The sequence below is a fragment of the Hippopotamus amphibius genome, chromosome 5 (assembly GCF_030028045.1).
Source record: "Hippopotamus amphibius kiboko isolate mHipAmp2 chromosome 5, mHipAmp2.hap2, whole genome shotgun sequence".
In the NCBI taxonomy this organism is placed as follows: domain Eukaryota; kingdom Metazoa; phylum Chordata; class Mammalia; order Artiodactyla; family Hippopotamidae; genus Hippopotamus; species Hippopotamus amphibius.
Window position 1 is genome coordinate 23,000,584 of NC_080190.1, and position 72,089 is coordinate 23,072,672.

A 72,089-nucleotide genomic window follows, 5' to 3' on the forward strand; every position below is an offset into this window, starting at 1 on the left:
GCATGTTTTAAATTCAAGAAGGGGTAGGTGAGGGTGGAAGCCTATGATCTAGAGAAAGTAGAGAAGGTTTAGAATAGACACTGAGCAGAATGAAAGCGACATGACAAGCATGGTCTCCACCTTTTATCCTTCTCAACATTTCAATACCTGACTTGAAATACTAAAACATGGTAGTAGATAATTATACAGATTTAAAAAGTAATCGCAGGGGCTTCCTAGGTGGCACAGTGGTTAAGAATCTGCCTGCCAATGCAGGGGACACTGGTTCGAGCCCTGCTCCAGGAAGATCCCACATGCTGCAGAGCAATTAAGCCCGTGCGCCACAACTATTGAGCCTGCGCTTTAGAGCCCATGAACCACAACTACTGAGCCCATGTGCTGCAACTACTGAAGCCCATGCGCCTAGAGCCTGTGCTCCGCAACAAGAGAAGCCATGGCAATGAGGAGCCCGCACACCACAACTAAAGAAAGCCCGCCCACAGCAAAAAAAAGACCCAACACAACCAATAAAATAAATAAATAAATAAAATTTATAAAAAAAGAAGTAATCACAGAATGAATTGGGAGATTGGGATACCAAATTGTACACTCTAAATATATGAAGTTTATTGTATGTTAACTGTATCTCAATAAAAGTTCTTAAAAAAAAGTAATTGCAATATAATCAGAATACAATGTTACAACCCTCTAAAAAAGAACAACAACAACATCCCACACAAACTGGCTGTTCACTTACCCCAATTCCAAGTAACCACAGAAGTGGATGTTAACCAACTCCTCTCAGTCAATGGCAGCCCTACTTCAGTATCCCTGCTTCAGACAGGACAGGACTAGGGTGAGGTGAGTGAGACACTCAACTCAGACACAAAATTTACGGAGGTACCAAATAAGTCAGTAATCAGGATAAAGGCACGCCTTGTTTTACTGTGCTTTGCTTTACTGCATGTTACCAACATTGTGTTTTATACAAATTGAAGGTTTATGGCAACCTTCCATCAAGTTAGTATATCAGTGCCATATGTATCAATAGCATTTGCTCTCTTCGAGTCTAAGTGTCACATTTTGGTAATTCTCACACTATTTCAAACTTATTACTATATTTTTTATGGTGATCTGTGATTAATGATCTTTGATATTACTACTGCAAAAAGACTACAACTCCCTGAAGGCTCAGATGATGGTTAGCATTTTTTAGCTGTAAGCTCTCTTTTAATTAAGGTATGTACATTATTTTTTTAGACATAATGTTATTGCACATTGAATAAACTACAGTATAGTGTAAACATAACTTTTATATACACCGGGAAGCCAGAAAATCTGTGAGTCACTTTATTGTGATATTTGTTTTACTGTGGTGATCTGGAACCAAACCCATACTATCTCTGAGGTGTGCCTACATTATGAAGCAATATATTTAAAAAATCAAAATTACTGCAAAAAAAGTCATACTGGACAAAATACAATTTTAATGAAAGATAGGCTCCAGCCCTAGATCACATGACCCTGTCTCACCCTCTTCACCCTAATTTCTACCCTGCTTATGAAAGTCACCCAGTCTCTAAACCAGCCTTCCATCACTATGCCTCTAAAAGTCAGGCAATCCCTGAACCCAAGTGTCCCCAAAACACTATATAAAGTTGGTTCCTTGCTTTGTTCTAAATGACTGAGTTCTGCAACCAAAGCTGTCCTTTGCTTAGCAAATAGAGCAAAAAATAGAGCTTTCTTTCAGATCTATTTGCTGATCTTTTCCCTCAATCCAAGAATGGTATCTGGACATCTATATTTTCTGTGTCAGACAAAGGTTCCTAACCCAATCTTGCTGTTAATATACTCTGGGACTTTACAAAAATTGTCCTCTCTGGGTAACTTTTTGCTTCCATTAAGCATAGTCTTGGATTTGTAATAAAAAAAGATTCTTTTGGATACCTTCAATGGAGAATATTACTGCAAGGAGTCACAGAAATAAACTTGAGGTTGCTGTGGTCATGGCCTTTTAACTGTGAGGGATAACAGCAAACCTTGGAGAAAGCCCAAAGAAATAGTTTGGCTTTTTCATGATGAAGCCAAAGCACTGGTTACTTTCTTTTCTTTATTCTTTAATATTGAAGATATAAAACTTTAAAGGTAGGAATTTCTTTGATAGTTATCTCTCATAAAAAAGGAAGTTAATCTTTGAGGGCTTATAAATTATATCTCATTATGGCACAGACTCAGTTTTTTTCTGATTTTTTTCTATTGAAATATAGTCGGCTTTTCTCAGGACAGTAGAGGCCGGGTAGCGTCGCCGTTACTCTAAGGAGAAAACAGTCGGTAGAGGGGTGCAAAAATGCAGAGCAATAAAACTTTTAACTTGGAGAAACAAAACCATACTCCAAGGAAGCATCATCAGCATCACCATCAACAGCACCCCCAGCAGCAACAGCAGCCGCCACCACCTCCACCAATACCTGCAAATGGGCAGCAAGCCAGCAGCCAGCATGAAGGCTTGACTATTGACCTGAAGAATTTTAGGAAACCAGGAGAGAAGACCTTCACCCAGTGTAGCCGGCTCTTTGTGGGCAATCTTCCTTCTGACACCACTGAGGAGGAAATGAGGAAACTATTTGAGAAATATGGGAAGGCAGGCGAAGTCTTCATTCATAAGGACAAGGGCTTTGGCTTTATCCGCTAGGAAACAAGAACCCTGGCAGAGATCGCCAAAGTGGAACTGGACAACATGCCGCTCCGTGGAAAGCAGCTGCGTGTACGCTTTGCCTGCCATAGTGCATCCCTTACAGTCCGAAACCTTCCTCAGTATGTGTCCAATGAACTGCTGGAGGAAGCCTTTTCTGTGTTCGGCCAGGTGGAGAGGGCTGTAGTCATTGTGGATGATCGAGGAAGGCCCTCAGGAAAAGGCATTGTTGAATTCTCAGGGAAGCCAGCTGCTCGGAAAGCTCTGGACAGATGCAGCGAAGGCTCCTTCCTGCTAACCACATTTCCTCGACCTGTGACTGTGGAGCCCATGGACCAGTTAGATGATGAAGAGGGACTCCCAGAGAAGCTGATAATAAAGAACCAGCAATTTCACAAGGAGCGAGAGCAGCCACCCAGATTTGCACAGCCTGGGTCCTTTGAGTATGAGTATGCCATGCGCTGGAAGGCACTTATTTAGATGGAGAAGCAGCAGCAGGACCAAGTGGACTGAAACATCAAGGAAGCTCGTGAGAAGCTGGAGATGGAGATGGAGATGGAGGCTGCTCGCCATGAGCACCAGGTCATGCTAATGAGGCAGGATTGGATGAGGCGTCAAGAAGAACTTAGGAGGATGGAAGAGCTGCACAACCAAGAAGTGCAAAAACAAAAGCAGCTGGAGCTCAGGCAGGAGGAGGAGCGCAGACGCCATAAGGAAGAGATGCAGCGGCAACAAGAAGAAATGATGCGACGACAGTAGGAAGGATTCAAGGGAACATTCCCTGATGCGAGAGAGCAGGAGATACGGATGGGTCAGATGGCTATGGGAGGTGCTATGGGCATAAACAACAGAGGCGCTATGCCCCCTGCTCCTGTGCCAGCTGGTACCCCAGCTCCTCCAGGACCTGCCACTATGATGCCAGATGGAACCTTGGGATTGACCCCACCAACAACTGAACGCTTTGGCCAAGCTGCTACAATGGAAGGAATTGGGGCAATTGGTGGAACCCCTCCTGCATTCAACCGTGCAGCTCCTGGAGCTGAATTTGCTCCAAACAAACGTCGCCGATACTAATAAAATTGCAATGTCTAGTTTCCCAAAACCCTTAAAAGAAGGACCCATTTTGGACTAGCTGAATTCTACCCTGGAAAAGTGTTAGGGATTCCTCCGAATAGTTAGGTCTTCCCTGCCTGTAGTACTCTAGGGAGTATGCTGGAGGCAGAGGGTAAGGGAGGGGTGATATTTAACAAATCAGTTCTGTGTGGTATATCCTTTAACCAATTCTGTGTGGTGCATTCCTGAAGTCTCGTGATTGTTGAGAGCCTGGGAGGGGCGGGGAGCCATGGCAGAATGGATCCAGTTAGCGCCTCCGTTAATCTTAATCATTCCACTTTGTCCACCTTGTTCTATTTCCTTTCTTGTTCTCATACTTCCTCCACCCCAGAGACACTGCCACATATACCACAAAAACCAAACATCCCCCAATGACCTTGGCTCCGTTGCTCCATTCACTCCCAGGTGGGAATTCAGGCAGATGTCCTCAGAGGTCACAGACAACATGCATACGGTTCTGTTGTATCCCATATATTACCCCTTCATGTCCTAAGGAAGACATTTTCTCTTAGAGATTTTCATTTAGTATATCTTTAAAAAAAATCTTGTGTTAAACTTGCCTCCATCTTTTTCTGGGGTAAGGACAACCCAGAAATGGCCCTTTTGTGTCTATGATGTTGCTGTTCACAGTTTTTCTTGATAGGCCTAGTACAATTTTGAGAACAGGGTTGCTGTATGCTGAAGGTCAGACAGTAGCTCTTAGTTTTGCCTATCTTAGGTAGTTATGCTGTGCATTTTTTATTGGTGTATGATGTTTGGTTTGTCCCTTATACCTGTGGAGTTTTTCTCAGAAATGAAGTAATGCAACATCTACTTATTAAAATACATTTTAAGCCTTTAAAAAAAAAAAAGAAATATAGTCGATTTACAATGTTGTATCAGTTTCAAATGTACAGCAAAGTGATACAGCAAAGATTATATATATATATATATATAAATATATATATACATGTACGTATTCTTTTTGATTCTTTTCCCTTATAGCTTATTACAAAATATTGAGTATAGTTCTAAATTAGGAGGTTGGGCTTAACATATACAAACTACTATACATAAAATAGATAACCAACAAGGACCTTCTGTATAGCAAACAGTCAGTTATTTTAAACAAAACTAACAAGCTATTGGGGAAAGCACATTATTGTGAAATTGTGTCAACCATTGATAGCTTGGGATGCTAATAAAAATAGAATTCATCAAGTGCTAATCATGCTTAAGGCCATGACCTTTACTTAGATTTTCTTTTAATCTTTATATTAATTCTGTGACCCAGATGCTATTATCACCCTATTTCACAGATGAGGAAATGGAGAAGAGAGCAGTGCAAGTTTGAACAGCTATGATATAGAAAAGCCAAGATTTCAACATGGGCTGCCTCTTTCCGGAGCCCACATTCCTAAGCACTGTGGTTTCTTGCTTATAAAGTTTATCACATCAAATCATATTTTAAAAATCAAAACAGGAGCACTGGAAATTGTAAACACATTTGGTATTTGTCCCGGGGGATATGCCTCAGCAATTGCAAATCATGAATGTTATTGTAAAGAAGCCTTCAATGATGGTACTATAAAACACCCCAGTAAGTTATTGTTGTGAAATTAAGTCATAGTGATCATAAATATACATTTCAAGGATGGTTTAAAATATTGCTTTAGTATTATGTAGATGGTACTTGTGGCTTAAATATAAACTTTTTAGTATTCACACTGGGTACTGATTTTAAAAGTGCTGTATCTCAAACAACTTTAGGAAACACACCTCTCTCTTCCTTACTGTGTTATGTGTTGTAAAAGTCGTTCTAACAATGAATTTCCTAAGATTCTGTGAAGAGTTTAAATGTCCACCCATATTTACCTCTCATTAATAGTAGTGAACTGCTTTGTAGTAACAGCTGCTTTGTTGTAGTCGTGGTTCCTATTGTCTTAAAATTCTTTAGTATGTATTTTCTCATTATGAATTGAGACATCCCCTTATGTTTAAGGAGGTCAAATATTTGAGCATGCATGTTTTTTATACTACCCACAAAGAAATTCTGATTGTGTCACGTTGCTATTCAGCTATGGGGTATCTTTCTTTAGCAAAGATTGAAGCCATATGACAGACAGTTGACCTTGCTCTGCTCTGATGGCACATGGCCCTGATGCCACCATCTGTGTCCATGTCAAAGGGAGTTTTGCTTAGGATGCCCTAAAACCTGCTCCTGTGGGCATGGTAAATACCTGAGACTTCATGGACACCTCTGTAGTTCAATCATCACAGATCCCTATATCTGCTCAAGAGGAGTATCCCCTGTTCCATTCCTTCCCCAGAGAAAAGACAACTGAACTTTCTCATCTCTGTCACCCAACTATTAATATAGAAAGTACTATAGGAAGGGCAGTGTTTCTTCTCAATACTTAACGGGATACCTGAATATGTTATATTTTCTAGCCTAGAAAGCCTTACAGGCCAGCTCAATGTATGTAAGACGTTTGCCACAACAGTCAGCAACCTCACCAGGGTGTTTGCTTCTTCCCAATGTTATCAGAACCTAGACTGGTATTTATGATATATTCCAGTCTTCACTGATGTGCTTCATGAATAAGGGAAAAGGGAGACTAACAATCTGTCCACACAGTGTCCAATGCCAATGTGGTATTTTATTTTTGGTTCCCACACATCCTCTAAACTCTAGGCTCTGGCTGCATGACTCTTAGAGCCCTGATATTCTCTCCCAGGGTAAAGTAATGGAATTCAGAGAGTGCCACTCAGAACTGCTTGTCTCTGTATTCTGTAACTGACTGGTTAATAGAAGAATTGTGGAATAGCCAAAAGAGAACCAGAATTGTATTTAGGTCATCTTGAGGTCTCAGTTTCCTACTTGCTTTGTGACTTTGGGCAAAGCATGTCACCTCCTGGATATAATTTTTCTCCTTTCCCTATTAATGTGTCATTGATTTATTTGTGTGCATAAAGTCAGAAAATCTTAGACATCTGGGATTAAGAAAAGAGCATGGCTTTATGTGTCAGAAAATCAAGGGCTCAAATCTAGATTTTGTCATAGATCAGGTACTTATGTCATTTAACCCATCTTTGCCTCAATTTTCACATCCATAAAATTAAGATAGTGATACCTACTCCCAAGACTGTCCTGAGGATCACATGATATAATACATTTGAAGAACTGAGCACACTGCCCCGATCATACTGGTACTCATGACAGCCTAGTCGGGTTTCTTTTGTTTTTTTGTTTTTTTTGCTTCCTTCCTTAATTTTGAAGCTGGCCAGGTCTTATAAGATCAAAAATTATCCAGTTCTCAAATAAAATGCTTGTCAAAACTTAGTCTGAATGAATATCTCTTCCTCCCGAGTTCTCTGCCTCAGGATTCAGACATAAAAAATCATTGGAAAACACTAATGGTATTCCTCTCCTGGCATGCATAGACAGTAGAATAAATTACTTTTAATGTTTGCCAGGAAATGCTATACAGCAAATTATGTTTGAGACGTATATGTTTAGGATGGTAGAATCCAGAATTTTTGATGCAACTTTTCACATACTGTCACTTGACAGTTATAATTTTACTAATTTTTATAATTATGATTATTACAACAATTTATATTTCTTAAATATCATCCAATGATTCTCCACGATGTCAACATCCTAATACATACTGCATTAAGTAACCCTGGTGTACCAGGTTCCAAGGGATTCTAAAGGAAGTAAATGCCACTGGCCAGAGAAATAATTAAGATTCTCCTATTGAGTGAATATGTAGAGGTACTGTGGTCATGGTTCAGTCAACCAGGGGAGAATGGGAAGGCAGAAGTAATTGTCCTGTCTATGTATCTTCTTTTTTTTTTTTAAGAACTTTTATTGAGATACAGTTAACAGTCAATAAACAGCATATATTTAGAGTGTACAATTTGGTATCCCAATCTCCCAATTCATTCCCCTCCAACCCTCCCCGCTTTCCCCACTTGGTGTCCATGTGTTTGTTCTCTACACCTGTGTCTCTATTTCTGCCTTGCATTTCCTCTTTCATGGTTGTTAGCATTTGCCTTAGGTATTGAGGTGCTCCTATACTGGGTTCATATATATTTATAATTATCTCCTCTTCTTGGATTGATCCCTTGACCTTTATGTAATATCCTTTCTTGTCTCTTGTAACATTTTTTATTTTAAAGTCTATTTTATCTGATATGAGTATTGCTACTCCAGCTTTCTTTTGATTTCCATTTGCATGGAATATCTTTTTCCATCCCCTCACTTTCAGTCTGTACGTGTGCCTAGGTCTGAAGTGGGTCTCTTCAAGACAGCATATATATGGGTCTTGTTTTTGTATTCATTCAGCCAGTCTGTGTCTTCTGGTTGGAGCATTTAGTCCATTTACATTCAAGGTAATTATCAATATGTATGTTCCTACTATCATTTTCTGAATTGTTTTGTTTTTGTAGGTCCTTCTCTTCTCTTATGTTTCCCGCTTAGAGAATTTCCTGTAGCATTTGTTGTAGGGCTGGTTTGGTGGTGCTGAATTCTCTTAGCTGTTGCTTGTCTGTAAAGCTTTTGATTTCTCCATTGAATCTGAATGAGATCCTTGCTGGGTAGATTATTCTTGGTTGCAGGTTCTTCCCTTTCATCACTTTAAATATATCTTGCCACTCCCTTCTGGCTTGCAGAGTTTCTGCTGAGAAATCAGCTGTAAACCTTAAAGGAGTTCCCTTGCATGTTATTTGTCATTTTTCTTTGTTGCTTTTAATAACATTTCTGTCTTTAATGTTTGTCAGCTTGACTACTCTATGTCTTGGTGTGTTTCTCCTTGGGTTTCTCCTGCCTGGGACTCTCTGCACTTCCTGGACTTGGGTGGCTATTTCCTTTCCCATGTTAGGGAAGTTTTCAACTATAATCTCTTCCAATATTTTCTCGGGTCCTTTCTTTCTCTCGTCTCCTTCTGGGACCCCTATAATGGGAATGTTGGTGCATTTAACGTTATCCCAGAGGTATCTTAGGCTGTCTTCAGTTCTTTTCATTCTTTTTTCTTTATTCTTTTCTGCATCAGTGATGATCACCATTCTGTCTTCCAGGTCACTTATTCGCCCTTCTGCCCCAGTTAATCTGCTATTGGTTCCTTCTAGTGTATTTTTCATTTCAGTTATTGTGTTGCATATCTCTGTTTGTTTGCTCTTTAATTCTTCTAGGTCTTTGGTAAACTTTTTGATCTTTGCATCCACTCTTTTTTCAAAGTCCTGAATCATCTTCACTATCATTATTCTGAATTCTTTTTCTGGAAGGGTGGCCACCTCCTCTTCATTTAGTTGTTTTTCTGGGGTTTTATCTTGTCCCTTCATCTGTTACAAAGTCCTCTGCTTTTTCATTTTCTCTTTCTTTCTGTGGCTGTGGTTTTCAGTTCTGCAAGATGAAATACTGCTGATACTGCTTGATACTGTTATTTGCCCACTTGTGGAGGAAGCTATCTAGGAGCCTCCTGTGTGCTTCCTCATGGGAGGGACTGATGGTGGGTAGGGCTGGGTGCACAGAGCTCAGTAAAACTTTAATCTGCTTAAATAGAAAGGAAGATCAATGGAATAGAATAGAGAACTCAGAAGTAAGCCCAAACACATATGGGCACCTTATCTTTGACAAAGGAGGCACGAGTATACAATGGAAAAAAGACAGCCTCTTCAATAAGTGGTGTTGGGAACACTGGACAGCAACATGTAAAAGAATAAAATTAGAACACTTCCTAACACCATACACAAAAAGAAACTCCAAATGGATTAAAGACCTACATGTAAGGCCAGACACTATAAAACTCCTAGAGGAAAACATAGGCAGAACACTCTATGACATCCATCAAAGCAAGATCCTTTTGGACCCACCTCCTAGAATCATGGAAATAAAATCAAGAATAAACAAATGGGACCTCATGAAACTTAAAAGCTTTAGCACAGTGAAAGAAACCATAAACAAGACTAAAAGGCAACCCTCAGAATGGGAAAACATAATTGCCTATGAAACAACGGACAAAGGATTAACCTCCAAAATATACAAGCAGCTCATGAAGCTTAATACCAAAAAAGCAAATAACCCAATCCACAAATGGGTGGAAGACCTATGTGGGAAGACATTCAGGAGCCTTTCTGAAACCTTGAAAATGTTAAAGTATGTGGGCCGAGCGATGGGATTCAGAATGTCTTGCTTGAGCAGTGGAGGAGCTAAGGGTGCGGGGCGTGGAGACTAATATCACCCTGTTTGGCCCTGAAGGATGGCTGGTTAGCCAAAGACGGGTAAGATTCCTCAGAGGAGGAACAACCTAAGACAGGCACAGCTGCAGAGGGGCCAACAGGGGAGGTGCATAGAGCCTTCCTTATATCACCCTGTTTGGCCCTGGAGGATGACTGGTTAGCCAGAGACAGGTAAGATTCCTCAAGGGAGGAACAACCTAAGACAGGCACAGTCGCAGAGGGGCCAACAGGGGTGGGGCACAGACCCCCAATATCTGAGACAGGTCTCCTGCCCCCAGGGCTGTTTTGCTCTCCAGGCCCAGCTCAAATCCACACCTGCTCAACTCGGACCCAGGAAGCAAACAAAGATAATTGCCTCAGTCATGTGAGGCCCTTGATTGTTTATGGGTGTAACCTGAGAATGTTAGCCGAAGAACTCAATAAAAGCAACCTGGGATGAGTCAGCAGGACTCTTGATCCGAGAGGTCTTGAGCCCCCCGGTGCCACTCTTCTCTTCAGTTTGTGTCTGTGTCTTCTTCAAGCTTGCAGCACCCATCACTCACCTTGAGTCGCCGAGCTGGTCTTGGCAGACCTAAATAGACATTTCTCCAAAGAAGACATACAGATGGCCAACAAACACATGAAAAGATGCTCAACATCACTCATCATCAGAGATATGCAAGTCAAAGCCACAATGAGGTATCACCTCACACCAATCAGAATGGCCATCATCACAAAATCTGGAAACAACAAATGTTGGAGAGGGTGTGGAGAAAAGGGAACTCTCCTGCACTGTTGGTGGGACTGTAAGTTGGTACAGCCACTATGGAAAACAATTTGGAGGTTCCTTAAAAAACTACAAATAGAACTTCCATATGATCCAGTAATCCCACTACTGGGCATATACCCAAAGAAAACCATAATCCCAAAAGAAACATGTACCATAATGTTTATTGCAGCACTATTTACAATAGCCAGGACATGGAAGCAACCGAAATGCCAATCAACAAATGAATGGATAAAGAAGATGTGGCATATATACACAATGGAATATTACTCAGCTATAAAAAGGGATGGGATGGAGCTATATGTAATGAGGTGGATAGAACTACAATCTGTCATACAGAGTGAAGTAAGTCAGAAAGAGAAGGACAAATATTGTATGCTAACTCACATATACGGAATCTAAAAATGGTACTGATGAACTCAGTGACAAGATTAAGGACGCAGATACAGAGAATGGACTGGAGAACTCGAGGTATGGGAGGGGGCGGGGGGTGAAGGGGAAACTGAGACGAAGTGAGAGAGTAGCACAGATATATATATATACTACCAACTGTAAACTAGATAGTCAGTGGGAAGTTGTTGTATAACAAAGGGAGTCCAACTCGAGGATGGAAGATGCCTTAGAGGACTGGGGCAGGGAGGGTGGGGGGGACACCAGGGGGGGAGTCAAGGAAGGGAGGGAATACGGGGATATGTGTATAAAAACAGATGATTGAACTTGGTGTACCCCCCAAAAAATAATAAAAATAAAAAAATAAAAAAAAGAGAACAAACTTTAATCTGCTTGTCTGCTAATGGGTAGGGCTGTGTTCACACCTTGTTGGTTGTTTGGTCTGAGGCCACCTAGCACTGGAGCCCACAGGCTCTTTGGTGGGGCTAATGGTGGACTCTGGGATGGCTCACACCAATAAGAACTTCCCAAAACCCCTGCTGCCAGTGCCCCTGCCGCCTCAGTGAGTCACAGCTGCCCCTCACCTCGGCAGGCAACCCTCCAGCACCAGCAGGTAGGTCTGGTTCAGTCTCCTTATCAGGTCACTGCTCCTTCCCCCTGGGTCCTGGTGAGCACATCTTTTTGTGTGCCCTCCAAGAGTGGAGTCTGTTTCCACCAGTCCTGTGGAGGTCCTGCAATTGAATCCCGCTAGCTTTCAGGGTCTGATTCTCTGGGGATTCCTCCTCCCATTGCTGGACTCCCAGTTTGGGAAGCCTGATGTGGGGCTCAGAACCCTCACTTTAGTGGGTGGACTTCTGCAGTATAACTGTTCTCCAGTTTGTGACTCACCCACCGAGCATTTATGGGATTTGATTTTAACGAGATTGCGCCCCTCCTACCGTCTCCATGCGGCTTCTCCTTTGTCTCTGGACGTGGGGTCTCTTTTTTGGTGAGTTCCAGTGTCTTTCTGCTGATGATTGTTCAGCAGTTAGTTGTAATTCTGGTGCTCTTGCAAGAGGGAGTGAGCGCGTGTCCTCCTACTCCGCCATCTTAATCCTATCTCCTTAATCTGTTCTGGCTATGTATCTTCTGATCGGACTCTTGCCCTGAAAACACAAACCAGGAAGTACTTAAGCATACCTGTGCTGTCCACACAAATAGATACATCCGTTTCCTTATTGAAGGTACATAGGGATAGTGAAGAAGCTGCCAACTTGAGCATGGATTAGGGGGAGCTAAAATCTCCTCCCAAACCAAAATATCTTCACCACTTTCTGCCCATCTCTTATATACAACAAACATTTAGTGAACAGCTATTTTGGCCAGACATTGTGCCTGGTGAGGAGCACTTGAGAGCAAATGAGATACAACTACTGCTCCAAGAGTTCAAAATGAGACAGTGACTATTCCTGCAGGAAGGAAATTGGCTCCTGGAAAGATTAATGCATTAAGTGTGGTATGTTGGAAAGGACTGAGTTCAAATTAGACCTTTTATCTGTGTGACTGGAGAACAATTACTTAACTCTCTGACCCTCAGTTTCCTTAACAGTACACATGGCTACTAATAACATATTTCTCTTAAAGACCTTATTGGGGAGCAGGGCAATGAGAGGAAAGAGTTTTAGAGAGTTACATGATTAGAGCAGCTGGGGATAGGAGACTCTGGGAACACAGGCAAAGAAGTGGTTTTGATATAAAATATTTAGCATTCAAGGCTGGACAGGGATTTATTTAGCATGATTCAAAACATACTGAGTCATCAAAAATGTGACTAAGGACAACCTAAGGTATCACTGCAGGATTCTTGGTAGGCTCTTCAGAACTAATATCAACTGTAGAACTTCTGAGATAGTAAGTGACTTAAGCATGGATCTCAGTTACACAGCCATAGCCTCAGGTTTTTATTCTTGATGTTTCATGTTGCTTTGATATGATATAGTACCTGGGAATGAGGCCAAAGCAACAGACGGGGAGTTAATATCTTCATTTAAATGTCTGCAGCAACATGGATGGACCTAGGGATTGTCACACTAAGTGAAGTAAGTCAGATAAAGGTGAATATCATATGATATCACTTATATGTGGAATCTAAAAAAAAATGGTACAAATGAACTTATTTACAAAGAAATAGTATCACAAATGTAGAAAACAAACTTATGGTTACTGGGGTGCAGGGGGTGGGAATAAATTGGGAGACTGGGATTGACATATACACACTACTATAGATAAAACAGATAACTAATAAGGCCTACTGTATAGCACAGGGAACTCTACTCAATACTCTGTAATGACCTATATGGTGGAAGAATCTTAAAAAGAGTGGACGTGTGTGTGTGTGTGTGTGTGTGTGTGTATATATATATATCTGATTCACTTTGCTGTACACCTGAAACTAACACAACATTGTAAATCAACTATACTCCAATAAAAATTAAAAATAAACTAAAATTTTGTGAACCTTCAGATACATTTGGGAGGAGAGAGAGGGAGAAGGGAACGGGTTAGTTGACTGTAAAAGCCGCTGTATTTCAAGAGAACATGGAAATGTTAGGAATTCATTCTGGGACTAATATTTACAACCTAGGAATCTAAGGGAGAGGGAAAGTTCTCAAAAAGTCCCCTGGAGGAAAGACAACACTTCATCATCTGATAACATGGCAGGGATGTAACTTGTTGAGAGAATATAAGACAAGACTTTCCGGTTAACTTTGGACTCCTCACTCTCTGGCTGTTTAGCTGCTGCACCATCCGGCTTTGGGAGCTTACACACCTCATGCCCAGAGGATAAAATGGACATACAGGGATGAAGAAAGGGGCAAATTTGTGCAGCTTGAAATAGCTGGCATCTATTTTTATCATTTTAATTCTTGTTTTGAAGTCTGTTTGCCTTGGATGCTCCTTGAAGGCCCTGCAGAGATAACTGGACTGAGGGAAGCCAGTGCCTGCTAACCAGAGGGCTTTACCTGGGGACTTTTCCCCTCTAGAACATGGCTTTGCCTCAGGCACAGACAGAGCCAGCTTGGGGTACTCTTGATCAAGGGTGTTATGATGGCCTCTTTCACTTGGTCCTGAGGGAAGCAAGAGCAGATACACACATCCCTCACCCTGGTGGAAGATTCACCTCCACCCACGTTGTCCTCACACCCTCACCTCTTAGGAAAAGGCTGGTCAAGGATCTTGGGTCAGCCTTGACTTCACACACACAGGCAGAACCTGTGCTCAATCTGGCCCTGTCAAGGGGACTACTGTCTCACCACTCCTATCTTGTTCTGCTGTTTATGTCTCTAAAGTAACATAAAGACTTGATCTCTCTCTCTCTCTCTCTCTCTCTCTCTCTCTCTCTCTCTCTCTCTCACACACACACACACACACACACACATATACAGAGCTTAGGTGCATTGTGCAAAGTTGTTACCAAGAAAAAAATGTCCCATGACTTTAGAGCATCTCCGTGAAGGTCAATTATTTATTTTGACATTATTAACTATGCTAGTAAGAGCTGTTAAAAACTGCATTTGCAAATGGTCAGTGTAAAACCCTGTGCATGTTTGAGTAAAACTACTACTTAGCGCTAGCTGCCACCTAGTAATGGTTATACAGGGGTGAGTGGACCTACACTGTTATACTTTTAAATCCCATTTGTTTTGCTGCCCAAATTTAAATAAATACTTTTGCTAATAGATAATTGCTTTTTTACGAAAAGATATCCTTTACCTACAGAAATGTATTTTGGGAACTTATTCTACACAGCAATTTTTTATCCATTGAAACTAACCCCATCAGTACATCTCCAATGTTTAGATATTTAAAAAGTACTTTTTGGTCATTTATGTTTTAAAATTCATGCCCAATTTTATTATTTCACAAAAAGGAAGCAAAGGATGAAAATAAACTTGACACTTGCTGCCTACTGATTACTGGCAAGCTGCTGGCCACCTGGCAGACTATCTCTATTCAAATGGTGCTCCTTATTCACCAGAGTACAGACTTTTAAAGACAGTTACAATATGAACATGTGTATAAACTGTTACACATAATAACAAAATCTGGTTCTATCAACTCCAGTCTCATCAGAAAATTCCATCAGAAGTAGCTAACCTTTCCCTTGGTGTATCATGCCTTCTCCACTCTTAATCCACACATTTTGGTTAGAATGGACCTAACTCACAAATTTAGGAATAGATATTGAATAGTATATAACTTGCTTCTTTAAGTGTGGCAGTGAACCACACCACGAGCATCACTTGGAAACCTATTATAAATGTAGTGGTACATACAGACAATGGAAGATTACTCAGCCATAAAAAAGATTGAAATATTGCCATTTGCAGCAACACGGATGGACCTAGAGATGATCATATTGAGTGAAGTAAGTCAGACAAAGAAAAAAAAATACCATATAATATCACTTATATGTGGAATCTAAAATAAGATACAAATGAACAAAGCAGAAAGACTCACAGACATAGACAGAAAGAGAGAAAGAAAGAAAGAAAGAAAGAAAGAAAGAAAGAAAGAAAAAGAAAGAAAGAAAGAAAGAAAGAAAGAAAGAAAGAAAGGAAGGAAGGAAGGAAGAAAGGAAGGAAGGAAGGAAAGAGGGAGGGAGGGAGGAAGGAAGGAATTAAGGAATTAAGGAAAGGATGTAGTGTCTTGAACTGCAGTAACGGGGGCCTTGGCTCCAAAACAAAGGGCAGGCATTCCCAAAACAGTTTTGTTTTTCAGTGTTCTAACCTAACTCTGGCTGGTGAGCCTGGCCTGCCACTCCAGGTGTCTGGGGACCTTCAGTGTGGTCACCTTGGTGCGAGCCTCCTAGGACCCCAGCCCTGGTGGCAGGAAGAGAGTCAGGGGAGTCAGGGAGAGAGGAGGGCAAGGGCCACCTCCAAAACTGCTTCAGAGGAGGTTAGTCCTGTGGCCAGGAGCGCTAGCTGTCTGGGGACAGAGGGGGACTGGCTATCGGTGGGGTGGGAGCCCCTCCTCTGACCCCAGCCTCCCCAGGGCTCAGAGCCCAGCCAGTGCGCTGGGCGCCAGAGGAGGGTCTGGCCCAGCCACTCACCTGGGCTTCCCTTGGCGCCCTCTCTGCCCGGACTTGCAGCCTAGACTTCAGAGAATGCCACACCTGGCTTGGGCTCCGGGCTGTCCGCGCTGATGCCCAGAGGGCCTGGGCGCACCTCCAGTTGCCAAGGAAGCGCTCAGCACAGCGCAGGCCTCAGGCTGCAGGTGCTCTGCCGCCTCCCTGGCCCAGCATGCAGGCTACAGGTGGCGCCCAGGGCACAGCCAGGTGCTCGCGGCCCAACTGCGAAGGGGCTGAAGCAGAGGACACCCGTGGCCGGGTCCTTGGTGAACCCACCAAGGCCCAGCCGGCACCTTCCTCCTTCCTTTAGGAGTGAGTCCCTGAGAACCTGGCCTGAGCCGGTGGCTCCGTTGTCTCAGCCGGGCTCCTCCCCAAGCCTCAGCCTGAGGCGGGGGCTCCTCCTGAAAGGTGCTTCCTGACCCTGAGGAAGCTCCTGAAATTCCTCTGCCCAGTTTCTGTATATCCTCAACTTATATTTAAAGCTCTTGTATGTTCTGGGCACGTTTGCTCTTGCGGTTTGAGCACTTTGGTTTTGTACCCTCTCTATGGTGGCGTTGAAACATTTTCAGTGGTGGTCCATGACTTCTTTGGTATCTTTGTAAATGATACCAACAAAGACACTTACCATTTTCCTTGTTGATCTTCTGCAAAATCCGAGCTGCTTTTGAAACCAAATGAACTGACCGTGAGTGGGCTTCAAGGAAGGATACTCAGGAGACCACAAGCAGATGTGCTGGTAAAGTTCTGGAATGTTCCACCCTTTTAAATTCCTAAATGGTAAATCTCAACCCATGAATTTGATTTAAATTATTTAAATATTTTTCCTTGAGAAGCGTGTGAAGTGATGCCAGGATTATAAATGAATTTATATTAAACTATGTAGTGTCGTCTGCACAGTACATTTGCTTTAGAGATGTGGTTCTCTTGGTGATATATATATACACACACATATATAGTATTTTTATACCTTAATGCTTATTCTTGATAGCATCTGTCAGATATTAAGAGGGATCAGAAATGGGAATTGTTTCAGAAGTCCTTTAATTATTCTTGGAACTTACAAACTCTGTTTTTAATATCTAGAAAATTACAATTTAAGCTCCAAAACGACATACAGAAATGTAAACCCTCATTTGCCAAAGGCTCTGGGTAGAACTGTCCTCCCACTGTGGGTGGTACCCTATGTCTGCAGCCAGAGTGGCTGGCCTTCCCTCTGGGTAGGTGGCAAGGCCTCTGCACGGACAGATGGACAGAAGCCCAGGCCAGCCCAAAGGTTTGTCCCTTGGAGCAGGACTGCTAAACTTATGTGCGTAAGCCTCCTTCTACCCAGTGTCTAGCCAGCCAGCCAGCCCTCCAGCTTCTGTCTGTGTGAGGTTTAAAAATAAGGCTTCCAATGTCAGAAAGAAAGAGAGAGAGAGAAAGGAAGAAAAGAAGGGAAGGAGGGAAGGAGGGAGGGATGGAGGGAGTGGGGAAGGGAGGGAGGAAAGAAGAAATGTAGTGTCTTGGGCCCTGCATTCCACCTACTGAATCAGAATCTGTCTTTTGAAATATTCCCCAGGTGAACTGTATAAACATGAATCTTTACAGTCCGGCTGTAAAGCAGTGGTTATTCTGGATAAACGCTGAAATCACTAGGGAGCTTTAAAATACACTAATGCCTGATTCTCACTCACAGATGTACAGGCTTAATTAGTCTAAAGCTGGCCTCCAGCATAAGTATTTTTTAAATCTCTGCAGGTGATTCTACTGTGCAAACATGGATTTTCAACCGTTGGAGAGCTTACCTTCTTACCTAGAGTGACTGTTTCAGATGTAGGAATTCAATCTAATCCAACCAATGAGAGGCTAACCCTGGACATTTATCTGATTCTGAGGGAAAGATACACTCTCTTTCAGCTGGAGGTGAAGCTAAAACGTATGAAATTTAGAGCAGCTGCACACCTCCAAGGACACGGATTATACCTGCCTACATGGAAGAAACAGAGCTGAGAAGAAAGATGCAATAGGGCTGGGTCTCGGCGATATTTTTTCAAGCCCCACTTTAAGTAATTCCTTTAGCCATTTAAGCACTGCCTTTGTAAGGTTTTTTGACTTATAATCATTTGGTTGATTTTTCTATTTTGTACAACAGAAAGTAGCTTATTTGATAAACTCTGACCCAAGGAATCTCAATCTCCACAGGAAAATACTACATCAATCCATAATGGTTATATAATTTTAAAATTTGAAAGGAACCTATTGAGTTTTGACTCAATACACTTACTTTATAATTGAAAAGACTAAGGACTATGATAGACTGGGGAAGAGTTCACTGTAAGTGAGGATTGAGGCTGGTCGATAGAACCTGGATACAGAACAGCAAGAGTAGAACCCAGTGCCTCTACAGGAGATTGCGCTTTCCTGTTTGCAGTGTTCTCCACCTCACTGGTATTTCTTTTTTCCCTTGAATTGCTTGGACTCTTAAAATACTTGAGTTCTGAAGCTCACAATCCTTTACTAAATTTGTGATCTAAGAACTAGTAGCAAGCTGGTAGATGAATACACAACAAAGGGAGTTCTTTGATCAAATAAATTTGACAAGTGCTTTTTAATACTTTCTACCTCCTCTGGGAGCACCTCAGCTCACTTAAATTTCAAATAAATGCTTGAGCAAAAACAACTGTTTAAATCTTTCTCCTCCCCAAAAATATGTATTAACATAACAGCTCTCTTCATTGGAGTTTTAGAATACAGTTGATGTCTATTAATATGACTTTAAAGGAGTTAAAGTTCACAAGAGAGGAAATGCCTGGGTTTGGTTTCTCCCAAAACAAACCCTGACAAAAAGACTTAAATAAAATGATTTGTTTAGGAGGTGGTCTCAGGGAGCAGAGCATGAGTGAGGGCATAGATGAAGGAAGAGGGGGAGAAAAAGCCAACAGATTATGTGGAATGATGAGTAAGTAAGTCACCACTGTTGGCAACAGGCGTTCCATCCTGCTGGAATGGCTCGGAACTGAGATTGAGGGTTGTCCTTCAGTGTGTTAAATGCCCTCTAGTTCTGGCCTGCTTTGCACATTGCTGAGCAAGCTTCCATGTCACTGCATGAACTCCTCATCCAGAGAAGCAGAAACACACAGAGCTTGGAAGCTCTCAATATTCCCAGAACTTTCCTCTGCAGATGGTGAAGAACTTACTAGTGAGGGAAATGGTTGAGGGGGCCCTACAGCAACATTATGTACTATACGAAGAGTCACAATATGTTTCCCCAAACTAGGGCCTCAGGTAAACTTAGTAAATAATTTGGGAATGATGAGAAGATAGATAGAAGATATGTATGTATGTATGCGTGTGTATATATATACATATATATGTATATATGTATATATATGAAAAATGAAAGAAGATGGAGAACTCTGTGCTGGCATCTCATCAAAAATGAGGGTTTGGAGAATTAGACCAAAAATTATTTGCAACCCTCTACATAGTAAGGGGCAGCAGGAACCAAATCATCCTGTAAATAATTAAACAGAAACTTGAGTTTGATAAGCTATCAGTGAGTGTTTCTTCGTTTGCCCGATATGTTGCATTGTGAGGATGGCACCTTTGACATGAAAATATATCAGCATGAGAGCATGTGTCTCTCTGCATGTTGGTAATAAATTCTGCTGAAGGATTTGAGGATTAATGGTCACCTTCTTAACCCCAAGGTGAGCTCAGCCTGATTAGTAAATTTCACATACATAGTTAAGCAAATAGTTGTTTGTTTGCGAACTTCATTTTTTTCCAGCTTGGCAGATGTCATTCAGAGAAGAATGGTTCTGCTCTATGCTATAAGCTTGGCTTACTACAATTTCAGATAATTAGTAGGGTATAGTAATTTTTGACTAGAGGGATTTAGTGGGGCTTAAATTATTCATATTATGAGTTGTTTTCCCCCAATATTGAAATAAAATGTTAGTTTAGGAAAAAAATTTAAATAAAAATTGAATAAAGATATAGAAGAATGGCCAAGAGGAATTGATGTTAATAATAGCATTTGACAAATTCCCTACAGGTTTTTCTCAAGGCTTATTTTAGCATATCATATATGATTTTGTATCTTGAATAACATGTATTTATAACAGAATTGAGTCTATGCCAACATTTAACCTAAGAAAACTACTACAAAAATCCATGAAAGTTAAGACGTAAAAATAAAAGTCTCTCAATGGAAAACTATGTAGTACTGAGGATGAACAACTTAGAACTGTGTGCAAAAAGAGAGATGGATCTCCTAGACATGATGTTGAGTGAAATAAGCCAGACCTAAAAGAACACACACTATAGCATCCTGTTTATGTTAAAGAAAAAAATTACCAACTAATCTATGCTGTCGTGAATAAGAATATGTTTACTTTTCCAGGAGTAGTGACTGGTTAAAAAAAAGAGAGCTTCTGGGGTTCTGGTAATGTTCTGTTAATTGGTCTGAATGCTGGTTACACAGGGTGTTCAGTTTTTTAACATTTTCAAGTTGGGCACTTGTGTATACTTTTGTGAGCATACTTTATATATAAATATGAAGCTATATCTATTTATATATAAAGATAGATATCTATATATAGATAGATAGATATAAAATATCTTTTATAAAGAAAAAAATTGCCTAAGCAGTTATTTCACGGCCTTTAGTAAACAATTACCCCAGAAGACTAGAGACCTGCCATCTGATTTCTCCCTAAATAATGGCTGAATAATTTGTCTCCAGTCTCTTGCCTCTCTCTTTTTTTTTAACCTCTTCAATCGCTATTAAATTTTTAATTCAATTTAAAAATTCTTGAAGTGTGTGTTATGAATTATTCTTTATTATATCTTACAGGTAGACATAACCCTTCCATTTTGATAACTTTATTATAAATTCCTTAATTCTGAATCACAGCCATAGATGAAATTTAAATCTCTACCTTGAAAAAGGTAAAGTTCCCAAATTGTTTTCCTGCTCATATTTAAGGAGTGTTCAAAGCCTGAGGACCTGGAATAAGTGATGTAAATCTCTTGTATTTACTTGACTTCAGTTGGCTCAGAATGCATGTAGTATATTTTTGAATTATACAATATATTGAAACCAAAAAGTGTTCCTGTCCAGCAAGGGAGGTTCTACCCATGTAGTTGAAAGTACTGGGTCAGCAACAACCTATAACTATGTGTTACAGTTGCATTTGATTCAAATTAGCTTTGGGGGTGCACGTCAATGTGGATTATGATATGGGATGTTACAAATAAAGAAATTATCCATTGTAAAGGTAATGATGTACTTTCCTCATTCAGATTAAACTTTGTTTGTATTGAATTGTTTCCTCAAAGACAACTTGCTAATTGATTATTATGATTGCTGTAAAATTCTTTTTGTGACATAGATTGTCACATGTGGCGACTCGTATCTTGGGAGAGTCCTTCACAGTTGGACATGTGTCCTTGATGCTAGTAAATTTAACTCATAAGGAGGCAGTCCCTGGCTTCCTATCCTGAGAGTTAGAGATGACATTTTGATTTAAAGACCTCACTAAATTTTTGGTGGCGTAACACAAGTGTCCTCCCAAAGACTGCTGCCAATAGAGTCTCTCGTTTGTGCTCCTAGCGGCTAAGCAGCCTTTACTCAATTTGAAAGGGAATTGTGGGGAAAGGCTGGTAAATTGTCCCCAGGAAAATTAGAGACAGATCATGTTCTTGCCAAATAATCTTAGAATTTCTCAATATATATTAACCCTCATTAACCCAGGCATTTTTCCTAAACACAAAACACAGTAGTTTGCCCCTGATGAAACAAGTCTAAAAATTATAACCCTGATAAGGAAAACAGCAACAATAACAACAGCAACAAAAGCAAGGAAACAAATGTGTCTGTGGCAATTTCAGTCATGTATGATCAAGAAGCAAGTGATCTAGCTGGTATGAACGCAAACAAAATATTATGACATTTATAACAGGCTTTTAGACAAGGGAGAAAAATTTCTACTGGACATTTAATGCATATCTTGATTTGATTTGTTGCGAAGAGAGGTGTGGAACCAGTGAATCTTATCAGTCAACAAAGGATGCTAAAATAACTTAAGGATTTACTAACAGTTCTCCTAGATTTAATGTTCCCTAAATTTACTAATCAAAGGAGAATTTTAGTTCAAAATATCACAGAGTAGAAGAGAAGCTAAATTGTGTTAAGTTTGGGTTAAAAGAGGGAGAGTAATCTTTAAAATGATTTTTACAGTTAGATTTTGAACATAAAAGAGAATCTAAACATCATTTATCTTTGTGCTTTTGCAAAAGCAAAAGTACCCATGAGGGCATGAGGTGGTATACTAGAGATTACTAGAAATCAAAGGCTAAAACTGCCTCAGCTTTCAGGAAGATTTATCTTCATTTATAAAATTTTATACATAAAAATGTATTTTGCATTAGAACAAACATGGGTAGATTTTGAATTAAAATGAGAGATGTGCTTGAATTTTAAAAAGTAAAATTTGAGGTATTATAGAAACGCATTGATTGTTATAGAATCTATAGGCTGTGCCTGGGTTTAGACTTCCACATGCTCTTGGGATCACGCTTATCTGAGAATTGCTCTACAAGCACAGAGTGACTTGACAGCCTTGTCACCATTTTTTAGATCAGGAAAAGTGAGACCTAGAAAACCAAAATGCTTTGTCCAGACTATGTAGCTGACAATAGCAGAACCTGACCTGAGTTCCCATTGCTTTATCTCTAGGGCTCCTCGCCTGCTGTGGCTTAGGGAGGATGCTGAGCAGAACTGGAATAGAGGTAAGTGCCTGACCACACATCTGCCCCACTCTTGTATCTCATGGTAGAAACACATTTTCTGGAATGTTCTTTCCTCAGGGTATTGATCTCTAGATTAATGTTGCCCCGCCTCAGATTTTAAACTGTTTATTCACCCTCAAAATACACTCCTTGTTGAATAGACCCAAGGTACACTTCTGTTTGAATATGAAACTATTAAGAACATTCAATTATTCTTATTAAACAGGTTTTACATTATATGTTAGGCTCTGTGCTAGGTGAAAGGAGTTTCATAGAATGTATTATATTATAGAGACTAGCAGGAGAGAAGAATGAGTATATTCAATTGAATACAGTCAGTTGACAGTATTTTATATTCCTCCTTCCCTATCCTAACCCCAGTAGGAGTTTTAATGGCCCAGCCACTCTAGTTGCCGTGACTTGTACCCCTCTTCAAGACTACCAGAGAAAGTAATGGCTTGTTCTATGTTGTTCCCGTGCCCACAGAATACATCTGCAATAAATTCAGAATTGAAGCTGTGGAAATGAGTTATATTTGTAAGCACATGGCTATCAGCAGCAAACCTTGGAAGTATAGTATTGGTGTTACAACCAAGATTCAGGTGCCAGTTTGTTCCTTGTTTTCCCTTGTTCCTATGTATCCCCTTGCGCCTTGGTAATGTGTTCTCCTCTTGCCTCCCAGCTGCATCCATAGGAGCACAGGATGGGTATTAAGGCCACCATGCCTAGATAACCATTCTAACCAGCAGTAACAGAGGTGACCCACGGCTGTCCTAATCATAGTGATTTTTCTCCTTGGGCTCCTCCAATTCTATGGTCTTTCTGGTGTTTCATGTGATCCTCTGTGGTATTGAAGGGGCATGTACCTTGTTGAAATTAGTTATTTACCTGGATCCTTTGAAGAAGGAAATGGTCCTAGATTTCTGAAGCAGACTTGACATGTAAAGAACAGGCTCATGACAGAAGGAGTGTTTATATATATTTTTAACGTGGCTTTGTTTCAAAGTGCATCTCCATTTTGCCATGCGTTACATTTCTCCATACTCTGTATCTTACTTGAAAACAACACAAATAGAAATAAATAGACATAAATAGCAGGGCTTCACTTTTCCCTTTTTGATTCAATATATGACTTTTCACAAAGATCCTCTTTGTTTGGGAGATTCTAATAACTTCTGACATATGCATGATTTGTTAAACTTATTATTTATATTTTCATTATCCATTATTTATTTCACTGATCTAATATTCCATGAGATGGAGAGCATGGTCACCATTATCTCATGTTACTGAGGAAGATCATTATCCAACCACTTTACCAAATGTCTAGGAGTAAATGTATGATGAGTGATATGGATGGCATGAAATTAAAGTTGGGCAAGGCACACTTTCTGTTTTTAAGATACAGGTCTGATACGGCCAGCAGGCATGTGGACAAAAATCACAAGAATATGATTAAAAACCCTATTGCCACCATAACATTTTATATACACAATATAAATATTAGAAGTTAAATATTATTATTGAATATATTTTACAGTCAGCTTTAACTAAAAAGAGCCAGAAAAGATCTAATGAGGCATTGCTTGAATGAAGATTTGAAGGAAAAGAAAGAATATACTATAAGTGGACCTTATAGAAAAGGGAGGAATGATTTCCCTGCAAAAGGAACAGCTTGTGCAAAAGCATGGCAGCGTTAAATAGTTTTCATAAAAGTGCCTTTCATGGAACTTTATGGTAGGAGTAGTATGATTTGTCCAAGGTCATGCAACTCTTTAATGACATTACTTAGGGTCAAATTCACCGATTTTTGTCTGGTATCTTTCTCCCCGTTTCTAAGTGTCTGGACTTTGCCTAATACATTGAGCTTCCTGAATGGAATGCTACCCTACAACTCTGTTCTCAAGAAAATAATCTTTGATATTCTTGATTTCAAGCCACATTTCTTTGGATGACTCTCTATAGTGACAAAATGAAACAGTTTTGATCATAGTAATAACATTGTTAAGAATAATCAAATGCAACTGATTGAAATAAAAATGCATCATTCTAGCCTGCATTTCTGCTATTGTACATTTAACTTTAATGTCTTTTTTTGATAATCTAGGATCAATGAAATATTGCCTCTGAATATGGTTTAGTTTAGCAATTAGTATTACCACCGCCCCCCAAATTTGAAAGGAAGGGAATGTATAGCACAGGGAACTATATTCAATATCCTGTGATAAACCATAATGGAAAAGAATATAAAAAAAGAATGTATGTGTATGTATAGCTGAATCACTTTGCTGTACAGCAGAAATTAACACAACATTGTAAATCAACTACACTTCAATTTTTAAAAAGTACAAATCCATTGGGAAAAAAAAGAAGACAAAATAAAAAAGGAAGGAGGGGAAACCAGTCCTCTTTCTGAAATCAGATCATACAAACTAAGCTAGGGCTAAAGTAACGAAGGCAGGTAATTTATAAATAAGTATATTAAAAATATTATCACTGTTGGGCCAAAATTGGACTACTGTAAAAGAATGTGTAAGTAACCTTTATTTAATGAGTTCAGTAGCCTAGTCCTTTTCCTAATTTCCTGAAGCAAGGAAGATGGAACAATCTCTTGCCTGTTGTTCATCTTTTAATTCCAGCTCCTTTGGTAATTCACATAATTTTTATCCAGACAGCATCCGGTAGGCTTGTCAGTGAGGCTACAACAATTGTTTTGAAGGTGTATTTGAATATATGATACTTTTATATTTTTAAAGATTGTTTGCTTACTTGAAACGGTTTGGGAGGTAGCTAAGGGAACATGGAGTGGTAGAACTAGAAATCTCCCAAGTCACTTATAGTGACAACCCTGGTTAGAGGCCAGGTTTCCTTCTATCCAGAGTAGATGCAGCAAGCCTTCTTGGTGGTTAATCATTTATTGTAATTGAGCAACTATGCATACATCCTGCACAGATCCAAATCAGAGACAACACTCAGGCTTTGTGACAATTTACGCCAACAATTTGGGATCCAGTATCCCCCTCCTGGCTTCACACCCTTCATGTATCCGTGGAAAACAAACAGAATTTTTTTCCTCAAATTGAAAGCCTGCTGGAGTTACTGAGCATTTGGAACATACAAACACGAGTAAGAGATAGCCATGTCCCCAAAGTGTTTTGTTTTAGGTTAAAAAGTGCTTTAATTATTAAAAAATGATATTAAGTGCAAAATCTAGCAGCAATTCATATTTTCAGGTGAATCAGTTTAATCAGATTGAGTTATTCTCACCCAGCAGTTCGAATACTTTATGGTGCATTTGAATCATCCAGAAGGCTTGTTAAATACGAATTGCAGGGATTTCCTCCCACCCTCCATTCTGTAAGTCTGGGTGTTACCTGACAATTTGTGTGCCCAACAAAGTTTCCCAGTGATGTTAATGCTGCTGGTTCAGAATGCACTTTGAGAACTGCTGATCTTACTGGTAGTTGATTAAACTGATCTCCATGGGTTGTTGAATGACTGATAGCTTTTAACCCTTCCCCAAGCTGGGAAGCGAATAGAAATGTTACTGTTCTGAATGAGGAAAGGAGTTATGGCTTAACAAGCAGCACAAGATGGGGTAGGAAATAAATGTAGGCTGGGAGTTTGGAGTGATGGAAAGCAATGTGAGACTGCTGGGAGGCTGTGTAAATGGACAGCATATGTATGATAGAATCTAAGAATGTACATGGGTGGCCCTCAAAGTCAAGCTCACCCACAGAGTGATTTAACCTAGAGCCAGGTGTGTAGTAATTTGGGTCAAGGAAGACAGTGGAAATCAGTGCCCATTGTTTCTCTGTTATCCTTCTTGCTTTATTTGGTGACTTTCATTGATTGGATAGCTGTGCGAAGTCCTGAATCGCCAGAGTTCCCATTTGGTGGATCTCAGGCTTCTGAAATGACAAGAAAGGTAATACAATGCCACTTCCAGAGAAGTCCTCAGTGGTGCAGATTTGGGGTGATCACCTAGCTGGGGGAGTCATTGTAATAATTTAATAGAGGGGAGGATTCTGCCTCACCTCCCAGCTGTTTGCTGTAATCCTAGGACATAGTTCATAGGCCTCTACCCTCCTATCTCAGCAACAATGAGATCATCTCTAAACCTGAAATAGTTCTGAGGTTTCTAATTAGAGACTTTCAAGGCAGGCAGGAAGAAAAGTCCTTCCATCTCCCTCTGATGTGGTCAAACTTTATTTGTATTGATGGTTTGGACTCCAGTACCCTGGGTCTCATCAGAAGCTAGAAATCTGAAAGTAAGGACTCTGAATCCACCAGGATGATTTTAAATTTAAATAAGCTTCTTAGACAAAAATGGGACACATTGGTATAGGCATCAGGAGAAATGAAGACTGACAGTTTAATTTCTCTAAATACTGTAAGCAAAATGATGTCAGAGACATTGATTGGTAGGGTTGCCTGGGTTGAATATAATGGACTATAGTGGAGAAATATAATATTATAACATATCTTTATAAGATGTTACATGGAGAAATTGGGAGGGAATTTCTGGGTAAGTCCAGGTTTTGTTCTGTTTTGTTTTTTCTTTTTGCCCCAGTCCCTGTCTTTACAGCAAGCTGAAATGGGTTGATTTATTTACTACTGTGTAAAACCATAAAATGACCCTTTCTGTTTATCAAAGTGGCCCTTGTGTCTTCTGTACATCACCACTTATATAGTCTTCCAAAAGTGACAGGTACATATAAAGAATGATTGCCTCAAAAGTGACAGGTACATATAAAGGGCTCATGCCTTTTCCATTTAGAGGCATCTCAATTTACAGTCTATCAAACACTTGGGGTGCAAGAGATCTGACATTTTTGAAATAGACCAAAGATACATGTGATGTCTAAGTTTTCTTTGCAAGACAAAGATTGCAATCTTGGAATTAGTTTTATAGGCCAAATTTTCTTAAAACAGAGAGCAGGATCAGTTGGGTAGACAGAATGCTGGAATCTGCCTGGTGAGGGAAGATGACAAAGTTAGGAAAGTCAGGCATTTTAAGCTTGTATTTAAGTAAGTCTGAGGATAGTTAGAAGAACTCCATGCTGCGAATGAAGTCATCTGGGAGGGTAGGAGGCAGAATCATTTATAAGATATATTTTTTTAATTTCTTTTTTGTTTTACTTTGGTATATCTACCTTAAAATATATACAACTGCCCTTCAACCCAGGTATATTGTGTTGATAACAGTTATAACAGGGATTAAGTGAAGGGCTTTACCTATGTTCACTCTAATATTTACATGGGAGAGGATCTATCATAATGGATAAGTAATTACAGTGAGGAGAAAATAATTTCTTATACAAAGGGAAAAACACATTTATAACATTAACTACGGTATCAGTGTTGTTGAAATGAATTTATAGGCCCAAGATGGAGCTGCTTGTGCCCAGGGTACCATGTCAGCAAAGTGAGACAGATAACTCTCATGTCCCTGTAAACGCTCCACACTGAGTCTCCTACATGTTTGGTAGCCATTTCGTGATGTAGTAAGCCCCTTCCTTCAGTTTCTCTACCTTCTCTCCTTCCCTCCTTCCCTATCTCTCTCCTTCTCATTTCCTTTCCTTCGCTCTCAGTCTCTTGGGTTTTTTGGACCATTAGTCCCTTCACAAAATGATAAAATTTCCCTGATCCCTTCAAATGAAGAAGCTGAAAGAGTGAGAAAAAATGACTTTCCAAAGGGATGAATTGTATTTCAGGTTATACAAGTTAAACTGGATTTTAACACTTCTAGAATAAGGAAAATACTTGCAGTTTTGCCGTCTGGAATGGCAGCGGTGTGAAACAATGAAAATAGACCATGTTTGTAGGTGTGGGCATAATGCTGGTGTTTGGAAGGGGCTATTTTCTGTCTGAGCTACAGTGAGAGAAATTATAAAGAGTTGCTTCAACCCTTTATTCTGTAGCCGAATGCCATTTATTATTCACTGTCTCTCCCAAACACAGGATGGCTGAAATCAGGACTCCACAGAAGATTTCTGCAGCTACAAATCTGAACTTGAGGCTAGTTGTGTCAGGGACTTTTGGGAGGAGGAGGGATGCCTTTGTTTCTGACGTGGCCAGAAAAAGAGAGAACAATGGAGGGGAAGGGAAAAGTTGCAACATAAGGAACCGTTTTCAACCATATAATAACCTGGCTGTCTTTGAAGCCTAAGTGTAAATTCTAGTTATCCCTGATGTAATCTGAATCTACATATTTATCTGTAACAATTTATCTGTATCTGACAATATTCTGGGAGTTATTTCTTTTTTAACAGGTGAACTAGTTCCTAACGAAAATCTTTTATTTGTCCTGGGGTGATGGTAGTTACATTTGACGCTGACACCCCATTACCTACTATGCTGTTTAGCATGTAGTAGTTTCCCAGTAAATGCTTATTAAGTTAGTAAATAAATGTACTGACTTCTTACTTAATGGTTTGTTAGTATCCTACTGCTGTGTAACAGATCACTACAAACTTAGTGATTTAGACAACACCCATTTATTTTCTTACAATTTCTTTGGATTAGGAGTCCAGGTACATGTTAGCTAGGTACGCTGCTCAGGGAAGCAGGCTGAAATCAAGATGGTGATTCATTTCTCGTCTGATGCTCAGGATCCTTTTCCAAGGAGATTATTGGCAAAGTGCATTGCCTGCAGTTGTATTACTAAGATCCCATTTTCTTGCTAACTGTCAGCCAGGGCTAGCTCTCAGTTCCTGAAAGTTGACCTCAATTTCTTGCCTCATGGCTCCATAGGTAGTTCACAACAAGGCCTTCTAGTCTGCAGGATTGCATCTCTCTGATTTCTTAATTCCTCTCTAGTCTGCTAGGAGGAGGTAATATAATATAACATAATAATGGGAATGACTGTTCTGTCTCCATATGCCATATATAACGTAAGTGAATCAAGAGAGTACCTATCCATAATGTTCACAGGCCCTGCCTCAGGAGGGAAGAGGACTATACAAAGGGTTGGCGAACTTGGGGCCATCTGAGAATTCTCCCTACCACAGGTTGGAGATAGCCATCCTCTTTAGTGATGAAAAATATGTATTTGATTTATGCATTATTTCATGTGGCTTGTTTAAGATACGGCCAGGTTTGAAGCAGTCATCGTGGTTAATCTATTTCTTACATTTTCAAAAAATCTCTTTGTCATTAGTATGGTAATAATTAGTAAAAATATTGCTAGTAACTTTACTAATTTAGTAAAAATTAACACTTCACCCTACGGCACAGAAGATGTACGCCAAATTACCCAAATTTGCACAGGTGGTTTGGTTTCTCAGATAGTTCTATTCTTGGTCACAGGGAAGACACCTTCATATTAAAGTTTTTCTTTTTTTTATTACCTGCTGAACTTTGGTAATCCTTTGATAGAGAAATAAACTGTTCACATCTCTCTCTCTCTCTCACATACACACACACACACACACCCCCACAAAGCTTTGCCAGTGAAAAAGGGTCTTCCATGTGGCCCCAAACCTTTTACACTATTCACTGGACATTGACTGGTCATGGGAACCAAGATAAGATAACAAGTTTCCCTTGAAAATAGAACATAATAAGTACACTTTGTGGAGAGGTCCCCATGTGCTCAGACATATACCAGCCACCATGAGAAACACACGCTGAGATAAAAGCAGTCCTTTCTACAGAGACCAGATGCCTCATTTTCTGGGGAGAAAGCACAAGCCTTGATTAGTAGTAAGATGTACCTTGCCATTCTCGGAACTTTTTCAGCATAAATTTTTATCAAAACTAGAGAATTATTGCTCTATTACTGAAAGGGCCAATGGAAAAATAGAAAGAAGGCTGGAAACAGAATCTATACAGCATCATACCACTTTGCCCAGTCCTCTGAAGATGTGATTTCCTGGAGGAGCTGAGGCCAGGCCATGCTTTTCCTCCAGTTTGTTCATTCTGACTTGGGAATCATTTGGAAGCCTTCAAGGTCAACCCTTTATGTTCGTCCATAGTGGCAATATAATCTAACATTCCTAAAGTAGACACAATGATAACAATTAAACACTTCTGAGAGATGACCTAATACCTAAAATGTACCCCTCTCTCCTTGAATAGAAGCTACAGAGGGACAAATGCAATGAGAGAGATATTATTGTTTGTTGACTAAAATAATTCAAAGTCATAGGTACAAGAGTTGAGGGACACGAGTATATCAAAATTCTGGAGATCTAATGTACCAATTTCCATATTGACTGAGACGTACTATATAAAAGCATGCAGAGCTATATATAAACATTAATGTTTTATTTAAGCCATTATAAGTATTCTGAACTTACAGGTGGTCAATTTTCAAGAGAAAATCATACCTGAAAAAGTGGAATTTTACTACCTAATGTCTTAAATGACATATTTTTTGCACACAAAAAATCAATTATTTGTTTGCACTAGGGATAGTTAGTAATTTCATTTTATACTTTTACAAATTAAGACATTTGCCTTAATTATTTGAGTAAATTTGAACAGACAGTCAAATAATAGGTGTTACCTAAAGACAAGAATTAAAAGTCACTTGAGGGATTTCCCTGGTGGCGCAGTGGTTGAGAATCTGCCTGCCAAAGCAGGGGACACAGGTTCAATCCCTGGTCTGAGAGGATCCAACATGCCGAGGAGCAACTAAGCCTGTGTGCCACAACTACTGAGCCCATGTGCCACAACTACTTAAGCCTGTGCACCTAAAGCCCGTGCTCCACAGCAAGAGAAACCACCACAAAAAGAAGCCCATGCACCTCAACAAAGAGTAGCCCCTGCTCACTGCAACTAGAGAAAGCCTGCGCACAACATTGAAGACCCAATGCAGCCAATAAATAAATAAATTTAAAGAAAAAAGTCATTTGACATAAACTTATAACTTGGTTAGTATGGAGATTTTTCACCACAGTAATGTTTGTTAACTTCACTGATAATAAAAATATTGTTTGCTTTTTGAACTCTTTTGTTTAAAATGAAATAGATTTTTGAGAATCTAGATTTGGTATCCATGGTTTTTTGATAAATATCTGTGCCTGTGATATTTAGGAAAAAGCATCCAGTTAAGGATAAGAATAGGGTGAGAAGGAGAAAACAGATATGCCTGATCTCCTTTAGAGCACTTTAAATTTTTCAAAGACATTCACACATTAATATTTTTTGAGTCCACACACACTCTTTAGGAATGTAGGGAAGTCATTTTAAGTATAAGGCAATGAGGTTTAGAGAAAGTAACGACTTGCCAAAAGTCAGGTTACAAGTAAATGGACAGAAACAGGAATTCATATTTTATTCAGACATTACTACCCTTAGATCATTGTATAGAACTGCATCCCATTGATATTAAAAATCACCCAAACCAGCTGTTCATTACACAATTCTGTGGAATGTGTAACATGTTCCATATAACATGACTAATGTGCGGCCGACTTAAGATTTCAAAAAAGGGCTTAGACTGAAAGGCAGAAAGTCTTCATTCATTACACTGAATTGCTATTGCAAAATTACTCCATATCATTACAAATGGTTTCAAAAATTAAACTCACAGCTGATGTAGGCTTGAAAATCTGGCTTTCTTCCATGTGTAGACTTGCTATTAGCTCAGCTTTGGCTCATTAAACATCTTGAATTTGAAACAAATGTTTTAAGATGCAACATGTGTGAAACCAGGATATTGATTAAGCATGAATCATGACACAAAATACAACTTTATTTCTTGCTATTCCTTTAAAATGTTTAGGAGCAGATATTTCTCTGGCCCTGAGTGAAAATTCCCCAGGTCCATGGCTTTTATATGCACTTTTTGGTAAGAGGAAATCCTACTTTAAGTCACAAAGCAATCTCACATCAGAAATTAGGTTGTCCAATCCAATTTTAATCAAGTTTGAACATAATTTAGCGTTGAAATCTCTCTCTGCCCGCTACTGTAGGCAACTTTGACTCAAAACCCACATTGAGAAAGGGACTTTTACTCTGCCAAAGTCATGACCACTGTTCGACTTATACAGAATGGAATGGCCCCAAATCTACTGCACCTGCCTTCAATTAACTTCATTCATCTTTGGATAAGCTCCTTGAAGTTAGATGGGAAGAACTGATACCTTCTTTGCTGACACAGCCTGTCACTATTCCTTGGAGAAACATTTGGAGAGTTACCCATTTGTCTTGCTGCCCTTCCTCAAGCTGATGATCCCAAATAAACTATAACCAACAATTTGGGCTTTCCAGTCATTCTTTTCATTTACACCTTTTAGAGTTGGCTTTTCAAATTCATCATGTTCTTTTTATTTTTTTAAGCTCTTTGTTGGAATATAATTGCTTTACACTGTTGTGCCAGTTTTTGCTGTACAACAAAGTGAACCAGCTGTATTTATACATATATCTCCAAATCCCCTCCCTCCCGCAACTCCCTCCCATCCTTGCCATCCCGTCCCTCTAAGCCATCACCCATCATCAAGTTGATCTCCCTATATTATGCAGCAGCTTCGCACTAGCTATCTGTTTTACATTTGGTAGTGTGTATATGTCAACGCTACTCTCTAACTCGTTCTGGCTTCCCCTTCACAGCTCCGCCCACACCCCCCCCCCCCCCCGCCCCCTGACCTCAAGTCCGTTCTCTACATTTGCATCTTTATTCTTGCCCTGTCACTGGGCACCATGTCCTTTTTACCCTGGACTAGAATGTTAGAGAACTGTAGGGGCTGGTTGAGGATGATCCATTTCAAGACTAATGTATGAAATGACAAGACTAAAATAAAGTATGTTGAATGAGTTTAATCATTGTAAGACTTTGCCATAAAAGGAATATTTTGGAAAATCTAATAAAGTTGAGTTTCCTGGATGTCTAAAATTTTTTTGATAAATTTAGAAAGTTTTCTGCCATAATTTCTTTGACTATTTCAACTGTTCCTTTCTCTAACTCCTCTTTCTGGTTCTCTTTCACACATATGTGCAAAGAGTTAGTGTCCCACATTTTTCTGAAGCTCTCTTCCTTTTTTCTTCACTTTTGTTTTTCTTTCTGTTCTTCGGATAGCGTAATCTCCATAGATTTACCTGAAGTTCTTCAATGCTTTCTTTTGTCAGTTGAAATCCACCATTGTGCCCTCTAGTGAATTTTTATTTTAATTATATGGACTTTTCAACTCCAAAATGTCCAATTAGTTCTTTTTTATAATTGCTGTCTTTTTTTGATATTGAGTATTTGATATGATATTGTCATCATTCACTTTTTTAAACTTTAGTTATGGTTTCCTTTAATCATTTGAGAAAATTATAATGACTACTTCTAAGTCTTCTAAGTCTGTTAAATCTGACATTTGATTACTATCACAGGCAGTTTCCATAATGTTTTTTTTTTCCTGGTCTATGGATCACAGCTTTCTGTTTCTTTGCCTTTTTTTTTTTTTTTTTTGGTGGGGGGGGGAGCAGGGAGGGCAAGAAGTGGACATTTCACATAATATATTGTAGCAATTCTATGCACTCGTCATCTCTTTCCAGAGCTGCTTATTATTTCCTTGCTTGTTTGTTTAGTGAGGGTCTGAATTATTTTAGTGAAGTCTTTCAGCCCCCCACTCTCCCCCACACACCCAGTGTGAAGCCTCTAATTGTGCTTTTCAGGGGACACACACTTGGATATAACTAGCCAGCCTAGAATGATAGTGATTATGGTAGGGGTCTCTTTGGCTATCTCTTTTCCTGATCACACACAGCTGTTAGCTCCATTACTTTTGGCCAATTGCTCTGTTGTTTTCAACAATGCCTTAGGTCAGGACTTCCCTGGTGGTGCAGTGATTAAGAATATGCCTGTCAGTGCAGGGGACATTGGCTCAATCCCTGGTCCAGGAAGATCCCACATGCGGAGGAGCAACTAAGCCTGTATGCTACAACTACTAAGCCTGCACACTAGAGCCTGCAAGCCACAACTACTGAGCCCACGTGCCACAACTACTGAGCCCACATGCATAGAGCTCGTGCTTCACAACAAGAGAAGTCACAGCAATGATAAGCCCATGTGCACTGCAACGAAGAGAAAGCCCTGCTGGCTGCAATTAGAGAAAGCCCGCATACAGCAACAAAGACCCAATGCAGCCAATAAATAAATAAATAAGTAAATAAATAAATAAATAAATAAAAATTTAAACAAACAAAAAAGAATGCCTTGGGTCATAAATTCTTTTACAAGTTGAGATTCCTTTGAAGGTACAGTTCCTGAAGTCAGAGTTTGATATTTGTTCCTCCCAAGAGAGCTATTTCCAGCTGTACGGTCCTTATTTCTTTCCATTGAAATGAGGACAACCACAGACTCCCATGCAGCCTTTATCACCAAAGAATCTATTGATCTTTTCCCACTTGCCTTTCATTTGTACTGCTTTTCAGAGTGTCCATAGGCTTGAACTTCTCCAGACTTCATTGCAATTGAAATCAGTTCCTTGGGGATTGGAGATAGGATTGGAGCTCTCTGTTCTATGGCCTGCCTCTCTCTGTGAGCAAAATATCTGAATCACTGGTCTGGTACCGGAGGTGGAGACAATGGTTGACTTTTTTATGAGTGAAACTCCACCGTGAGTTGCTGAATGCTCAGCTGATGCAGGGTGAGGAATAGCCCCAGATCTGCTCAGATTACCACCTTCACTGAGGAATTCCCACCTTAAAAACCCATTCTTTCTAGTAATTTCACAATTTTTCTGGAAATCCACAACTGTTCTAAAAGTAGCTTAATTTTTTAATGTGCTGAAAAAAATTGCCCAGCCTCAGTGAATTCCCATAAATGAATCTCTTGGATCACCTCTTCAAGTGAATGATCTAGGGAAGTATATTTGGAAGACTGGGAAAAGTAACATTTATATGGAGGAAAAAAAATCCAAAGCATCTGTATCCTTACCAAGTTTCAGTCTGGATATCCATCTTTTATGCTAGGAGGATGACAAATATCTAGGGCTAGAATATTAAGAACACTATTTCAAAATCAACTTTAGTCCTTACCCTTCAGTTATTTATGCCCTCTTTCCTTTTTCCTTTGCTTTATCCAGTTTTATATTTATATAGAGACTTACTTGTATTTTGAGTTTTTAATCTGGTTTCCCACCTGTGGACTAATTTTCACATACTTATGGCTAGAAAGGAATTAGGAAGGTTTGTAGAAAATACATTAAACAAATGCTTCTGCAAATTCTGAAACCATTATGAGAGGAAAGAGAAAGCTCTTCTGGGCTTTAACAAATAGTGGTTAGAGGAGAGAAGAGGACCACATCTTTTCTCCCATGTATAGACCACAGTTGGTAGGCATGTTGCTTTATTGGTAGGGTACAGGTTGGCTTTCCAAGGATAAACCTTTCTTATAGGTATTAAAGATATTTTCTGGAAGAATATTCCAGGCTTCTTTAATGGGTAAACTAAATTACCATTTAAGATGTTCTCTTGTTCATGGAAACATTGAAATGTAATGGCTGCTTTGGTTGCTTTCGCTTTTGTTTTAGATTGTTCTAAGGAATAACTCAGAAGATTCTTCTAAAAACACATCTAACAAAAGCTCATGTAAGAGAACAGGTTTAATTATTAATGAGTAAGAGTTACTTTGTTATCTTCAAAGTGGCCCCATCACAGATCCAGACATATTTTTCAGTGAAGTTACCATGGAAGAAACAAAATATATACTGTATTTATAAGAGGAATGTTTATATGTTATTACAGCTATTATCTTTCTGGCACTTTAATGAATATTGAGTACCTATATGTGCATACAGGAGTGTTACTAGTTTTGTGAGGAAAAGGAATCTGAACACATTTCACCCTTCTGGAAAAAACTGTCTACATGAAAAGGTTTGGATTTTAAGAAATACTTTGCAATTTTCAAAGTCATTTTTCCTCCCTGAAATCTCCATTTGAACTTTATAACAGTAGCAGCAGGAAAGCTGGCTTGGTAGATATTATAGTCATACAATTGAAGAATTCTAGGCTAAGAAAGGTTGTGATGGTCATTTAATCCAAACCTTTTATTATATTTTTATCATACCAATTTTTTTTATTTTAAAATATTACCACGCTACAAAATGTTGCAAAAATGAAATTTTTATACACCTTTTGCTTAGCTTCCACAAATATAAGCATCTTATATAACCACAGTGCAATTTCAAAACTGGGAAATTAAATGTGATATGATACTGTCAACTGATTTATAGGTCTTACTTAAATTTTGCCAGTTGATTCACTAAAGTCCTTTTCCCAGTCTAGGATCCAATTCAGGATCACACATTTTGTTTCCTTGTCTCTTAAACCCTCTTTAATTGGGGGCAGGTCCTCAGTTTCTTTGTCCTTCATGATGCTGGTATTTTTTTAATTGTACTGGTTTCTTATTTTGTAGAATGTTCCTCATTTGCAACTCATTCATTTTCAAGCTTAGGCAACCAAGCATTGTTATTCCCTGAGATCTCACAGAAATTAGTGGCAGAGCACCTTGTACACAAATAAAAGACTGATAAGTGTATGGATAACTGTTCATCCCAAGGTTTCAGAAAGCAAGTTTTTCTGCTGTAAGGGTAAGGACTGAAACAAGTAAATTGGTGAATGTATGCAAATTATATAATAGATGTATATAATCTATATCTCTAATAGATTACTGATTTCCTATGGACTCTTGGGTTTTGTGGTAAGCTCTGGGACTAAAATAGTGTGGAGAAACCAAAATGGTCCCAAGCCCATAGTCTGAGCACCCTTTTGAGTCCCCACAGGGCTTCTTAGTGTTTTGGAGGACATGGAAGTGTGCCTATATAAACACATAAAACATGGCTAGTAGCAAAGTGCTCTTTCAAATGGGATTATGAAAAAAGACTGGTTTTAGACAGAATGAGTGTTATAGAATGTGAGGGAAAGGGAGCAAAGCATGACAACTGATGCAGAAACCCCTAAATATACATACCATCACCATCATTGGAGAGATGGAGGGACAGATAGGTAAGTAGGTAGATAGATAGATCATAGATAGATAGATAGATAGATAGATAGATAGATAGATAGATAGATGATAGATAGATAGAGGAACTAATATCTATATTTATCTGTATCCATAGGTGTATCTAAGACAGATCAAACTATTGATCTATCACACACAACGCCACCCCACGTCCTCTAGTACCCGCCTGGCGTCTCTCCCAGGCCAAGACACATTGCCTGTGCTCTGGGTTGGATCAAGATGCCAATTCACAGAGAGAAGAGGGCAAAAGTAGGAACCCCTCAATCCCTCTCTTCCCAAAGACACTGGCGAGAGTCCTGGAAATCTGGGATCCTTGCAAAGAGAGCAGAGCGAGAACAAAGAGAGAAGCAGTGAGCAGGGGAGGGAGGGTCGGCCGCGCTCGCAGCCCCTCTCCGCCCGCAGCGTGCACTCTCGGAGCGCGCGCCCCGCCTTCCCGGCCCCACGCGTGGGCTCCGCCGGCGGCCGCGCCTGGGTCGCCGAGACTCCAGCCCGCGCGGTGGCGCCTCACTGCTCGTCGGCTGCCGCCACCTGCCCGTCGGCGCCTCCGCCCGCCCCTCACTGCGGCCCAACTTTGAGGGAGTTGGGGTCCTGAGCGCCGGGCCCCCGCAGCCGGCCGGCGGAAGGCCCCGCGCCGCCGCCTCCAGTCCGGGACCCCCCTCTCCGCTCCCGCGACGGGAAAAGTTGGCGCCGGGGGCGGCGGCTCCCCAGGCGGGCTGAGCGCGCTCCTCGCCGGCGCGGGGCTCTCTGTCCTCCAGGCACCCGGCCCCCGTGGCGGCGGCTCCCGCTGGTTCCGGTGGTCCCGGCGTCCCGGCCCCGGGGATCCCCTCACCGGTCGCTGCGAGGACGCGCTCCTGCCACCCCCAGCGGTGCGACGTGAGCAGGAGCAGACGGAGCGGGAGGAGCAGCCCTTGGGGACTCTGGGCAGCGGGCGCGTGGACTCCGCAGCCAGAGTGAGCAGAAGCCACAGGCTTCCAGGATGCGGGAGCGGAGGCTGACGGAGAGCCGGGAAGCGGCGGCAGGGACTCCAGCACAAGAGGGCTGTCCCCGCGTCCCGACCGCCACAGCCTGGTGAGCAGCGAAGCGGCCAGGGGGCGGGTCAAAGAGGCCAAGGGTGAGGGCTGGTGGGCGTTAAAGGGGGCTGGAGAAGCAGGTGTGAGGCTTCTAAGGGGGCAAGTGTGCGACATGGAGCCTCTGCCCACCTTCCTGAGGGGCTGTGTCACCTCAGAATGTGCCAACATCCCTCCCTCGGGGACTTCCATCTTCTGCTCCAAGCGCCAACCCTGAGAGGAACCGCCAAGTTCGCGTGTAAATGCTGCTTCCTGTCACAGTGGTCGGTGGAGCTGAAGACCCGGCAAAGGGCAGGATGTTAGGAAGTATTTGGAATGAGGGGGGTCATGGGGTTGACTTTTAGGGCAGTCTGATATTCCTTGGAATGATTTCCCCTTTTCTTGCTGCAAGCTTACTGATATCTCTCCTAAGTTTAAGATGACATATTTATAGGATAAAGTGGGTGAGAACTGCCATGGACAATCATTGCCCTTTAGTGTCATCCTTATTTCTGAGCATTTAGGGGATGCAAGTTACAGAAAGAGCCTGTATCACCTTCCAAAGGCCCCAGTGCGCACGTGTGTGTGTGTGTGTGTGTGTGTGTGTGTGTGTGTGTGTGTGTAGAGCTGGGGCTTTGCAATTTGTGAATTATTGATTGTTTTCCAGCGTCACCCAGTGCTAGAAACATCCACACCCCAGTGGTAACCCTCTGATCTCCCCTATTGCCCGACCTCCTGTAGTGAAGAGCACACACACACGCACACACACACACACACAATGACCCTTCCTTCTGAGGTGAAAGAGATTAATAGATGGCAGGAGGCTGACACTTAGGGACAGGGGCTGTGTGGTGATCTGCTGGACACAAAGAGATCAGTAAGAGTGAAAGTTAGTGATTTGGGACCATGCCAGGAGAGGTTTTACATTTAGGGTAATAAATCTGCAGCTCTTCAATCTGTCAGAGCTGTCAAAGTAATAGTGAGTGGAGAAACTCTTATTAGCAGAAATAGTAAAACAACAGCTTTTCTGGTAATGATTAGAGACCATTTAAAAAGTGTGTGAAAGTTCTCTAGGCTACTGTGAATCAGGGGTTGAGACATTATGACCAACAATAGACAAAAAGTAAACACATGTATAGATAAGTGGGGATTCAGTCAGGAAATTGAGCGTTTACTCTTTGGAATATGCACAGAGTATCCAGCCCAGTTACTTCTACCATGCCTTCATTTATGATAGAATCTCCAGAAACCTTCTCAGAGACATAGCATTGAGTTGATCTTGTCAGCCTTTGAAATAAATGTTTTGAACATTTTAAAATAAATATCTACTCATTAGGAATTCTTTTGGTACATAGCTATAGATAGTATTGATGCAAGTCATGATACCAGCACTCAGTATTGACAGCCCTGTCCCAAAAGCATTTATCTCCCTGATATCTGGCATTGAGGATGCAGTTTCCGGTTTGTATGTTGTTCATGCACAAGTTTACTAAAATAATTGCAGTAGAGATTCTCTCCATCAAGCTCCTGGAGATCTTTGCCCTCACTCCCTTCTTTAATAATCACATCTTTAATATTGTTATCACTAAAATTATTCATCCCATTTAAATCTGAATTTTTAAAACTTTTGCACTTCTTCAATTAGTTAATTCAGAATTTCTGGCTTTAAAGGGAAGTTTCAGACACAGCAGAGAACTCTAAAAAAGAAACATATGCTGTTATCCAAGCTGCAAAGTATCCCTTACCTAGGCTTGAAAGATTTTGGATAGAATAAGAGAGAGAAAAATGCATCTTTGGCAAACCAAATGCTTGTTCATTTAAGTGATGACAAATGTATTGTCAGGCTGTGTGTGTGTGTGTGTGTGTGTGTGTGTGTGTGTGTGTTGCATGCATGCTGATATGTTTATACTTACAAGCTAAATAAAGACAGTGTGGGTCAAATCATGGATGGGTGGCATTTAGTAGTCCATTAAGGCTACTTACTGTAGTAAATAATAGAAGTGGTGACTGTTAATGTTTGAGCACCCAAATTTTACTGATTAGTAAGCTTTTTCTCTTATCTGAAGTCTTTTACTTCTTAATGCCAACCCCCCCCACCCAACACACACACCTTTTTTAGTATGTGTGTACACATCCTCATAAACAGAGCTAATAAATGTCATCTAGCCAAATGTATCTGTCTGAGCATGATGGAGAAAGTAATGTTTAAAGTTATTATTTTTGTAAATTGGAGTATGGAGAATCAGAGGAAACTTGTTAGATGGAGGTGATTTGAAAAGTAAGAATGGCGATTTGAGTACTAGTCCTATATATTTATCATGCACTTTTGACAAGTTGATATAATGATTTGAGTTTGAATTTCTTCATCTGTAAATTGGGATCAGTGCCAATCGGGATTAGTTAACGGAATCACATATTTTGATACAGATAAAAAGGGCATTGTTGTTGTAAAGTCTTATACAGGTGTGTGTCACTGCCATTGCTAACACTTTTTTTCTCTCAAATCATTAAAAGGAACAGTTCATCAACCCTAAATCTGAACAGAAAGTCATAAATTCATAATTTGCCGCTTAGATTTCCTCCCGCGGAAAGAGGTGGGATGCAGGCACCACACATCCTTTGGACCTGTCTGATCTTTAGCTAAAAGCCAAGAGTAAGAAAAACTAATGATTATAATAACACCCAAGTTAAAGATATTAGTTTATGGTAATTATAGGCTGCCCATGTAATTTGTCAAGAATTCTGAGTGCCTTCCTTGCCTCCCTTCCCTCTCCTTCCTGTCTCCTTCCAGTGCCTCTTGCTGATGCTTTTGGGGCAGCCATTGGTTGATGTAATTTTTGCTGTGCACATGATGAGACCTTTCCCTGTTCTATGAGCGAGAGTATGTGTGTTCAAAGGAATTCCCCCAATTTGAGAGCCATTATTTAAATCCAGGTACTGATACTTGCATCCTTATACAGGACCGCCTTTCTTAATGGAAACATTTGCAAGATCTGGACCAAATGAGGGAATCCCATGGTCAAGGATACTAAGTGCAGATAATTTGTCAGGGGAAGAACAAGTTGCTTCTGTGCAACTTATTTTATACATAATCTAATTTTATATGGTCATATCTACTGCCTTGTGGGTTGTGTGTATGTGTTATTTTTTCTTCCACTGAGTTCCAAAATGCTAACCAGCATTAACTCATTAATCTCTGTGAAATTCTAATTAGGTAGGTAGTAGCATTAATATCTCTTTCTCACATTTTTATGCTCATTCAACTATTTTGGTTTCTCACCCCCTGTCTCTTTCTCACTGCCTGTGTTTCTCAAAAACAATCTGCAATATGCTGTTTAACTTTCATCATTATGATGGTATTAATGCTGCATGTATCAAATGCTGCATGACTGTCTGGTTGTTTGACATGCATGTCTTCTCCTTCAGATATTTTTAGACCTGAGATGTAGCCACACAACCTTGGTAATTAAGCTGGGTCATTTTTGTTTTGGGGGTTTTGGGGGGTTTTTTTGGTAAAATGTCTTATTGTCATCATTTATTTAATTTTCACAATAATCTTGTGAGGGTCAGATTCTCACTCCCATTACACAAATCAGCAAATGGTTTCAGGAAGGATAAGTAGCTAAGGTTACTTAACACCTTGGCTAAGGTGTTATGGGGGGTGGGGAACAGAGCATAATTTGGAACCTGCCTTGATCTGACTCCAAATCTATTCTTGCTTTATAGATTTTAATGTAGAACTTAAAAATCAGAACCTTTTAAGATTGTAAAATTATTCATCTTGAGTGGATTTGAGAGGCCACTGAGAAGAGGTAAATCCTGGTTAGGGAAGCTCTTATTTCCTTGTGAAAAAGGAATGTTTTTAACATGTGCCTGTCGCATTTCATTCCTTAGCTCCAATAGTGACTGCATTGTTCCCCCCACTTCATCTTTAGAGAGTCTTAAAACGAACACTTAGGTGATATATTAAGCACAGGGTCACAGGCAAATTTTGAGATCTGGTCTTGTTTAATACATTTCTGAGTTAACAAGAAAACCTGATTTTATTTTGACATTGGCTGTGAAAACTGGGTTTGGTGATCATTTGTGTAAGATCTTTTCACCTGACCTATTAAATTTTAATAGAATTAGCTTTCTTTAGCAAAATTTTAGCAAACTTATTCTTTTCCTTTTCGGACCAGGGCTCTGGTGCTGATCAAGAATGCAAATGCTGTGTGGCATGGAAGGGAAGATGCTGTTGAGGAAAAAAAGCATAAGATGTGGAGGCAGATGGGTTTAGGTTTGAATCTCAGGTCTCCTTACTAGCTGTCTTTAAAGTGGGGAGACTGTCTGCTTTCTGCTTTCTGGTGACACACAGTTGGTTGTTTCTCTGACGCTCCACCCAGGTCCGACACAATCTTTTAGTATCTTCAACTTGAGAGTATTGAACACTTTGTACTTGTAAGTCAAGTTCTGGGGAAATAAAGATGACACATTGATGTGAGCAAACCTTATATTTCACATGATTAGGTGTGTCCCTGTTGTTCATATACATATATATTTATAGAAATTCCTGATATTTGAATACCACTATTTAAATCTGGTACTGGTGTTTGCAGTAGGAAGTCGAAAGGTATAGTAGTTTATTTTACATCATCTTTGTGTTGGCAAATATAGAGTCTCTAGCTACAAAATGCATAGTTTAAGAATAGAAATTAAACCCCTTTTTGCAATTTACTAGTACTGTCTAGGAAAGATAATTAAATATTGACTGTGGGAACGATTCACATTTTTAGAGTTATGAACAGAATATAACTGGGCACAAAATACGTGGAGTGTCTTCTTTATTTATGAGGTTGATAATTGCTAACATTCAGGGAGTACAAACTGTGTGCCAGTGATGAGGGACATTTTGAAATCTGTAAGAGGGACATTTTAAAATCTGTAGTCTAAAGCTTGTTGAGCAGGTTTAGTTAATCATTAATGAATGTATAGAGGGTGTGGAAACGATTCTTACAGAGTGAATTGTAATCAGTTGGAACTGGGAACTGGGAAAATGATCAAAATAGTCTGATGATTTTTTGTGTGCTTGTTCTGCTTAAATGTTTTGTACCCAACTTGCATTGATTAAAAGAAACTATTACTCATTATAATTAATTTGCCACAATCTGTAGCCACTGTAGCCAATCTGAAGAGAATAGGAATTGTGCAGTCCAATCAATAGATGCCAACTGTGGCTGTATAGCCTAGTATGATCTATAAAAAGGAAAATCAACTTTGTAACGGGGCCCAGAATTTCCGAGCGTTTGCTCCTCTGGGTCCATCAACGTAGATAAACCTGAATTCTCCAACTCTCTGAGTGCTCTGCTTGGTTTCTCACGGAACCGGTTTTCCCGCAACACCAGGGACAAGCTAACAACCTTATATAAATTGTATTATCAACTTTTAATTCTGCAGATATTTGCTGAGCAACTAACATGTTCCAGGCACTGATCAAGAGGTGTGTGTGAAGTGGTACAAAAAGTTATGGATATTTGTATGAGGCAGTGGAAGATCCTTGTCATCTGATGGCAAAAATGCTAGAGAAGTAAAGGTGAGATGGAAACCTTCTGGCTGGGATGATTATGAAGGCTTGTGCAAGGACAATGCTTGCATTGGACCATGAATAGTAGTGAGAACTTTAAAAGGGGAGTTTTGAGATGACCATAAGTACCTGGTAGGCAAAAGAACTGCAAGAGCAAATGTGGAGAGGAAAGAGATTAAAAGTTCTTAACCAGTGACGTCAAATTTGAATGATTATGGATATATTGCATGCCCAGCAAGAAATTGAAAATCTATGCCAAGAAAAAAATCTGTGCCACCTCTTAAAGATTTGATTGTCCTTATTTGCACATTTAAATCACATCTTGGATGTTGTTGCTTTTTTTATTATGACTTATTCTCAAACAGTTTTCAAAAAAAAAAAAAGTCACTTATTTAGTAAACTCTATCAGAGACATCCTCATCCCCAGCCAGGCTGCCCAGACTGCCACTTTGCTTTATGTCTTTAAATTTGTATGTAAATTCTGTGAGGTGCCTTTATGTGTATCTTAGTTATTGTCCTATACCTCTAGAGAGTATGCAGATTGCACCTTTGTCTCCAGAGGGGAAACTGGCAAAACAGCATTCCTGCAGTGGCCAAAGGTGATGCCCTGAAAGAAGGGTGGCCCATGTGAGGAGGAACCAGACTCCTCAGAATGTAATGGCTTCTGCAAAGGGCGGGCTTTACTCAGATCAGATGGATGAAATAGTTAAAAGCTTGGTGAGAAACAAAGGTGAAATCCTACTGTGCAAGGCTTACACTGAAAGAACAGAGCTTATTCTAAAATGTAGGAAGTGATAAAAGGACCTGAATGCTCTGACGTGAACTTTTACATGTACATTAAAGGTCTCACGTCTCTCTTCTGAAATCTGCTGAATGTTTTTGTACTACTTTAGATGAGTAATGTACCTTTGCACTGTTCAAAATGACTCACTTTTGAAGAATTTTGTCACATTACTTCAGTTTTATTTTCATCATAGTCCTGAGAGATTAAAAGGACAGTATCATTATTACCTACCTTTTGTGCGAGATGAAACCAGAACTGCTGGATTACCTGTGTGATTTACACTGCAGTTGTTGGAGGAAGAGGGGCTAAAACTGATTCCTGAACTTGCTCAGGCTTTTTCTGCCATGAGTTAGGGACAGAACTTATGTTTTGGCTGAAGCCTGCACTGCAGTCCATCAGGGACCTCAGTGGCTGGGGAGAAGCATGGAGATTGGGCACAGGAGAACCTATACAAATTACATGTGCTGGGCTTTAGAGCAAGTTGTTTGGTCCAGGTTGATTTGTGGGTCATCATTAGCCTTTAAAAAGCAAGGTGCCATTGCCCTTTGACACAAAGTTATTTTAAGTGTCCACCTTGTAAATGAGTCATCAATACCTCTTGTATCTAATCGAGGCTGAGGTTTGGGGACAAGGCAGAAGGGGCCTGCAGAACAACTAGAGCAACTCCACTCCACCCAGATATGCTATCTACATGATACCAGAAGCTGGCTTTTAACAAGAATACAAATCACTGCATCTTTTGAGGAATTCTCTGTAAGCACATTGCAGAATATCACTATGTTATTTAATTGAAACCTCACAACAACCTTGTGAAGTAGGTATTATCTCTATTCTAGCACTGTGAAAACCGAGGCTCAGAGGAGTTAAGAAACCTGTCCTAAATTACCTGAAGAGTGACACATTTGGGATATGAGTTATGTTCTGACTTTCACAACAAAATTCTTTCTACTGGATCATACTGCCCCTGTATATGGGTTTATTTTGGGGTTTCTTAGAAACTTTATGCTAATTCAGAGTGATGCTTGCCATGAGAAGAAAAATCTTAAGTGTGCCCCTTTCCAAGCCACCCTGTTCTCAGGTCACTGGCCTGTTTTATTCCTTTCGTGACCTCCAGTTATCCCTGCGAATGACTCACATAACATCACTAATGTGTGTCGTTTCCAGCTTGTTATCCAGGAAGATGTGTGGAAGCTGCCATTTGCTTTCTCCCTGATGGCTGCTGAGCCTAGAGAGGCAGCGTGGACACCATGGACACTCACCTTAAGATAGTGCTACTGAGACATGTTATCAGGTAATTGGCGAATAATATTGGGTTAGCCTAAATTCCGTTGGGATTTTTCCCAGAGCCGAAGGTTTGAGAGTTCTTGTTACTTTGCATAACTAGAATGATGAAGGTTGTGGGAACCCAAACTTATGGTCCATCTGATCCAAGGCTTGTCTGTTTGGAAAGTAAAAGGTCTTCGGTTCTTCACTCCCCACCACTCTCCATTAGAATTATGAAAAGAGCATTTGTCACCCTGGCTTGGAAATGCTGTCTCTAATCTCCAACTGACCTTCCCTCTATTTTACCCAATGGGTGGAGGGATTTTGAACTGGGCTGTCTTACTGATAACAAAACTATCTTCAGGTATCATCCACAGGTCCCTGCATTTAAGTGACTATCCTTTACCCTTTGAATGTTCTTTGTAACATTCTTGGTAAACAATTGACCATATATATGTAGGACTATTTATGAATTTCCTATATTGTTAACATTATTTATATTATTTTTCTTAGGGAACAACACACCATCTTGAGTCCCATTGTTTATAGTACATGTTAATTTCATATAATAAACAAACAAATAGAGTTTTATTGGAACACAACCCTGTTCATTCATTTTTACATATCATCTGTTTTTGTAATACATGACGCAACAGCAGAGTTGAGTAGTCGCAACAGAGACCATATATGCTGCAGCACCTAAAATATTTTCTATCTGGCCCTTTACAAGAAAAGTTTGCTGACCACTGGTCTAGATTATGAGGTAGAAATATTTAACCATTCCTTTCATATTTGTCTATGTTGTTTTAAAATTTTTGGCCATTTGTATGTTTTCCTTTTGTTATAAAGCTATTGAAACATTTTAAATGATTGTGCTACATGATAAGATGTAGCCTTTGCCCTTGAAGTTGCATATACTGGTGGGAATAGACAGATACACAAACAGAAAAATTGCGATTTAGAGTGATAGTGCATAATAAGTATAATAAGAATTGTAAAAAGTACTGTGATGACAAAAATCGATGGGGAGCCAACTAATCCTCCTGAGAGGGGAAGGGAATGATTTTATAGGAAATTGATGTGTGAGCTGGCCTTTATTTATACAGGATTAGGAATTTGCCAAGCCTGGGATGATTGGGAGGAGGAGAGGCTGTCTATACCCATTTTCCCCTCTTTTTATGAGATTAGATCCACCTTAGTAGTTCTTAGTACATATAACAATATGTGATTGTTCTTCCTTTATAGTCTCCTCCATCTTCATATGCCATTTGGGACTCAGAGTAAAAATCTCTAAATATCATGTTTGATTTTCTTCTTCCTTTTAAGCATCATTTCTCTGACTAGACCAAAATGTCTGAGCTCCCAAACAGATAAAGACTCGCCTTGAATCTTAAACATTTGCTCTCTCATCTCTTCACAGTACAATTTCACTAGCATGGCTGTGACAGATTCTCCTTGATATTTGTTGTGTTGCTGCTTCTGCACAAGATGGAAAGGGGTGATTCTGTCATTTTCTTCGGCATGTGGCCTGAATCAGTGTGGCTGTTTGGGGTGATTATGACAAGTCAATTGTCATTTTCTATTAGCGCAATATTGTTTCCCTAGATAGTGTGATGATATGTGGTAGGGAGAATGAATCACCACGTCCACAGTCAACTTGGCTTATACATGTAAATGTGAGGGATTGTGTGCCTAAATTAGATCAATGCATAGCTCATGATTTTAATCTTAACAGCTTTCTTAGAGGTGCTCCCAGAGAAAAAAGTTAACTCATTTTCTTTTTCTCCAAAGACTCCTGCCCACCTCTTCTTCCTACTATGGATATTTTAATTTTTTAAAGGTGGCTATACATTAAAAAGTGCCAAATCATCACTGCACTGCTTGTAGGATTTTCACAAATAGACACATACGTGAGTGTAGCCAGCACTCGTGTCACTGCAGTGCCCCAGAGGCCCCACTAATACCCTTCATAGTTTTCTCCCCTAGGATAACCTCTGATATGACTTCAAACAGCATAGGATGGTTTTAATTGCTTTTATACTTCATATAAAGTTTATATAAATGGAACTCAATTCTGTGTCCTTTTTCATGTCTGGCTTTTTTGTTCAGCATTATGTTTTCTAATTTCATCCAAATTGTATTTTTTGTGAATTTTTTGAGCTATATAATTTGAGATTTATTCCCATATGTATCTTTTTGGTGAACATAAAAATATAAAATAGGGAGCCATTCAAAGTCCTCTGCACCCCCCACAAAAAAACTATCAGTCAGTCCTCTCTACCAACAAGTGTCCTAGGAATATTGTGGAGTGAGAGGTTTGTTTATTTAATTTGTAATGAATTAGTAAATGAATGATAAATGAAGCCTGCCCCTTCATTGCTGATTTTCTTCTCTCATGTCTTACTTCCTCATAGTTATCCTTCATTTAAAGCATCTCAGGAGAGAACCTAAGATTGGAATGGGGTCTTAATGAGGGAGACTGAGAGGATGTAAGAAATGGTATATAAAGAGTATAGAGATTGTGTGACTGTTCGTGATTTGACCATTGCCTCAGAGCAGTGACCTTTAATGCTCCAACCCCTCAAGTTATGAATGTGGCTGATGGAAAAACATAATTAAGAAACCAGCCTGCCTCTGTAGAAAGCAAACTTTTGATTGAATTTGGTGGGTTTCTGTTAATAGCAATAGTCAACTGGAAGTATTAGGGCTGTTTAGGTAATGGCAGGGACTTTCTTTCACTAATGCATTATCTGAGGAGGTATTATTTTCTATTTCAGAGTGTATGGTGAGGTTGTTCCAAGAGCTGGCAACTTTGTATCCCCAGGGTCTCTGTCTGGTGAACCCCTTGCCAATCTGGCATATGTAGCTGGCTTCCAGCTCAAGTTCAGTTCTGAAAACACTGCTGTTTTACACTCTCTTGATGTTACAGACTTCTTCATGTTGCTGAGTTCAGAGCTTCACTGAAAGCATCTCTGTTGCTAATTCATAAGGGCTGGCTGAGTTCATTTCTACTATAGTGGCTGCTTGTGTGATACATATTCATTCTCTGTATAGGTGTAGATTTATCTCTATTTCTATCTCCAAAGAGTCTTTTTGAAAAGCCTTGCCTGTACCAATTCTACCTGATCTCTGGATTTTGGGTTCCTCATGGTCTTTGAGAAGGTAACATGGAGACCAAACCTTAGAGATGTCAACTCGCTTCCTTGAGAAGGGCAATCAGTTTCGTGGAAAGTGATTGCAGACATCAGTAAAATTATATGGGGAGAGTAAAACACCTCATTATAGCAGAGTCAGGATCATCCTGTTTATGAGCTCAATTTAATTAATTATTAAAGGCTAGGACATTTAGAGAGAATTTTAACAGCATTCTATTAAGGTCAAAGCGGCTAAGATTCAAATTTAAATGGTTTTAGTTATTGTGTTGTTTCAAGATCTCTCTTCCATTTTGGGAGGTAATCTGAGATGTGATGTGGGAAAGCCTGGGCTAAGGGTCAGAAAACTTGCCTCATATCCCTTCTCTGCTGTGAAATGGCTCTGTGACCTCAAATATGGCACTTACATTCCATAAATAAGAAGGTAAAAATACCATTTCCCAAGTCAGCTTCCCATAAGCTATGAGAGCATCTGACGGAATGAAGGCCTGACCCACTGTAGATGTCCAGTGAACTTTTGGTTCAGTTATATATGCCAGTCTTCTCTAACAGAGTTTGTTCAAGAAGTTTCTGTGAGCCAAGAAGCTTCATGAGATGCTAATGGTTATGACTTGTGAGCACTGGTCCAGGATATTCTTTTTAGGCGGGGCTGGTAGGGGGCGGGGGGGATCACCAGACCTGATCTAGAAGATTGGAGTTTTAGTTCTGATTTGTCCTTCATTTGTTGTGAAATATGGGGGCAAGTCACATAACCTTCCTTGAGCATTCAATTTCCTCACCTAGGCTATCAGAATAATACCTTGGGCAGGTTACTGCAATTTCTGTGTGATTTCCTTATCTGTAAAGTAAGTCCAGTGATAGCAGCCACTTCAGAAGACCTTCAAGACGTTAACATGATTCAGCACATGGAAATGCTCTAGCAGAGTGCCTGTTGTATGATGTGTGCTCAATAAACGTTAACTGGAATGATTTTTACTTCTTCCTAAAACTCACTTGAGTGAAATCGCCAATCACAGAAATTGGAATGCTGAGTACACTGTTAATACAGTGTTAATTCCATGACAGTTTTCTGGGGAAAAAAAAAAAAAGGAGAAAGAAAAATAAAAACAAAACAAAAAAACCAAGAAAACCTGTCTAATGCTCCCAGTTTTATTTTACTGCAATTTTCTCCTTCTCTTTCTCTCTCTCTCTCTGTCTCTCTTTCTCTCTTTTTTTCTCGCCGTGATGTGATGTCTCTTTGTGCCAGAGCAGCAACAACAACAGTAACAAAAACTACAGTAGGGGGCTAAATGGCCAGAAACCAAGGATGAGAAAGACCACCCATCCCGCCCAATCTCTTCTGTGCCGCTGGGTTTTCTCTGGCAGGAATGCTTCACGTATTTCCTCAGGAGCCGCACAGCTGTGAGCACAGCAGTTTTCCTGGAACCAGAGGCAGAAGGTTCCTGCTTCCTTTGTGGCTCGTGTTCTCACTCAGGAACCAAGCATGTCTTCATCCTGATGGACGTTCACGGCCTTTCCCTTCCTGTCTCAGCAGCTCCTGCCCCAGCCTCAGACCCAGTCACGACAAGTACGGCTGCTGCGTGGAGCACGTCTCCTGAGCCCCTCAGGAAATTCAGAGAGCCTCTCAGAGAACAAAGCTTTGGATTGGACTATAGCTTCGTCTGTGACTCTCTTTTTGCTGGCAAACTATGGTGTTGGTTGAAACAAGAAGGTGCAAACCATAATCCAGTCACAAAGGCCAAAGGTTGAGGAAGAGGTTGCCATTTCTCCATCCTTTTTACCACTCAAGGGTCTGCCTCCCGAATCCTTGTTAGAGTTGTTGGTACCTTGGCTTTATACACATACCCTGGTGTTTGAGTGCATGTACTGGTGCTCATAGCAGGGGTTTGAAGTTAGTGGTTCTGCTATGCCCTAGCTGTCTGACTTCGGCATTCAGTAAATCTCTCTGAGCCTCAACTTTCTCACCTGTATGATGGGAGTAGTCATGTCTGTCCTCCTTGTCTGGTCAAATAAAATCTCAGCTTTGTAAATCTGAAACCTTAGGGCCCCATACCTGGGTAGGAAGCTTGCATGTTATTTAACACAGCTTTTGTCTGCTGCAGGTGACCATCCCTTACCAGCATCCTGAGCAAATATTCCCCCAGCTTCAGACTGAACTCTAACTGAGCTCAGACAGGAGGAGCTCACCTCCTCAGGAGCTCAGGTAGTTAGAAAGTTCTTCATTGTGTCAGGCTGAAATCTGAACTCTCCAGTAACTTTTGCCTGCTGGTTTCTGTTTCATCTCTGGATCCAGCATTTAATCGCAAAGTCTTCTGTGTATTAAAGACTTCTGTAAAAAAAAAATACAGTCAATTATTTCAACTGGGTATCAAGTCATCTTTTCAGCTCCTTTGCTTGCTCTTCCCTTGGGGTTCTGATCTGGATTGACTGCATGGGACAGAACATGGTGCCAGGTGTTCCTGAACATTCTCAAGGGTCCTTGTGGCATCGGTTATAAAACTTTTCCTGGTGATCCCTAGAAGCAAGTCTGATTATTACTAATGATAGGTATCCCCTACACATAGTGAATCTATTCAAATCCTAGAGCCATAATTGGAAAGGCATGTTTCTTAACATGCTTTAAATTATTTTAACTTGAAAGTAATTTTCCCCTCTATTACATTGGATTATTTTTTTATTCTGAAAAATAATAAAGATGCATTAAATTTAATAACAGACCTAGAAAAAAATCTAAAGAATAAAATGAAAGTTATTTGTAACCTGTTTGTAAAAAAATAAAATATTTTTATACCCTATACCTTGGTCATGTTTTCACATATTTGATTGTATATTTTTGTGTAATTGTTGAAATTATGTAACGTGCTTATGTGGCTCTGCATTTTGTTCTCGTATTGAACATCGTATTGTCTTTTCCCATGTCATTATCCGTTATTTAGAAGTATCTTCATAATTGTTGCATCATAATATTCCATTGAATGAATACACTATAATTTACTTAATGAATCTTCTATTGTAACCCTGATTTGTAGCCAGTTTCCAGGAGCTTCAGGGTTGTTCTCCTTGAGAAATGGAAATAAGGGAAAAGGCAACACCTGTGAATTCCCACAGTAGGATTTTATTTTCCAAGTGCTGGGATAATACCTTCACTCCTCTCTTCTTTTCCTAAGGGGGCAGAGTTAACAGGACATGTATATCAGATCCCGTTAGAGCTGGAAAACTAAAAAAGCAGGTTTGTTTGTGCCTGTGTATTAGTGTGTGTGTATCCTCACTTCACAATTCAGGTTTAAAATGCTATACTGGTGATTTCTCTGATCAACAAGATGTTTGGATTTGTTTCATTTACTGATACAAACCAGGCCCACCAAAAGCTTGAGCTGCCTCTTTTCTCTGATACCAAGGATTTTCCTTGATCAAGGATGTCAAAGAAATCCAAGTATCAGGGAATTGCTTTCCTTCAGTGTCAGAAAGAAAACAATGCACTTGAACCCAGAGCTGGAAATCAAAGAATCACAGATTTGTCTTCCATTAACAAACTCGGGGCTCCCTTGTTTGTTAGAGCACAGCTCTGGCAGCACTCTCACATAGCCAGTTCATTCATCTGGGGTCATTATTAACGGGCATTATCCCCCCTCTGTAGACTTGCAGAGTCAATCGCCAAGATAGGGGAATAGGAGTCTCTATTGTTTACAAACTTCCCAAGTGAGTTTTGTCAGCTAAATTTAAGAGATGGACTCTGACCCATACACAGAAAAAGGTTTCTAGGCCATCAGTTTAGCCTGAAAGAGAATTGTCCTCTCCCCACACCTGTATTTCCAATAAGTCTTAACATCTTAGATATTGACCTTTACTTTGGATTTCATCTGTGATTATCAAAATTGCACTGTTGGAAAGAAGTAGCTCCGTAAACTTGTAGCAAGGGTGATAGGTGTTTTTTTTTTTTCCCCAATTAAAACATTATCATTTTTGAGAGAGGCATCCCACGTCTCCCCAAAGGTGCTGCCACTAATAGAGAACCAGCTGCATTCCTCCATCTCGGGCCAATACCACCCTTGTGGAATAGATTAAAAACTGTGTGTTATCACCTATGGGGAGTGGCTTGTTTGAGGCAATAGCATATGGTTGATTGTTGAAACAAATAAAAATAAAACCAAACAGAAACTTCTGGTTGTTTAGCCCCAGTAGAATTCTCAAAACCTAGTACAAAAGGCTATGCCCAGACACAGCTTCACTCCATCTTTGCCTCCCCTCCAGGCCAGGAAAGCACTAACCTTATTGGACCTGGTTACTGGGGTGCTTCCAACACTGTTCAGATTTTTCTGATGTCACAGTTTTCTGTTTGTGCAAATGAGAAACTGCTAACTGTGTATCACATGTGCTTATTAGGAAAGATGAAAAGTCAGCCTACCAAGATGACCTCCTGGTGCCAGTAGTGAGGGCACCCATATCTGATGCACAGGTCCTCATGGTGGGCTATGGTGAAGAGGCATGAAAGTTCTGTGTTCTTCAATTTTCCCGTGCTATGATTTCAACAGCCAGGGAAACCAGGTCTGAAAACCTCTCCCTTGTGTCCTAACACAGACAAAGATAATAGATAAAAATTATCCTATGAAAAGCAGGAAAGGGAGAAGTTTATGGGAAGCAGGAGTGGGAGAGAGAAATGGCCAGTCTTTTCTACTTTTCACATTAAGAAAAATCAGTGTGGTATCCTAAGTCTGAAAGTTGTGGACTGCTTGAAAATAAGAATAGCTTCTCTTTTCCCTGTTGGGCCCCCTGCAAGGGGCATTCATGCTTCCTGTTCCCTGAGCATTGTGAAGCTATTGGATTTTGTGGGTGGGAGATGTAGGTACCTGGTTCCAGCAGAGCAGTAGCCACAGTAAACTGGGGGCATCCCTCCGCTGAAGTATTGTCTCTTACAAAAATGCAGATGGACCTCAAGGACATTTGTCCATGGTGTGTGTTTCCTGGCACATGAAGAAAAAGAGAAGCAGATTTCTTAAGTGTGTGCCCAGTTCTCCCGTGAAGGAGGAGAGAGGCAGACATGGCCCCTGTGAGTTAACTCTGACTATGCTGGACCCATGAAAGCTTTCACGAGAGCAGCTGGCCTCTCCCAGAGACTGGGTGCCAGTCAAGCCCAGAGGGTTATAAGTCTTGAAGACCCTTTAGGTAAAGGGTATAAATGCTGAAGACGTGGCAGTCTCAGTGCCCTGGAGCAGGGCCTGAGGGAACAGGTACATGTTCTAAGTAGGAGCAGAACCATGGGTCACAACCAGTGTGGGCACAGCCAGCACAGGGCAGACTACAGGGGTCCAAAGTGGAGGACGGGAGCCAGGGGTACAAAAATTCCAGAGGCAGAGCAAGGAAGGTGCTCATAAGTCTCATAAAAAACAAATGACTATTAGAAGTTGGAAGGGCAGGCCTAGTAAGCAGGGTGGGGCCCAGAATAAGAGGGCCCTTTCAGTCCAGGTAGCCACTTATTTCATCCCAAGAGCCTTTGTTTACTGCATTAGGCAGGGGTACCACTTGGAGCTTAGGGCACTTCTGGGCCTTACTTGTGGCATTAAATAAAATTGTCCATGAGGGATGAGGGCTTTCCTCTCCTGAAGGAAGCACAGCTTGGAATTCCTCTCCTAGAAGCCCCACAGATGGTGGCAGAGCAAAGACCGCTGTCTCCCTGGAGTCTCATCTTTATGTTTGGGACCACATGTGCCCCTCACATTCAGGAGTCTTTCAGGAGAGTTCTGCTCAGTGGATGCTGGGTCTGTCCCTCTGCCACTCTGAGAAGTGCTCAGAAAAGAATGTAAAGAACGGGACATCAGGAAGCTCTTAACAAGGACCAGACCCGCCTCCAAAGAGCATTGACCTATTGCTACATTTTTTTTTAATATGCTTTGGGGGAAAAGGGAAAAAAGTTAATATCTGAGTCCTGACATCCTCTAATTTTTCTTTCCGTCTTTTCCTTCCTCCTGAACTTTTTTGGGGAGTTTCATCCTCTAAAAATAGCAATATAAAAAAGCAACTAAAATACTTATTTCATATTTTCTTGCAAACTTTTTGCTCCAATTTTTTCTTTTGTGATTGTTGAGTATAATCCAAGCATAAAATGACTGCACCAATTGAATGCTCACCTAGGACTGAAAATTTGGGTGGGGGCAGCCCCTTGGAAGCGATATAACTCTGGCCAGTGGTGGTAGAACAGTCCATGCTGCCATGTGACAGTGATTACTCAAGATGGCCTGGGCCTCATGACACTGTGTCTGGTCAATAAACACAATAAAAGAGCCGGGCTCCCTCTCAGGAGTCTCTCTGCCCACAGCACTGTCTCTCCCATTGTCAGATGAACTGGTTTCAAGGCCTGCAGGCTGGAGAATTTGCTATTGATGGGGCCTTTGTGGCAGAAGTTTTGCAAACAGAACACACCTCTCCCACTTGCCCCAACTTGAGGAGAGAACTCTGACAGCATCTCCTCAATCTGCCTGGGTTAACTGATTATAAACCTTGTTTTCTTTTCTTATCACAACACTTTTTTACTGGTTATAAAAGCAATACATACTTGATATAAGAAATATTAAGTAATATAAATTATAAAAATCTAATGTGATGATCTCCCATTATTCAGCTGCCACTTACAGATAATCACCATTAACTAGTATAATTCTTCCAGTTATCTTTTGATGCTTTCAGGAATATACAGAATGATTGTGTATATATTTATAAAATAATCTTTCAACACACAAACATACACACAGAGATCAGTTCATGCAGTGTGTATTACATAATTTGTCTTTTTTTCACTGGCAATAGATTTGTCATTTTTTCCTATCCATCCATCCAGATCTACCTCATCCTGTTTTTTTTTTAACTAGTAGATTTTATTTTTAAGTTTTAGAGTCATAGAAAAATTGACCAGAAAGAGCAGAGAGTACCCCGGTAGCCACCCTGCTCCTCGCGTACACAGCCTCTCCCACATTCATCATCCCACAAGGTAGTGGTACGTTTGTTACAATCCGTGAACAAACATTAACACACCATTATCAACCACTGGATTGTACATTCTGTGTTTTAATAAGTGTATAATGACATATACTCACTGTTACAGCGTCATACACAGTAGTTTCTCTGCTCTAAAGGTCCTCTGTGCTCCACCTCTCCATTCCTTCTTATCATAAACTCATAACAACCACTGATCTTTTCATTGTCTTCATAGTTTTGCCCTTTCCAGAGTGCCATATGGTTGAAATCGTACATCATGTAGGCTTTCCAATTGGCATCTTTCACTTTGTAATATACATTTAAGAATCCTCCATGCCTTAATGTGGCTTGATAGCACCTTTATTTTCAGTGCTGAATAATATTCCATTGTATGGATAGTTTATTTGTCCATTTACCTAATGAAGGACATCTACCTTGCTTCCACATTCTGGAAATCATGAAAATGCTGTTATAAGCATTTGTGTGCAGGTTTTTGGGTGGTCCTAATTTTTCGGCTCAGGTAAATACCAAGGAACATGAGGGCCGAGCTATATGATAAAAATAACGTATCGTTTTGTAAGAAAAAAAAGCCAAACTTTCAAAGTGAATTGAGCCTTTTATGAATCATTCCTTTGGTGATGTATCTAAAAAGTCATTTCCAAACTTAGTCATTTAGATTTCCTCCCCTTATAAGAATCTTATAGTTTTGTGTTTTACATTTAGGTCTGTGATCCATTTTGAGTTAGTTTTTATGAAAGGTGTAAGCTGTGTGTCATGTGGATCTTCAGTTGTCCTGGCCACACTTGCTGGGAGACTCCTGTCTCCACTGCCTTGCCTTTGCTCCTTTGTCAAAGATCAGTTGACTCTGTGTGTGTGAATCCATTTCTGGATCCTCTATTTTTTCCCACTGATCTGTTTGTGCAATCTTTTGCCAATACCACACTGCCTTGATTATAGTAGCTTTGTAGTAAGTGTTGAAGTCAAATAGTGTCGATCCTCCAACTTTTTTCTTTCCCTTCAATATTGTGTCAGCTGTTCTGTTCTCTTGCCTCTCCATATAAACTTTGGGGTCAATGCATTTGTATCCACAAAATAACTTGCCAGGATTTTGAATGGTATTGTATTGAATCTATAGATCAAATCAGGAAGAACCGACCTCTGAACACTATTGTGTTCTCCTCTTCGTGAATGTGGATTATCTCTCTATTGGGTTTTCCTTTGATTTCTTTCAACAGAGTTTTGTAATTTTCCTTACATAGCTCTTAAATATATTTTGTTCAATTTATACCGAAGTATTTCTTTTCTTTGGGTGCTATTGTTACCTCATCCTGTTTAATGGCTGCAAAATCTTCTGTTATATGGATGTATTTAAGAACCCTCATTAATTCTTAAGTGATCTTTAATTTGGATGATTTTTAAAAGTGAACAAACAAAAACATAGTTTGTTCACCACCTACCACCAATCAAAGATGGTGATATATTACTTGGTCAAGCTGGAGGCCCAGAAAATAAAGGAAATCAATCTATATTTATCAGAGTGACAGTTGTCAAATATACCAGCAGAAATAGCAGCAAACCAGATTGTATGAATTGGATAAGCCTACTCTAAAATAAGTATCTAAAAACAACTTAGATAGATAGATAGATAGATAGATAGATAGATAGATAGATAGATGTGTGTATATGTGTGTGTGTGTGTTTCTAAACCGCTGATTCAAAAGAGCATAGTGGAATCTTCACATTCTTCTAGTTCTCAAGTTACATTTGTAACCAAGCCAGGGAAGCCTAAAATGATGTTTCACAACAGTAGTCTAAATTTTGATCCATTAGAGACCATTTCAAGATACCTTTGATTTATACTTGCTCACATCTCTAATGTACTTCATAAGATTAGACTTTAAAGGAGACTTTTTCTTGAACATTTAAGAAGAGTTTTAGTTTATTATTTGTCTGCTGTCCCCTTTAAATGTCTGGAAACCTCCTCTTTAGGATTTAGGCAGTTGTCTCCATGATATCCTGAAGCCTCTTCTGTCCCACCTGCTCAGGAAATGTGTGCCCTAAGTTGTAGCTGATTTGAAGTTTAAACAGACTGTAACTCAAGTGTGATGGCAACTCCACTGTTTGTTCACCAGGCTGTTAAGCCTGTCATTTCCCAAGGCAGCCTACAGACCAAAGTTTTATTTAATTGTTCAAGCACAAGAAATAAAAATATCCAAGTGCTCTACTTGCCTGAAGCTTTTTTCCTGGACCTTGCCATCAGCTGTTGTTTAAGTTGGAGAGAAATAAAGTTGGTGAGATGGCCCCATGAAGATTGAAGACCACAATAAAATTATAATACAAGAGATCTCAAAAGGATTGTCTGAAGATAAAAATGTGGCATGAAAGGAATGTTCTTCCTCACTTTTATGGATATAATTGAAAAAATATATTTAGAGAAAACTATCAATAGGCTAAAGTTACAAAATAAATCCAAATGAACAGACCCTATATCTTTGACTCACTACTTTATCCTTAAAGTTTTATTTGCAAGACCAGCAATTAGTGTGAGTCTAGCACTAGCAGTAGTCTTCTAACAACTGTCAGTCATTCTCATCAGATTGATTCAGAATGAAGAATTTAGACAGGTTGATTTAAAATAAAGTGAGACTGTGATCACCAGTCTTAAACATGATCCTGGCCTTGGTGTTCACCAGCTGGTGAATTTCCAAATCCCTGGGGGGATCCAAAGAAATTCCCACAAGGATCCTATATGAGTAACTTTGGCATATTTTTTAGCAATACCTCCAGCACTTTATCCTTTGTGGATGATGGATAATGGGTTTGAAACAAAGATGTATTTGGCTATTTTCAAAGCCCTACTGTAGTTTTTAATTACAATGATAGTTAAAGGTGTGGAGTTTAAGAATTAAATGGGATGCATCCTCTGTAAGGCCACTGATGTCAGGCATATATGGTTCATGTATTGGGTTGGCAGGATCGGGAGCTGATAGGCTGAAAAGTGATCATCTGAAGGGGACCGCAGATGTCCATTTCCAGCTAAGTTACATATGCCAAAGAGAGCTCAGAGGAAGAGCTGAACTTCTTCATGTTTGTTTTTAGGTTTAGGCAAATGACTTGCTTTGGCAGATATGATGTTAAAAAAAGTATTTATTATTCATGCAGAATCTTGAAAAAAACTGCTTTCATGAGTTCATCTCCTCTTTTAGAAGCCTGCTGCCATAAGTACAAACTTAGGCTAACCTGTCTGAGGATGGAAGACCACAAAAGAAAGAGAATGTGCCCCAGGCAACCAGCCTTGAGCCAGCTAATTTCTAACCATGAGGGAGCCCAACCAAGATCAGCAGCAACACAACTGAGGCTGACTGCAGACACGTGGTGAGTCTAGCAAGTCCTGGCCTAGATCAGCAGAATTGTTCAATCACCTCACAGGTTCATGAGAAATAATAAATGTTATTGTATAACACTGAGGTTTTATGGTTGTTGGTTAGACAACATTAATGTGACATCAGATAACCAGTATGCCAGTCCATGGAAAGTGGTCAGTAAATGTTAGCTATATATACTCATATTTCATTAACTCTAAGGTGTTTAGATGATGGTACCTTCTTGATTTTTCCAGAAGCTGGCTATAGAAGGTTTTTGCTCAATAGCACTATAATTGCCACCTAGCTGACATTGACTCATATCCATCTATTCTAAGATGCATCCTGAATTTCAAAGATGTGAAAATGCAAAATTTATGCTTATTGTAGAAAATGTTGCCAAGACTCCTTAGGATAGCGATGATCTTGAGTGTAGCTGAAGCCCAGCTCTTCAGAGCCAGAGTATGGTGTAAAAGTGGAGATTGTCAGCGTGATAAAATATAGAATCAGAATTTCAGGTTTCTGGAGAACAGGAGGACCTGGAGAGTGTGGCAAGAGGTTGTCTCCATTAAAGCGAAGGAGAGCAAATTGGGTGACTCATGAACATTCTCCAAGTTGTCTAAACCTTCCAAGGACAAGGTCTTCAAAACAAAGCTTTCCTTCACACTTGTAGTTTGAAGGTATAAAATATGTCCTCTTGGGTCTCCTTATTCTGAATTAGAATAGTGTTTAATTAAGCTGCCTATAAATGGTGTTGGGACAGCTAGGGAGAGTTTAAATATTACAATTAAAGGCACTCATTTTATGTTTTGCTTTTTATGTTTCCTAAGGGTTTGTATGTTACAAAGAGACAAATTAGTATTTTATTCCATTATCTCAATCTTTTATAGTCTTTAGTAGATTGGAGTAAATGGGGTTATATTAGGCATTTACACTTTTAATGGATGTTTACAAGCATCACAAGAAATCAGTACTTTATTTCATTTTTGCATATCATTTTGGAACAAAACATTCCGTAGGCTGAGTCCCACCCTTAGTGCCAAATAATTTCCACCTGCTGAAAAATAAATTATATTCTCCTTCAAAAAAAAAAACAAGATTTTATTAACCTCTTCTATAGACTCTGAGAGGAACTGCAACAATCTCTCCAAATTGTTTGAAAAAATAGTGGTACTCCAGGGATCCTGATGGTCCCTTTCGTAGCAGAAGCCCTAAAGAAAGCAGTTCTCAGTTGAGAGCAATTAGGATGCTAAAGCTGAGTGCTGAGCTTACTCTGAGTCCTCGTTCTGCCAAGGGATTCCTGTTCCTCCCTTGTGTCCATGTCTAAGAGGGAACCTTTGGCATTATTATTTATCAGGCTTGGGAATCAGCCTACTGAATTATTCTCCTTACATAAAACGTAGCTTTGGTTTCCTGCCCAGACCTCTTATGGTTTCCAGGGAGAGCAGACCCAAATTCTGGGTCCATCATATACCGGGCCAGTGACCTTGCCTAAGTTCTCTGGCTCTGAACCTCAGCTTCTTTCTTATTTAAAAGGTTTTTTTTATTCTATTTTATTTTATTTTATTTTATCTTTTTAGTGGTGGTTAATAATACTGCCTTATAAGGTATGGTGAAACTCAGAAACAGTAAGAAACAGCAAATATCTGTACATAAAGACAAGATATAAAGAGGTTACTTCCTATTCTCCCATCTTTCTTTTTTTCTTTTATGTTTTTTTCATTTTTCATTTTTTGTTTTTTTTTTTTAATCCTGAGTTTCTCTCCCTGGGCCTGGCTACAGCTGCTACATCTTGATGCCAGCCATCTCCCTGAATGTCCAGATTGGCTCTCTCTCAAATGACACAAGTCTGTGTTCCTCCCATTTAATGGGACATTCTCCTTGTTGGTGAATTTCCTTCAAGGGACCACCAGCCTAGATTACCACTGCTCATCTTACTCTGTGACACAGTTTCTCCATCTCTGAGTGTTTGTGTTGTCGACCATCTAGTGGGCATGTTGTGATTTATTTGCCTTCTCAGTGAAGTCCTGAGACATACTGCCTCCCCCTTTGTAGCTCTGGACTCAGCAGCAACCAGGTAAGGGAGAGTGTGGATGAATGAGTGCAGCCCATCACTGTACCTGGGAACCTCATTCAAAGAGAATTTGATATGGAAATTGAGTCACCTTTACATAGCAACAACAGCAAAAATGTGACACTGGTGAGATTAGGGCCATTTGTATCCACTGGGATCACTGTAAACACTGACCTCAAGGTCTCTAGAAAGGTCATGTGTCAAAACAGAATAAAAGTGAACATCTATTGAACATTTTCTATGCCAGACTCTCTTCTAAGAGCTATACATTTATCATTTCATTTAATAAGCACAACAAGCCCATGGTATAGATGCTACAGTAACTCTGTTTTACATATGTGGAAATTGAGTTTTAGAGAAACTAAGTAAATCACAGAAGGTTCTATAGCTATAGAGTGGCAGAACCAGTATGTTCTCTCAGGCAGGGAGACTCCACAGTTCTATCTGCCTCCCTCCGATTGAAGCCATCCTCATGTGGGCATTGGTCATTTTCAGCCCCAAACAGACTCTCAGGTGAACTGGATGTGTTGGAGAAGTTCTGGGGAGCTGAGGGGAAAGGGATATCCATGATTCTGGAATGAAGGAAACTACATTTGCAGCCACAAGTGATAAAATTCGGGACCTCATTAAGGTTTTCTCAGTGGTCAAGGATTAGTAGAGTTTCCAGTTCACTCTGTCAAGTATCCAATGGCAGGGAAGGGAGTAAATTCCCACAGTCCAATCTCTGGGTACCAATGAATGAAATATTTTCTGGGTATAAAGAGAAAGATGGGGCCACATGCCCTTCCCTCTCTTGGACTCCACCCTCTGCCCTATGGCATATGAAATTAGAGGACATGTATGTGAGCCAGATCTGATGTTAATCAGAGGAAACTTCCCTCCTTATTATGTGAAACAATGCTCCTTAATCAAAAGTGAATTCTCACAGTCACTGTAAATTAAATAAGGGCATTAGGAATAGTATATCGTGAAGCAGAAACATAGTATATGTATTTCTGTTGTTGCACTTCAATATCAAAACTACGTTATTTAAAAACATAACCATGCAAGGAGATTTTAAGATGGTTCTATTTGTCTCTCTTCAGGAAACTTCATCTTTAGCTTTGAATTCTTGGACTATACGGTCACCTAATAATTTTTCCTGCCTTTTGGCAATATCAGAGTGTGAAAACTATTTTTTTCAAACACCTGCTTTATTACGTATAAAAGAAAATGCATTTTTTACCTTTGAAAAAGTAAAATGTATTAGGGTGTATGTATGGTCACCATCTCATGCCTCAGAAACTGCTCTTGTTTGAGAGTTACAGAAATAAACTCTACTTAAAAGGTGGGAAAGAGATTTATTGGAAAACTATCATTAGCCTTGGGGATGAGGCAGCAGGAACCTCAACTAAGGCTCTGCAAAAGGGACAGTATGGTTCATGCACTTCTTAGCTTCAGACATTCCCTTATTCTTAGTATCATTTAATCAAGATTCAAAGTCCTGAAAAATAAAATCCCATTAACCAAGACTGGGCCACCAACCCACATCTTGGCTTTTCCAGGAGATGAAAGAGGAACAACATGAACTTCTAGGCTCTCATCAGGGGGAGATGGCAGAGGGAGGTTGGACTTAGGTTCTGCAAAGATCTCACACTTCAGACTTGCCCAAATAGGAGACAGATGTGCTATAGAAACAGAGGTGAAGTGTTAAGTGCTAACCAGCTAGAAGCGAACGAAATTCTTTTCTAGAAAAAAATTTAAAGCCTCTATATAAAGTGTGTGTATGTGTGTATCTTGCTTTATATTACATGTAGGTTTCTGAAAAGCTTTATTTCTTATTTCGGTTGTAAAAGGATAACCATTTATTTGTAACAATTTGGGTGCTACATCTTTTCACAGCGAGTAGTGAAAAAACAGAGCCTCAGACTGATTTTGTTTAAAAGTTGAATTGTCCTGTAGTGGCTTTCTCCAATGGAAAGAAACTGAATATGTAATTGAGATCCCTTGGAAAAGAGGATGCTGAATTCTGCCAGCAGGAAGCTCCTCTTTTGAATAGATCTTGATGGAAGATTCCATCACAGATCTCATTACTTCAACCAGACAATGATCATTTAGGAACTGAATGTTCTGGGATCCCTTTCTCTTTTCTTTTTCTTTGTGTACATGGGCACGTGAGTGATTTTTCTTTGTAAGATGAATGTGATTTCAACCCTGGCTGGAATAATTGATTTTATCCTCTTCTTTAAGGAATCACGTTTGTTAGTTGAGTGCCTACTAAGAGCTTCTACATTTTCTTTTAAGTCTACTTGTGGTGATGAGGCTGTCCTTGAAGGCCACCAGCCCAGGGCACATTTCCCTTTTTCCAGAAGACTGGGACGTAAAAATCTCATGCTTAGTTTCTCAGTTCTCTGGTCCTTTCCTGCAAGTGGCTCAATGCATCTCCTCATAGTCCATAGTCTTTCTGGCACTTTGAGAGGCCTTCTGATAAGACCTAATCTGACCTGATAATTAGGGAAATTGATGCTGTTATTTGTTTTTTATGCACGTAGATTACAAGCATGAAAAAAGCTTCCTTTATCTCGCTCAAGAAAAATCAATAGTTGATAACTGGGGTTTTTTGTGGGTATCTCTAAGAATCTGCCCTTACGAGTTGGCCGTTGAATGTGGCTATAACCAAAGCTCAAAGCCTCCAGCTGGCCTGTAAATCAGAGTAAAGAGACTTAGGGGGCTTCTAGCCCTAGCGAACCCATGCTTAGGGATTTCAAGGCCCAGTCAAATTCTACAGAGTTATAAAACTCTGAATTTGCTAAGTTAGCACATTAAAATAAAAACAAAACAAAACAAAATAAACAAAACACTAAAACCAAACTTCCAGCAGTTAACAATGAATTTAAAAAGGATGCAAGCACATAATCTCAAATGAAAGGATAAGCATTTATTTTGAATAAATTTAGTTTTATGAAAAACATACTTCATTTTCTTATTTTTTCTTATATTTAAAACATGCATCATTGAACCCTTCAACGTTACATTCTGCAATGAAGATAAATCTCACAAATTTAACAGTAAGTGAAAGAAGCCAGACACAAAATTGCTCATACTGCATAGTTCCATTTATGAAAACGATATAAACAGGTGAAGTTGATTTCTGCTGATCTGGGTCAAGGCAGTGGGTTATCATCAAGGAGTAGATGGGGATTATCTGGAAGGGAATGAGGGCAGGCATGTTTCTAACATACTAGTAATATTTTGTTTCTTGATCCAGGTGATGTTACATACATCAATTCATTTTGTGAAAATTCATCAAGGTTTACACTATTTTATTTGTATTTTGTAGTATATTCTGCTTCAGTTAAAAAAAAAAAAGATATGCCATAAAAGCTCTGCATAGACTGACAGGTATTTGGAAAGCACTGATCTGGTTTGGTTTCCTTTTTGACAGATGAGGAAATTGAGGGCCTGAGAGGGAAACTACCTGATTCAAAGTCATGAATCAAATCAATTATTCAACTGCGCATGGAGTCCAGGCTTCCTCAGTTTAACCCAGGGTCCTCACCATGTTGCGGGCTCCTTCGTCCTAAGATGATCATTGTGCTTGAGGCATCTCTACCAGGCAGGGCCCAATTTACAGGAGGGTGGGTGTTCAGGTGCCTGCACTTGGCAGACACTCATTCTATCCTTGTTGAGTGAGACCTAGAATGCATATTGCTGTCACCCATCTTCAGCCAGGGAGCTGGGTACTTCTTGATAGATAGCCATCTCTGTCATACTTGTACGTCTTCTTTTGGCCATTTTATTATCTCCTTAAGATATAAGGCATTTTTTCCTTCCTTTTTCAAGAAGAACTTCCCCCCTTGAACACCTGAAACTTTCCAACCATCCTTGTTTTATTTTCTCCTCTCACATTTGCATCACCTATCTTTTTCTTTCTGCTAGGTACCCGCTTCTACCTATAGATATGCTCAACATTCCACTGTCTTAGAAAATATGATAATAAAAGCAAAGCAAAATAAACAAAAGTAACCCCTTTCTTTCCCTGATAGTGAGTCATATGTATTTGGAGTCCATCCTATGTCCACCTGCCAGCCCAGCTCAGTCAGGCAAGTCCAGCCTCTCTCTCTAGTTATTTCTTTGCATCTTCAAATTGTTTGAGGAAGACAAGTAATCATTACTCTTCCTGCTCCTCATCACAATTTCCCCCTCAATCCCTGGTTGTCTGGCTTCCACTTGCACTGGTCTGTGGATATTGTTCTTTTGCGGTATGCCCATATCTTCTTGGTCAGGTGTCCCTACATCCTAAGTTTCATGGGATGGTTATAATATGTGTCTGTGGTCCTGGAACTCATATTAATGGATCCCTGTTTTTAAATTTCCCAAATTTCACAGACCGGGGAATAAATTAACTGGTCAAGACCACCTCTTAGTCATCATATAAGTGGTCATTACTAAGTCCCTATTCTCACTGACACTTGTCACATTGGGTGCATGTGTCTAATACTTCTGAGCATAGGTTTTGATACAGCTCTCTGGATCACTTCCTAGCTCTCTTGTGTAGGAGCTTTGTGATTCTATGCAACTTTCTTAATCATCCTGATTCTCAGTTTCTTCATCTGTAAAAAGAAACAAGTAATTATGTAGTTGCATGGGATCAAGAAGAAAAGTATTGAAAGTATGTTGTATGGTGCCTGGCACAGAATTAGCAGTCAGTGAGTCGGACCAGTTCTCACTGTATCTTCCTTGTTGACTCTAACTCAAGTTCTCCACAGTGTCTCTTCGTTTCGGGTGATGTTTCTTGAGATCCACTGTCCTCTCACCTTTAACTCACAGCACACTCGTGATTTGCTGTGCTTAGAGTTTCTGCATTTGACATTGCTCTAATACCTTATGGTTAAGCTATGGGCTGTACAGCCTGACCTCATGGGTTCATAATCCCAGCTCTGTCACTTAATAGCTGGATTTACTTGGACAAGTTATTTTACCTTTTGTTGTTTTGGCTGCTGTAATTATAAAATGAGGTTTATAGCTGTATCTAACTTCATAGGTTCTATCTACTTCAAAGCACTTATTATATTCAGTGAGCCAAGGTGTATATCAAGTGCTCAGCACAGTACCTGGACCAGAACAAGAAATCACAAAATGTTAGCTATTATCCTCAGCCACCAGATTAGCTATTTGGGCCCTGCACTCATTCCTACCTCTACTCTGCCCCCATATAAGAATCTGTGCTTAGTCCTGTGCGTTCGTCCTCTCTGCAGCCATCACTAACCCTCCCCTTACCTTCACATCACCCTTACCCTAGTTCAGACCTTTAGTCCTTATTTCTGAACTACCAGAATGACTTCATCATTAATTTCCCTGCCTACAACTTGCCCTCCTTCCATCTACTGTCCTTGGTAAATGAGTTGACTTTTCCTGAATCACTTTTCTGATCGTGTGATTCCTTGATACTAAGAAATCCTGTGGTTCCCCATTGTGTACTGATTAAATTTCAAACTCTAAGTCCTACTAATCAAGCTCTCCCCTATCTAGATGCTACTTACCTTGCAAACATTGTCTCTCCTTTGACCACCAGTGCTGCACTCAATGGCCCAGCCTAAAGGACCTGTTCCCTCCTCCTCATGTCTGACTGCAGCTACCTCATTGAAGATATTCTTTCCATTGTTCCACCCATTTCAGTATTCTCCCCTCTCTACATGTCCAATTATTACCTTCCTTTGAAGTTCAACTCAGATGTCATCTTCACTCTGACTGCCCTGATGTGTCCTCTACCACTGAAATGGAAGGATTCTCTCCATCCCACATACTCTTCTGAGATATTGTCTGCCTCTTTCCAATAGGTGTGATACTTTCTACCTTGTGTTCTGTCTGAAGACAATTATCTTCCCCCCACAAGATCAGCACCTACAAATGCTTACTCTCCTTGTCTCTCTGTCCTCTGTCCTTTATCATGCAGTTTGCATCAGTATGTCCAGGAGAGGGAATTAGGTGGAGGTGGCCTGATTTAATTAACCCCACTGTCGGCAGGAGTTGAACCACCTGTGGAGGTTACTGCAAAAACCATAAAGGGCTCTAATCCTGCCTTAAGTCATGAAAATAACTTAAGAACATTCTCAGAGCAGCACATAAACAGGTACAGATTAATGAAGTACCATGGAGTTGATCAGTGCTGAGAGGATGCAGAGCAGGGAGAGCTCATCAGCCTTGTAATAAAGTGTGTGAAGGCTCTGCAAAGAAGGGGAGTTTTCTGGAGAGAATGGAAAGAAGAAAGGCAAAAGTATTGTCAGAAAAGAGAAGGACAGTTATCCTGGTGGGTGGAAGTGATTGGGCAGGGTGCAGGATGTCTATTTCCTCTACTGCCTGAGGGGCAAAGCTGGGTTTGTATTGGAGAATTTGGGGCCCAAGTCAAGATATCCTCAAGCCCCAGCTTAGAACACTGAGGAACTCAATCCTTCATGTTTAGTAGTAAACATATATGCTTTGGAGTCAGATATGCTGGGTTACATCTTTTACTTACGAGGCATATGATCCTGGGCCCATCACTCCACTTCCTTAAACTTCAGTTTGTCTAAAAGTCTTCAGTACAGCTTGAGGTTCAGAACACAGGATCTGGCAGTAGATTAAATTCTACCTCTCCTAAGTACTAGCTGTGTGACCTCGGAAATGTCTCCTAAACTCTCTGAGCTTCCTCATCTTAATGGATGGCCATAAGGGTAACTGAAATAGTGTACATAAGAGTCTGCCATATCATAAAAATTCAATGCATTTTAGATGATATTATCAACATTATTTGTTACATTCTTAAGGTCAGTATCTTTATCTATGAAATGGGAAAACTAATAATCATTTATTGTCTGAGATTAACCAGGAAGTTGAATCATCACTGTGTTTAATCAGTTGTATAATTTTGTGATTAACATCTATCTTCCATACTAGAATGAAATCCCAAGAATTCAGAGCTTTGTCTTTCTTATCTACCACTGGATAAGTACTAAACACTGTTTCTAATACAGTGTGAACTAATATACAAACAGGAGGGTCTAGGGAGAAAAAAATTTAGTGGTAATTATGAGACATGTACAGCTGGTAGATGGTAGAGTTCTATGGACTAATGAATTGTGCAAATTATTTTCAGAGTTGTTGGAATGAGGCCATTTGCATTAAATATGCAGAGAATTAGTAATTAAGCTGTAGATTTGAACTTTCTCCAGTCTATGTTCTTCTGTTTTGTTTTTACCTTATTTGCAATAAATTCACCTTCTTGCCCCCATATTCTCCAACTTTGTCCATTGATGCTTCTAATTTTAACTTACAGATTTTATCACTTACTATACAAATTGAAAGATTTATGAGCAAATAATCACTCTGGTTTTAAGAAAGTGCTTACTGTTAGAATCTAAGACATGGTGTGTCTTCTGACAACTATGTAATTATTGGAAAACCTTAATTAGATTGTGGGAGGAGGGAGCATTTCCATAGGGTAACTTGCACAGGTGAGAGAGAGAGAGAGAGAGAGAGAGAGAAGGAATGAAAAAGAAAAGCAAAGGGAAAGATGTTTAGTCATTAATCAGCTTAGTTAGACTTGACTTTGTCAACTTGCCATCTTGAAAGTGGCTAATAACTTCATTTACAAATGTTATTTGGAATCTACTACATGCAGTGTTGTGAAGTGTTGTACTGGGTAGTGTGGGGTTTAGAGAGAAGAATAGGACACAGTCTGCTCTCAGAGTTCTATCATAGTTGCAGAGGAAAATATGAATCAAGGTACGCCTCTGGAGCACCTTGATTTTAGTCCAGAAATGTAGGCCAGGATGTTGAAGGAGTCTAGAAACTAGTCATCTGAACAATGATGAAAAGACCCCAGAGATAGTCTTAGAGTGATTACATAGGAACAGACCAGGAGTTTCAAGGACTAGATGGAAGTTACATAGAGGAGTGTCGGATTAATTTCAAGTGGCTCAAAGGGGAAAGGTTAAGATTGTTCTATTTATAATCTCATTCATTCATTTACTTATTAAATAATACAGAACAGAAACTAAATGCCAGGCAGTTGTGTAAGTACCACAGAGAAAGGAATGCACAAAACTCTGTACCCTAACAGAGAGGAATGCCCTAAACTAAGATACAGATAGAGAAGACCAGCTTCAGGAGATGGACTTCTTCAAGACCAGAGCTTTTAAAAAAATGTGTCACCTATGGATAGGGTTAAAAATCTTTCATAGAACTTTCTAATTGTTAATACAGAGAAAGCACTTGACACACCCATTTATTGATTTATTTAGCAAATATTGATATTACTATTTACTATAATCCATGAAACATGCTACATATGTGTTGTGAACACCCGGTTAAATAAAACAGACAAGGTCCCTGTCTTCATGGAGTTTATATTCTAGATGCGTGGAGACAAACATGACAGTTTTAGGTGATGATAAATGTAAAAATTGTGAAGCATAATTTGTAATTGTGATAAGAAGAGTCTGAATAGGATATTTTAAATTGTATATTCACTTTGCAGTTGTTTCCCCCTTTAATGATTGCCTTCAGCTGAAGAAAACTGCCTCACCCAAGGTCATGTTTCCTTCCAGGGGGCCACTGAGGGAGTTCACATGTAATGAATCATCAAGTAAGCGTACAAAGACCTGAGCACCTTATCCTAATAAAGGACAACCGTACTGGCTTTCTTAGCTCTAAAACTCCCCACAGGGTTGACTGAGACTTTCACTGAGATTGCAACACATTTCTGCTCTCCTTCCACCCAACCCAGTTTTCTTCACTCCCCCACAGAGTTGAATCCTGAGAACACTTGCCAGTAACTTTCTGGCACACAAATCTCTGTTGTCAAGTTGGCTTCCTGGAATCTGCTTTCATGTGACCTGTCACAGATGTAATTAATAAGGAACTGACCATGGAAAAATACATTGCATCTACCCAGCCATTAGAATAAAATAATAAAATTGATGACAGTATGGTACCATTATTGATACAAGGTCATCCAGGAAGATGTGATTCCCAAACAAACATGATCCCAGCCAGCTGCCCACTCATAGATGTTCTCTCCTGACCAGATTGCCTTAATATTCCCTTCAGTCACAAGTTTGCTTTTGACCATAGTCCCCTGACTTCCATTTACTTCTTAGAGCATTTACTTTAGAAAATTTGGAATCATAAATACTTTCCACCCCTTTGAGATGTAAATCTTCTCCTAGCACTTGCCAGGTTTATAACCCAGGGATGTCTTTCTCAAGGACAGGAGCTAGTCCTTTGTCAAGAAAGATAGCAACCTAATTTCACAGTTCCTGTGGGAGGGTAGGAGACTGACTTTAACAAGCCCCAATTAGCAAACAGAGCTGGTCTAATCACATTGACCAAATTCCTCCCTAATGCATCACCACTGTTTTCCAATAGCTCACCAGGTACTTAAAAATTCTCCTGCCTTTTATTTCAGCAGAGGTGAGCTCATTCTGTCTCCTCTTTTGCAATAGTCTTGAAGAAAGTCTCCCTTGCCTGTTAAATTATGTCTAGTGCAATATTTTGACACCCCCTTTCTTTATTAGACATTTTGGCAAGCTGGGAGGCTGGCAGGGAAAAAGTGACTGGAGTTTACCAGAGCTTGATTCTGCCAACAGTAAACTCATGTTCTGGATTATTCTTCTGAATTCCTCCTGGTTAGGACCACAGGAGTCTGTAAAAGTCCCCTTAGTTAGACTTCTGGAAGGACAATAGCAATATATCTGCTGATACTTCAGAAACCCAATTTGATAATGAGATGGCAAAGAGCTGGCCTGGCAGAGCCAAGCATGGGAACAAGGACTGGGCTCTGGCATGGCCTGGAGGAGCAGTTGAGAGTCAGGCCTTCAGATCTGCATTAGCAAGCTTTAAAATT

The 72,089-nt window shown here is 40.0% G+C and overlaps 2 protein-coding genes and 1 long non-coding RNA gene across 3 annotated transcripts; all 3 read left to right on the plus strand.

Annotated features, from left to right (window-relative positions):
• Positions 1-2,265: 2,265 nt before the first annotated feature.
• LOC130852989 (non-POU domain-containing octamer-binding protein-like) lies at positions 2,266-2,671 on the plus strand. The gene has a single exon (XM_057734031.1). It carries the CDS (start codon positions 2,327-2,329, stop codon positions 2,669-2,671), a length of 345 nt encoding a protein of 114 aa, XP_057590014.1. The 5' UTR covers positions 2,266-2,326.
• On the plus strand, positions 2,602-4,319 carry LOC130852990 (non-POU domain-containing octamer-binding protein-like). The gene has a single exon (XM_057734032.1). The coding sequence runs from the start codon at positions 2,717-2,719 to the stop codon at positions 3,149-3,151; it is 435 nt and encodes a 144-aa protein (XP_057590015.1). The 5' UTR covers positions 2,602-2,716; the 3' UTR covers positions 3,152-4,319.
• Positions 4,320-38,912: 34,593 nt separating this feature from the next.
• LOC130854157 (uncharacterized) lies at positions 38,913-52,531 on the plus strand. The gene is made up of 3 exons (XR_009053983.1): positions 38,913-39,079; positions 46,569-46,695; positions 51,351-52,531. It is a non-coding gene; the product is annotated as an uncharacterized LOC130854157 (long non-coding RNA).
• The last annotated feature ends 19,558 nt before the right edge of the window (positions 52,532-72,089 follow it).

Excerpts from the sequence above, each read along its gene's own strand:
- LOC130852989 (XM_057734031.1), top strand. The coding sequence starts at position 2,327 with ATGCAGAGCAATAAAACTTTTAACTTGGAGAAACAAAACCATACTCCA.
- LOC130852990 (XM_057734032.1), top strand. The coding sequence starts at position 2,717 with ATGCCGCTCCGTGGAAAGCAGCTGCGTGTACGCTTTGCCTGCCATAGT.